The 69231-nt window shown below is 43.0% G+C and overlaps 8 protein-coding genes across 8 annotated transcripts; 4 read left to right on the top strand and 4 right to left on the bottom strand.

Moving 5' to 3' along the window:
- Positions 1 to 4393: 4393 nt before the first annotated feature.
- LOC131285510 (coiled-coil domain-containing protein 158) lies at positions 4394 to 13047 on the top strand. Its single transcript, XM_058314368.1, has 11 exons — positions 4394 to 4581; positions 6079 to 6464; positions 6526 to 6638; positions 6718 to 7067; positions 7132 to 7297; positions 7363 to 7703; positions 7765 to 7930; positions 7998 to 8079; positions 9077 to 9194; positions 10490 to 10652; positions 11602 to 13047. The coding sequence occupies exons 1-11, from the start codon at positions 4394 to 4396 to the stop codon at positions 13045 to 13047; spliced, it is 3519 nt and encodes a 1172-aa protein (XP_058170351.1).
- Positions 13048 to 19862: 6815 nt separating this feature from the next.
- On the bottom strand, positions 19863 to 21024 carry LOC131286697 (glyoxalase domain-containing protein 4). The gene is made up of 3 exons (XM_058315686.1): positions 20894 to 21024; positions 20775 to 20824; positions 19863 to 20692 (listed from the first exon to the last, which is right to left on the bottom strand). Exons 1-3 carry the CDS (start codon positions 20981 to 20983, stop codon positions 19951 to 19953), a joined length of 882 nt encoding a protein of 293 aa, XP_058171669.1. The 5' UTR covers positions 20984 to 21024; the 3' UTR covers positions 19863 to 19950.
- A 528-nt stretch (positions 21025 to 21552) lies between these two features.
- Positions 21553 to 22693, top strand: LOC131286157 (proteasome subunit beta type-5). The gene is made up of 3 exons (XM_058315049.1): positions 21553 to 21769; positions 21839 to 22231; positions 22297 to 22693. Exons 1-3 carry the CDS (start codon positions 21623 to 21625, stop codon positions 22603 to 22605), a joined length of 849 nt encoding a protein of 282 aa, XP_058171032.1. The 5' UTR covers positions 21553 to 21622; the 3' UTR covers positions 22606 to 22693.
- A 722-nt stretch (positions 22694 to 23415) lies between these two features.
- LOC131285992 (coatomer subunit delta) lies at positions 23416 to 25813 on the top strand. The gene is made up of 7 exons (XM_058314847.1): positions 23416 to 23450; positions 23522 to 24155; positions 24244 to 24420; positions 24490 to 24803; positions 24875 to 24986; positions 25064 to 25229; positions 25303 to 25813. The coding sequence occupies exons 2-7, from the start codon at positions 23548 to 23550 to the stop codon at positions 25429 to 25431; spliced, it is 1506 nt and encodes a 501-aa protein (XP_058170830.1). The 5' UTR covers positions 23416 to 23450; positions 23522 to 23547; the 3' UTR covers positions 25432 to 25813.
- A 474-nt stretch (positions 25814 to 26287) lies between these two features.
- Positions 26288 to 28709, top strand: LOC131289683 (mitochondrial DNA helicase). The gene is made up of 3 exons (XM_058318980.1): positions 26288 to 27004; positions 27075 to 27375; positions 27440 to 28709. Exons 1-3 carry the CDS (start codon positions 26411 to 26413, stop codon positions 28603 to 28605), a joined length of 2061 nt encoding a protein of 686 aa, XP_058174963.1. The 5' UTR covers positions 26288 to 26410; the 3' UTR covers positions 28606 to 28709.
- Positions 28710 to 28730: 21 nt separating this feature from the next.
- LOC131289682 (cysteine-rich PDZ-binding protein) lies at positions 28731 to 29188 on the bottom strand. Its single transcript, XM_058318979.1, has 2 exons — positions 28952 to 29188; positions 28731 to 28883 (listed from the first exon to the last, which is right to left on the bottom strand). The coding sequence occupies exons 1-2, from the start codon at positions 29122 to 29124 to the stop codon at positions 28754 to 28756; spliced, it is 303 nt and encodes a 100-aa protein (XP_058174962.1). The 5' UTR covers positions 29125 to 29188; the 3' UTR covers positions 28731 to 28753.
- A 2670-nt stretch (positions 29189 to 31858) lies between these two features.
- LOC131290080 (tubulin alpha-1 chain-like) lies at positions 31859 to 33325 on the bottom strand. Its single transcript, XM_058319464.1, has one exon. It carries the CDS (start codon positions 33236 to 33238, stop codon positions 31991 to 31993), a length of 1248 nt encoding a protein of 415 aa, XP_058175447.1. The 5' UTR covers positions 33239 to 33325; the 3' UTR covers positions 31859 to 31990.
- A 2716-nt stretch (positions 33326 to 36041) lies between these two features.
- On the bottom strand, positions 36042 to 65727 carry LOC131286327 (uncharacterized). The gene is made up of 5 exons (XM_058315265.1): positions 65154 to 65727; positions 38222 to 38830; positions 37386 to 37621; positions 37175 to 37309; positions 36042 to 37080 (listed from the first exon to the last, which is right to left on the bottom strand). The coding sequence occupies exons 1-5, from the start codon at positions 65172 to 65174 to the stop codon at positions 36903 to 36905; spliced, it is 1179 nt and encodes a 392-aa protein (XP_058171248.1). The 5' UTR covers positions 65175 to 65727; the 3' UTR covers positions 36042 to 36902.
- Positions 65728 to 69231: the final 3504 nt, after the last annotated feature.

Raw genomic sequence — 69231 nt, 5'->3', positions numbered from 1 at the left:
TAGAAAAAGGGAAAGAAGAGGGAAGTAGAGGTCCCAACCATGTTATCTTGCGAAGGGACGATGAATGGTAAGACTTAAACTTTGTAGATAGTCCCAAAAACACAAACGATAATTTTATAACAATTTTGCAAAAAAAAGCGGATAAAAAACGCATGCCGACATGGCATGGATATTTCACTATTAAATTTTCATATTAGAAACAAAATTTGAGAAAATAAGGCAGGAACAAGAATTAATAAAGTTTTAACAAAAAATATTTCCAAAATCGAGCACGAATTCAAATCCAGTTTCTCTTATTCATAATCCAGTATTTCAAAAAAGCCTTCAGTTTTTCTATTTCTAATCTTAAAAGTCTTTGTATTTTAATACACGAAAACCTTTCAATATCGTTTTAAGTTTTGTTTTGATTGGGATCTTTTGACGTCATGTTGCGATGATGGTTTACTACCAATAGGGATTAAACAAATTAATTATAATTATTTCAATGTCGATAAAACCACATTTTTCAGTATGGAAAAATATGTCCTAATAGAAAGCAGTATGGAAAAATATGTCCTACTAATTTCTGAATTTCGAATAGTTGAAATTTATACTATTGAAGAAATTTTCTTTTGGAAGAAAATTTTACATCAAACATTGTTTAACAATAATGACGCATAGGGTAACGGTACCAATAGTGGTGCACTTAGTAATGTAACTAACAATATGATGTAATTTATAAGTGTTAAGAACACAATATGAATCAATTATAATCGATACACGACTTTTCTTCTGGAAAACATCTATTTTCACCGAAAACCATTAAAAATACACGAAAAAAGCGTATATTTCTTCCGATTTGGTTGCTCCTATAATGGTGGTATGGTTTTTTTTTTATTTATTTATTTATTTTTTTTTTATAGTTGTGTTATCGTGTTCCTATAGTGGTGGTAGTACTTGGAAATGACTGAAAATATTTTTACTATGACTTATTTTTTAAACATATTTAAAACAGAATGGCCAAATTACTTAGCCCAATGCATTTTCTTGGTCATAGACCAATGGATTGGCCTCATAGACTTTTTATAAACCAATGCATTTTGCAGCGATTTATAGCCTTAACACGTTGCCATGTCACCCAAAAGTGGGTGACAGTTCTAAAAAGTTCTAAAAAGTTTTTATCCATAAACAAATGAAAATGCAACATAAAAATTATAGTAATATTTTTGTCAATTCTTTTAGTAGCAAAATTTTAGCTTAGCCTGCAAAAATCGTTGGTTTAATAAATGTTTTAAGCAAATTTTATTAAAAGAGATTGTTCTAAAAAAGTGTGCTAAAAACGCTTGGCAGTGAACGTGCTAAGGAAATCATGGCATACCTGATAAATTCTTAAGAAATCCAGCATATTAGTGCAACCTGTTTGGAAAATATTAATTTTGGAGCCTTAATTTATTACGAAATGAGAAGATTTATCGGTTAAACACTCCGCAGAAGATCAAAGAACATTTCATAAAAGAACAAATATCTCCATTGTATTTACTTCGTCGTAGATCTGAAATTTTGTTCCACTACAACCACTATTGGTATTAGCACCACTATAGGAGCACTTACCCTAAGAGAATTTTAATATACTAATAAAAAAACAAAACAAAACAAATCAAACAATCACGAAACCAACGAGAACATAATAGAAAGAAGCATCCCTGGTGCAAAATAGTAGAGATAAATCATCAATCAATTTTTCGTTTCAATTACTCGGTGATATTGCAAATCAACCTATGTATTACATACACCGATTTTTTTGGCAGCGGCTCTTTAACATAACCCTTGTTTTAGCATATTTTTTTAAACAAAAGACTTGTTTTATATTTTTTATTTTTGTGAGTGTAAAATCTGTTTTTTTTTAAATATTTTAATAATATTCATTGAGTGAACACAAAACAACGAGTCATTAATAAAAAAATAAAAAATAAAATGTCTATGGAAATAAAATAATGGATTAATTCCGCAAAAAACTTAATTAAATATGACAGATCGAGAAGGTTAAAAACTGGGCGAGCCGATTGGCGGCAATCTCTTCAGCAATTTCCTTTAATTCCTGGGAGTGGGCTCATAATGGCGTAAAGGAATTATGTTTCTCGACTCTCCAAATTGCCCATTTTCTGCACCAGTTGGAGCGACGGTTAACATCTTTGCGCCATCACCACAACCGACCGGGTAGGCGTTCTTAATTGGCCCAGGCTCTTAACGTAAACCGGGAACGTGCGTGTTCGCCCGATAGCCCATTGGCGCCTATCTGAGGTTTTAGCGGTTTTACGACACCCGCCCCGAATGCCAAGGCCGCACGACGTCAGGGTGCGCCCTAAAGCTGTGGATAGAAAAAGCTCGAACGCACCCTCGCACTGGCCGGAGTTCTTTTCCGGTGCGTTTCGAGGGTGGTCGGTTCCCGAAATATGTTTTCTTCACTGGCCCACCTGGCCAACGGTCGGAGGCCAATAAATAACAATCAACGTGGCCGGCCGTAATGCAACCGTGTGACGAAAAGTTCGAAGCGCACTGCAATTAATCACCTTTATCCGATATGCGTGTCGATGCGGCACGTCTTGCACGTCTTTTCGATGACTTCTTTAAAAGGGCCCAAACACTAGCACCCGCTCCCTTTTGAAGGGCTCCACATCGCCACAGCCACTCTTTCGGGCGTCTTGGAGCAGGAATCGAGTCGAACACACCGTGCAATTGACGCATTGTTGCTGACGTCGTCTCGTCGATGTTCACGGTCAATTCGGTCCGCGAGAAAAAGGGCCAGTCACGGTCAGTTCAAGATTCCGTGTTTGATTTGACGGTTATTTGTCGATCGCGTCGGTCACATTCTTTCCAAGCTTTAAGCAGAATACCAAACCCCGAGTTGTGCTGGATCAATCGATAGGCTTCGTTTGAAACAGCGTCGAAAGGTCTTTCGAGTGATGTAAGAGGTTTTATGACTGCAAGCCTTATTGAAAAGGGCAAAAAAAAACGTTTTTTAAAAATATTTTGATTTTCTACTATGATTTCTCTATCAAGCTTCGGCAAATAAAAAGGATATGGAACACATGGTGCCAAGAAACAGTTACACTACACTCTTCGTGCGCAAACCGTGTGCCATCCGGCATGCATTTATTCACCGAGTTTATGGTGTCTGAGCATGCGGTAGTTTATCGGTTTATCCCCCAAATAACAGCAATTGGCTGTCGGAGCGATATCGCAGCCAATATGTACATGCTATAAATTCCGATCCCCAATCGCATGACCTATGTGTGTCATATTAGCAATCCTCGGAGGGAGCTTTTCGTACGAACCGGCATCGGTTGGTTTCGTGAGCATCATATAAATAACACATATTTAATTTGATACCGATTTCCCCCCGTGTGTGTGTCTTTTGAGTTGAAAAGTGTATTTTCTCATTTTACATATTTTTTTAAGTCATTTATTTGTAGAGAATTAACACTTTGCGCAGTCTTGATTCTGAAATTATAAAAAAAAATAAACAAAAGGGTATGAAATAAAGTGCTAATAATTCGCATCACATCGAGCTTCCTCGTCAAAAAAGGCCACCCGACTCAAAGCCTCTCAAAGCCATATTTACTACTACTACTTCCTCGTCAAATCTTTGAGATTTTTGAAATCCTATCATTCAAACGATGGCCTTTGCAAGCCAACTAGCTTCCTTCACCAAGTATTGCACAGAAAAACGGAAATAAACCACAAAATCGATTTGAACTGCCCTCCGTTAGGCAGGCAGACAGGAGGCAGCAATAGTAGCGACATATAAATTCTGTGCCAAATTTTGTTTATCATAAAAGCTCCCGTTGCTTCCTTTCCGTCCGAGGCGGGCGTGAAACTTGTGCTCCCAAAGCCAATCGGAATTCGCCGAGTTTTATGCCAACCGTGCACGCAAGGATTATTAATCATAGCTGCTTGGAGGTACACACACACACACACACACACAACCAACACCCCGTCGATCGAAGTCACTCCAGCGATCCTATAGGAAGCTCCGAGCAGTAGGCAACCCGTATTTCGGTTCGAGGATCGATCGGATCCGCGCGCACGCCGTCGGGTTTGTCGGGTTGCTAGGAAGATTGTTGATTTTGCGGACACTGTGTCGGAATGTGGCGACACGAACGACCGCCGACCGTCGGCCGGAAACCAGGACCGGTTGGCCTATAAAAGGCGCTGCGGTCATGCCCACGGGCTCTTTAGTTCCGGTGTGTCGCGAAGTTCATCTCGAATAGTCTAAACGGCGGAAAGAAGGAAGAAAGAAGTTCCTTGTACATAGCTGGATTACAATATTTTGTGTGTGCCTGACTTTCCGTGTGTGTGGTGCGTATGTGTGTAAAATAGTGAAAGTGTAAAGGATTATTAAATACTCCTAACCATGAAAACCGGGTACGGTTTGAACACGGCGGATTCGCTCGGATACTTGGGCTACGGTTCGAAGCCGTACTCCTCGCTCAACTATCTCGGCAGCAAGGGATACAGCTCCAGCTCCGCCGGAGGAATACGCACCAAAAGCGCCCTGGACAAGGATACCATAATGTCCAAAGTGAAAAAACCGAAGCTCAGGCAAGCTGCACATTAGTTTGAAATTTTTCCTTGGCATTTTTATTTTCTTCAAAAAATGTATACCGACAAGTTTTATCACATGACCAAAAGAATGTCTAATACCAACTTAAGAGACTTTGCATAGTGTTGGTATGAATAAGGTGCTTAGGTTTAATTTTATTGCTTCCATTTTTTTATTTTTCAAAAGTTCTAATTTGTTGTAAACTTGGTTTACTAGCAAATTGTTTAACCCTTGCAACCAAAGTGTTCATTTTGGTTTCAATAAATTCTTCTACATGTCGAAGACACGACGAAAAATGTCCTACACCCCTTGGACTTAAATTCTCTATCAGATTTGATAGACTCCGTTAGTCGTATCCTTTTGATTACAGAAATAGCAGAATATGTTCACACTATGAGAGATAACTTTAGTTTATCAACAAAGGAATTATGGTGGATGATTGAGAATAATTGTTATATTTTATCATAGCAGTAAAGCATTTATTTTTGATTTTTCAAAAGTTTCAATTTGTTGTGAACTTGGCTCACTAGCAAATTGCAACGTTTATAAGCATCTTGGTTTCTCTAAATTCTTCTACATGTTGAAGAATATCACACGAAGATAACTGTCCTACGCCCCTTGGACTTAAATTCGTTTGCAAAATAGTTTATCAGTAAATTTTGGTAAATTATTGAGAATAATTGCTTTATTTTACGCATTTACTTTAATGGGTTGTATGATATCCAATTTTTTTATTTTTCTGTATCTTCTGTATCTATCGACATTTTTTTAATTTTTAAATTTTTCATTTACAATTAAATAAGATAAAGATTTCAATGTATTAAAATTAAACCAAGTAAGTATTACATGAATAAACAGTTCACAACGATCCTGTGGTACATCCGTTTTCCTATCCTTATTTCTTGCGTTCGTCGTTTCCATTTCGCTAGTCTTATCAGTACCAAAGTATTTCAAAGTACCGCAAAGCGTTGCGTCTCTGCGAAGAAGTTTGTGTATATCGTTTGCTTTTATTTTCGATTTCCCACAACGATGGGATTCTCTTTACTTCGGGGTCCTAGAAGTACCGTAATGCCCTATGCAGAAAAGGGGTTGAACGAGAACATGATCGCACACCAATAATACGAGCAGAGGGAGAGCCTGATACGCACGCGTTCACGTTGTACGTTGCTAGGGGTTACGTGCGCCATGACGATCGTTGTTTACGCTGACCAAACAGACGCAGTTACTTTCGTTTTCCTCCGCACGAGAGGGATAGTCACTGTGCAAGTGTTTGATTGAGAAGTGTGTCGAAGATGAAGAGAAAAGGCTCGACTTTATTGATTATGGTTTGATACCCAAAAAAGTGCGCTGATAGCGAATACATAAAGTTTCGGTTAATTTTGTGGATTAACTCCAGCGAACATGAATACGGAGTAATAGCACTCTCGCTCTCGAAATAAACGATCATAAAGTTAAACTTATCTTATCTTCCTATGTTTCTTTTGGAAAATGTGCAGAAAAACGTCCACCGACAAAGTCGATCTACCGTTGTACAAGAAGAAAACGTTCGACTTCACCGACTATGCGTACCGTGAGGCTGTGAACCGTCTGAAGTTCCTGCTGACCGAAGCGTACGAACCGACGAAGGCAGCCACCAGCTTCTACTATCGCGCCGTCGACGATGGAAAGTCCGAGGCGTCCGACAATCAGTCCGTCGTCGAGCGGCCATCACTTACCGAGGTGTCCAAGTACTTCCCATCGACGGCCGTGTCACGATACGGCGGCGGTGGAGCTCTCGGTCGAAGATATAGTTTCCTCCACCGGGATGCGATGGGCGCGGGAACGTCGGCCGGTGCGCTAAAGCCAGCCACGTCGAACACCAGCTTGCATCCAACGCCATCAGGTGATTGGTGCTCTTGAGATCTCGAGTGGTTTTTGCATCTAACAATCGCTTCCTATTGCAGTGATTGCTGCGCAAAGCCTAGAGGTCGCACAGCCTCCGCCGGAACTGCTTGGTTTCATCGAGAAGCAGGAGAGCTACATCGAGCAGCTGGAGCGCGAATCTCAATACTGCCGGGTAAGTTGCGACTTTTTATATTCCGTATTACTTTCATTCTCGAATACCCACTAATCTCGCAAAAACCATTCACTTGCAGGAAGAGTTGTCAACCTTGCTAAAAAAGGTTAAGGACGTGGTGTCGGAGAATGAAGCCCTCACGGATCGCACCAGAGGTAAGGGGCTGTACCAGCTCGATTCATCCGAGAGCGACGACGTCGACTACGGGGACCGTGTTGGGCGTGATGGAAAGCACAGTAAATCCCTGTCGGGTCCGAACATCGTGTTTGAGTCGCGCATTAGTGAGCTCGAAGCACAACTGGCGCAGTCACAGATCGACCTGAAGAAGCTGTTTAATGAGAATGAGGAAAACAAGCGCAAGCTACTTCACGGTGCGAGTGATGTTGGCAACGCCGATGCCTATCGGAAGCAGGTTGAAAACTTACAACGGTGAGTTTTTTTTTGTGTCACAAGTATCTGAAGGGGAGCTAAACTTTTATATCTTCACTGCTAGGGATAAGCAAAACCTTGAGGAAACGGTACGGAAGTTGCAACTCTCGATTGATCAATTGAAGGACTCCGAAGCCTGTAACTTTAACAAGTCCCAACGAAGCCGGGACATGATCGAGCAGGTGGCGTTCGAGCGAAACCAAGCTGAGATTGAAATACGTCGTCTAAAGGTATGAATACGAGCGATGCGTTTACGACCACCGAGACTTTAATAGTAGAAACTATCGCCCAATAGGATGAACTGGAGCGTCAACACGAGCGTGTTCGGGAGGTCCAGCATGAAATGGCGAAGCGCCTGGCGGAGGAACGGGCCAACGCCGAGCGTCGCTACACCTACCACGTCGATCAACTTGGCGGAGACCTCAGCAGCCAGTGGGAACACGCCACCAAGCTGCAGCTCGAGGTGGAGCGTATGAAACGCATCGAGTCCGACTACAAGCGTGAGCTGAACCAGAAGAACTCCCAAATCGACGAGCTGAAGATGGAGCTGAAGAACAAATCGGCAATCTTTATGTCCGATCTCAACCAGGCCAGTGCGGAGAAGCAGTCGTTGGAGCAGGAAATCACTTCGCTAAGGTTGGTTACCGTAAGATATACTAAAGGGGTGTATGGCTTACCTTTCTTTCATACATTGCAGACTTCAACTGGAGCGTGCCGAACGTCAGGCGAAGGTGGAAGTGTCCCGGTTAAACGCTGAAATAACGTCGCTCAGACAGCGTCTCGATCGTGCCGATGCCGATGTTCTGCACTCGAAGCGGGAAAACCTTAAACTTGCCGACGAGGTGGCATCGCTTGAGAAAGAGGTAATCCGAAGGATAACTCCATATGCCTCCCAAGGGCTTAATAAACTCATTGATCTTCTTTTTCCAGTTAACTCTCGGTGAACTGAACCGAGAGACTCGACCTTCGAAGGAACTGGCGAAAATTATTTCCGACATGGAAGCAAAGCACAGTAAGTGGAATTACTTAGCAAGTTGATACTACTCGCGCATAATGACTGTTTATTCATACACGTGCCAGGGGCATAAGGGGTTTAGGAGGCTACAACTATCGGAAACATACAAAAACCCAACATGCACCTTCAGACCCACCTCAGACAACACACTATATGTGGCCTCTTTGCATAACAATCGGTGCCGCTCGCATATCTGTTCCCAACCGTTTCTGTATGCACATCAGTTGCGTGTCATTTCAACGCCATTCCCCACAACCTTTGCTTTGCGTGTGTGTGTTCGTTCTCGATCGCCTAGATCTTCTAGTCAATTGCTAGTTCACTTGCTTGTTTTATTCCCCATGTTTGCGATACTTATGATTCCATTTGTTGTTCTCGTTTCTCGATCCCACCACCAATGCTGCAGATCAATGTTTGCTGAACACCCAGGTTATTGTTTATCATTTCATTCGAATGCTTAGAAAACTGGAAACCAATGCCTTCCGACGCCTCGTGTGTTTTAGGAATCATGAATTTCCACCGCCAAGATGGTTTGATTCGTTTTGAAAGGCCGTTGTAACAACCGGAGTTTCGAAACGATCGGACGCCACCGTGCCTCGGAAGGAGGTCGTTCTCAATAGTTTATCCATGAGCTATTTTACAATGGAAGTCTATAACTCTGAATCCATCTCTTGGGTGCCCTAGCCCCCAGACTAGCCTACTAGGTAGATTCTTGTCGAAAGAATGCTCCATTGACCTGTCAACCGTGTCCCGTCTCAGTGAAGAACTTGTTCGTTGAACTTGCTTTACACACGGTGGTCGTTTTCCAAGTTTTTCTTTCCTTTTCATTTTTTTTTTTTTGGTTTATTCCTCTAGTCCCTGAGCGAGAGATATCAAAGGGCTTCCAACGGGCACCCCCTTGTTAAACGTTCTCCCTTTCCGTACCTTGCCGCTCAACATCAATCTTTCTTCTTCCCCTTCTCTTTCTTTCCGGTTTCGTCCGTCAACACCGTTCCAGCCAACACCGTTTCCGAACTCGAGGGCATGATACAAGATCAAAAACAGCTCATGGAAAAACTAACTGCAGAATGCAAAAGCTTGACGCATAAGTTAGAGGACACCACACAGAAGCATAAGTACATAACAACATCTTTCTTCTCAGTTGTCGTTTGTTGATCCCTTCTCATTTTGTGTCCATTTTTTTCTATGTTTGTTTCCGTTTCGGAGAGTGAAAACTACTAGGTTTGCCGTGTCGTTTGTGTTTTTTCCTCCTACTTCATTTGTGGTTTGCAAATTAAGGACATTTCAGAAATATTTATGTACTTAACATAAGCGATCAAGTTGTGTACCACAAGAGATCTAATTTAGAAATTCTAGTTTAGCCTTCCTGCCAATTGTACATAATCAATTTTTTAAATCATATTTTAAACCGGATTTGGTTTTAGTTTTTGATTACTAATTTTGTAAAAAAGAAACTCACACACTACTCTACACTATGATACAAAATGGATCTCCCCAAGCATGTGTTCCGACCCAGCTTTTGGAAGATAGACTTCCTACCTGCACTTTTCGCTTTCGTTCGTTTGAGTGGTTTTTGGTGCACGCGTTCCGGGTCCTTTTACTAACACCGACTCCTCCACTTCATCATGCTCCACCGACACCACCATCACCACCACCACCACCACCTTCATCAATCGTAGACGCGAGCGAAGGAAACGGGTCCGCTTCACGGGTATTAACTCCTTCTACGATCATCACAACCCACACCGCAACCACCAATATTCAAGCATCCGTGAGTCCGCAACGGAACTGGGAGTTGCTGGAGGAACCCCCAACCCATGGCCATACCGGACCGGAGGAGGATGCCCCGCAAAGGAGTCTTCGGACAACTTCGGAAGTCAACAGCAACCAAACCACTACTCGCCCCTGCTCGCGTCCCTTTGTGAAAGTAACCGATGGCAAAGGGAACACGTGGAGCGAGGGGGCCGTGGGTTGCGGCCAGACATCGCACCCTATTAAGATCGACGTCAATGTGCGCTTCGGTCGCCGGCCTACCGGAAACGGTAGCCCTGTTGCGGACCAGCGTGACGAGATGTCTTAGGGAAACCTCCCAATACTTAACCAGGCCCTGCTATAGGTTTCGTTTCGGTTTTTCTATGGAGTGATAGTACGTAAGCCTCAAGTACTCTGATAGTGCAAGTCGTGCATGCTTCGTGAGTAGGTAGTTTATCGCACCCGTTACTGTAAGCAGAAACGTATCTAATTTAAACAATGATGAAGGGTTTAGTTGTTTGTGAATATACTCATCAGCGTCTAGACCAGCTTATCTTTAGTTCCCATCACTTTCGTTTTGTTTCTTAATGCTTCTTCTTTTGGTTTCCATTTATTCAATCACCGTGTAATTATGATTTCGGAACGTTGTGTCCCGAAGAGAGGAAAAGCGGGAACTGCGCCAAACAAACTCGGAGCTGATGGAACGTCTGAAGCAAATCTGGGCCAACTACAAACAGATCAGTCCAGCGTTCCGGAAGTCAAGCGTGGCGAGCTCGTCCTGCGGGGACTTGGCAAACTCTAATCCAGCCCAGCTCGTACAGGTAACAGGGGCGTAAAAACCCTACTAACCGTGTGTTTTCTTGTTCTTTCCTTTCTTTCTCTCTCTCTCTCTCTCTCGGCATTCCTCAATCTGCTGTGACCTAAACTTGCGACGTTTAGGCAGGAGATAGACTATCTGCAAGAAAATTTAGAATACCTCACGAAACATATTAATCCAAATAATACTAACGCTACTAGCAACGACACTAACCAATACGCTTCGACAAATCCCATCGCTGAGGTCACTGACCGCTACTCGAACTCGACCCTACCAGCCACCGCCGCCGTTGCGTCCTCCTACAATCCGATCGGGGGAGACCAGCAGCAACACGGTGTTGGCGCATACGGTTTGACATCCGATACGGCTGCCAGTATCGCCGCCGCCTACGCAAGCCCCTCCCCGAACCAATCGATGGCGCGGGACGATGTGAACAATTACGAAGGTATCGAAGGTTCACTGTCGAAAGTTCTCGGACAATGGATGTGCACACTTGCAAGCACCACTCAATTGCCTCACCGGCGCAAAAACACACGCTTTTTGGTACCGATTCACAAGCCGCCGGGTTTCCGAGGCGAGAAAATCTATGCCCAACTTTTGTTCGATCGCAAACCTGGTGGTTTGTATTTGCATCGGCTCATGTTTTGGGCTCCATCTGGCTTGCTATTGTTTGCTTCTGTCGTTCTTAGGGTTCACATGCAAGTAGCAATGAACATGGCCACAAGCAAAATGGCCGAATTCTATTAACCTCGCTTTCCCACTGCACAGTAGCAGCGCAAAGTTCTCGGTGATCGTGAGACGAATATGCTAACGATCTGTTGTTGTTGTACTTTTTCGTTGAAATTTCGGTTGCCAATGAAACATACAGCTCGCTTATTTTGCGCTCCTCTAGTGCCGCCGACTACTTTGATTGTTTGACCAATTGTTTTGTTCGTGTCGTTGTCGTTCTCTAGCAATCAACGCTGGCTCACGGCCCGGAAGTACTACAGCACGATATCCACCAGTACCAGCACCAACCAATGGTCGAACACCAGCGAGCACCGTCGATGACGGAGCGGCCAATGGAAGTGGCGGAGGTAGATATGCCGGAGCCACCGGAGCAGGAAAATCGTCTCGACCCGAGTCACGAACATCCGATCGCCAGCAGTACCCCGCGGGCACGAAGCAACCACCCGAGTTGTCCCGCAACAATTCCGTCATCGACTACGGCAAGTACGAGACGGGTGAGAGACGAAGCGAGTCACGGCTGTCCCGTAGCTCCGTCACCAACGACGATGGAGGGGGAGGAGGAGGAGGAGGAGGAACAGGATCATCAGCGGGTACGGTGCGCCCAGGAGGCGTTCCGAAGGAGCCAGAGTATGGACGCGGAGCAGTGGAACAGGAGCGTCTGTCACGAGCCAGCGATTCCACTAAACCGGACAGCACCGGAGGCGGCGGAAGTGGCCGGCTGTCGCGAGAATCCGTGGCCGACCAGCAGCGGACCTCTCGCCAATCGATGCAGTCACTCGTCGGCTCACAGGGACCAGCCGGATATGGGCAGGATCCCATGCAATATGCCACCTCTGACACAACCGACCCAGCAGCGGCAGCAGCGTATGGACAATCTCAACAGCCATATGGAGACTTTGCATACCAGCAGGCCGGTGGAGAGCAGTACCAGCCGCTGGACGACCAATCTGCCAGTGCCATGTACGGCGAGGGATACGATCCTTCCCAGCAGCAACAGCAATACGATGGATATGCAGAACAGCAGTACGATCAGCAACAGCAGCAGCAGGCCTACGACCAGCAGCAGTACCAAGGCTATCAGCAATCATATGATGCACAGCAGTACGCCACTGAGCCGGTTTATGATGACACCAGCTACGCCACCGGAGCTGGCACCGTGCAGCAGCAACAGCAGCAGTCTCCACAAGGCGCCCAACAGTCACCAACACAAATATCAGCACCAGCAGCAGTATCCGCACCTCCCGTTGCACCTACACCAGCACCAGCAGTCGCACCCACTCCAACACCCGCTCCAGCGGCAACCGGAACCGGCAAACAGCAGCAGCAGCAGCAGCCAGGAAAATCCGCAGTCACAGTGGAACAGAAGGAAGGCAACCGAACTGTGGGGAACACACGCTCTGGCGCATCGTCCCGGGCAGGAGCCAACGGACAGCGATACAAGCAACCGTCCGGCACGGGACGGTAAGACCCCGTGCTGCCATCCGAGCAGCAGCCGGCCTCGCCAGCACCTTCCACAAACGACTTGCGACTTTCGGCCGATCGATAGCTATCCGCATATTAGCATCAGCAGTCCGAGCCTGTTCGGGAGCAGTCCGGACATTAGTCTCACGCCGTCGCCAACGTCGACAGTGCTGAAAAACTATGACGCGGCCAGCCCCAATCCTCGCTAAGTCGTGGCCGGCGCAAGCGACGATAGTTGTCTGTTTTCCAGCTGTGTGTGGTGTTGTGAGTTTGAACATGTTTTTTATTGTATTTAACTTAGGTTTCCCTCCCTCCCTTCTCAATGCCCGTTCGGGCATATTTGTAGTGATACCTGACGCTCTTGAAAATCAATAAATGAAACCCTAGAAGGAATTAACTACTGTGTTCAAAACTATCTTCGTACATATAAATCGTAGCCAACAGTCTACATTTGATAAGTTATTATTTCAGAACTCATCTCCGGTAAATAGAAGCAAATCTTTCCACACATAAGAACAGATTTGAAACATAAAGTGTGTCCTTAAGTAAATTAAGCCAAGGAAAGTGCGCTCTTTGTAGCGCCTCTAGTGGCGCCAGCCGGAAACTAAAAATTTTAGTAGTAACTAATAACGATTCTAGATGTGTACAATTTTGTTTTCACTGAATGCCGTACAATTGAATCGTTTGCACTAGTCATCCGGCCGGTCAAATGCTATCTGCGAATGATAGCGATTGTGATTCGATAGCGATTGTGATTCGATAACGATCAAATGTGTGGAATGATAGCAATTGTGACATTTCGTATCAGGAACCAAGGATTGCGTGCAGGAACCCCGGAATTATTACGAACATACTTTGCTTTTTTTCTGGTCCTTGATTTCTTCTTCTTTTAGACAATTTGTCGATCGTTACTGAAGCCAGGTTCAGAGTCTGGTGGAACAATGTGCGGTGATGTGCGCTGTAGACGAAGATCATCCATTTGTGATTTTTTTTTTGATTGACAAAATTTACCAAATTACTTCCGAATAGACTGCTGTGTTACAAATTGGCAGAAAACAAACTGTAAAATTTGAATTTCTTCGAACCTGTTTTCAAATCTAGTAGCCTTTTATCAGAAAATACTTCGAAAATAGTCTATAAATTAAACGCAAGCAAGCTAGAAGCACAGGATGGAGTGCAGATGCCAAATGTTTCGCTCCGCGGTAAAAGGACTAAAAAAAGCTGTTACTCGTGTGTTTTCTCCTTTTCTTTGCAGGAAGGAACCGGACTGTGAAATCTGCAAAATGGAGGCAGAAGAAAAAGAAAAACTGAAAAAAGTATTCGCAAAATTGAACAAAAAGAAATTTCGATACACGCAAGAACAAAAACAACGCTGGAGAAGATTACAGCCTATTTTATCATCGAAGAACCGCATGGGGACATGGATCAGAAAATACTTCGAAAATAGTCTATAAATTAAACGCCGCAGCAAGCTAGAAGCACAGGATGGAGTGCAGATGCCAAATGTTTCGCTCCGCGGTAAAAGGACTCAAAAGAGCAGTTACTCGTGTGTTTTCTCCTTTCTTTGCAGGAAGGAGCCAGACTGTGTAATCTGCAAAATAGAGGCAGTAGAAAAAGAAAAACTGAAAAAAGTATTCGCAAAATTGAACAAAAAGAAATTTCGATACACGCAAGAACAAAAACAACGCTGGAGAAGATTGCAGCCTATTTTATCATTGAAGAACCGCATGGGACATGGATCAGAAAATACTTCGAAAATAGTCTATAAATTAAACGCCGCAGCAAGCTAGAAGCACAGGATGCAGTGCAAATGCCAAATGTTTCGCTCCGCGGTAAAAGGACCCAAAAGAGCAGTTACTCGTGTGTTTTCTCCTTTCTTTGCAGGAAGGAACCGGACTGTGAAATCTGCAAAATGGAGGCAGAAGAAAGAGAAAAACTGAAAAAAGTATTCGCAAAATTGAACAAAAAGAAATTATAATATAATAATTATAAAGAATACTTTTTTCAGTTTTTCTTTTTCTTCTGCCTCCATTTTGCAGATTTCACAGTCCGGTTCCTTCCTGCAAAGAAAAGGAGAAAACACACGAGTAACAGCTCCTTTGAGTCCTTTTACCGCGGAGCGAAACATTTGGCATCTGCACTCCATCCTGTGCTTCTAGCTTGCTGCGGCGTTTAGTTTATAGACTATTTTCGAAGTATCTTCTGATCCATGTCCCATGCGGTTCTTCAATGATAAAATACGCTGCAATCTTCTCCAGCGTTGTTTTTGTTCTTGCGTGTATCGAAATTTCTTTTTGTTCAATTTTGCGAATACTTTTTTCAGTTTTTCTTTTTTTTCTGCCTCCATTTTGCAGATTTCACAGTCCGGTTCCTTCCTGCAAAGAAAAGGAGAAAACACACGAGTAACAGCTCTTTTGAGTCCTTTTACCGCGGAGCGAAACATTTGGCATCTGCACTCCATCCTGTGCTTCTAGCTTGCTGCGGCGTTTAGTTTATAGACTATTTTCGAAGTATTTTCTGATCCATGTCCCCATGCGGTTCTTCGATGATAATAGGCTGCAATCTTCTCCAGCGTTGTTTTTGTTCTTGCGTGTATCGAAATTTCTTTTTGTTCAATTTTGCGAATACTTTTTTCAGTTTTTCTTTTTTTTCTGCCTCCATTTTGCAGATTTCACAGTCCGGTTCCTTCCTGCAAAGAAAAGGAGAAAACACACGAGTAACTGCTTTTTTTAGTCCTTTTACCGCGGAGCGAAACATTTGGCATCTGCACTCCATCCTGTGCTTCTAGCTTGCTGCGGCGTTTAGTTTATAGACTATTTTCGAAGTATTTTCTGATCCATGTCCCCATGCGGTTCTTCGATGATAAAATAGGCTGCAATCTTCTCCAGTGTTGTTTTTGTTCTTGCGTGTATCGAAATTTCTTTTTGTTCAATTTTGCGAATACTTTTTTCAGTTTTTCTTTTTCTACTGCCTCCATTTTGCAGATTACACACTCTGGCTCCTTCCTGCAAAGAAAGGAGAAAACACACGAGTAACTGCTCTTTTGAGTCCTTTTACCGCGGAGCGAAACATTTGGCATTTGCACTGCATCCTGTGCTTCTAGCTTGCTGCGGCGTTTAATTTATAGACTATTTTCGAAGTATTTTCTGATCCATGTCCCCATGCGGTTCTTCGATGATAAAATAGGCTGCAATCTTCTCCAGTGTTGTTTTTGTTCTTGCGTGTATCGAAATTTCTTTTTGTTCAATTTTGCGAATACTTTTTTCAGTTTTTCTTTTTTTTCTGCCTCCATTTTGCAGATTTCACAGTCCGGTTCCTTCCTGCAAAGAAAAGGAGAAAACACACGAGTAACTGCTTTTTTTAGTCCTTTTACCGCGGAGCGAAACATTTGGCATCTGCACTCCATCCTGTGCTTCTAGCTTGCTGCGGCGTTTAGTTTATAGACTATTTTCGAAGTATTTTCTGATCCATGTCCCCATGCGGTTCTTCGATGATAAAATAGGCTGCAATCTTCTCCAGTGTTGTTTTTGTTCTTACGTGTATCGAAATTTCTTTTTGTTCAATTTTGCGTATACTTTTTTCAGTTTTTCTTTTTCTACTGCCTCCATTTTGCAGATTACACACTCTGGCTCCTTCCTGCAAAGAAAGGAGAAAACACACGAGTAACTGCTCTTTTGAGTCCTTTTACCGCGGAGCGAAACATTTGGCATTTGCACTGCATCCTGTGCTTCTAGCTTGCTGCGGCGTTTAATTTATAGACTATTTTCGAAGTATTTTCTGATCCATGTCCCCATGCGGTTCTTCGATGATAAAATAGGCTGCAATCTTCTCCAGTGTTGTTTTTGTTCTTGCGTGTATCGAAATTTCTTTTTGTTCAATTTTGCGAATACTTTTTTCAGTTTTTCTTTTTCTTCTGCCTCCATTTTGCAGATTTCACAGTCCGGTTCCTTCCTGCAAAGAAAAGGGGAAAACACACGAGTAACTGCTTTTTTGAGTCCTTTTACCGCGGAGCGAAACATTTGGCATCTGCACTCCATCCTGTGCTTCTAGCTTGCAGCGGCGTTTAGTTTATAGACTATTTTCGAAGTATTTTCTGATCCATGTCCCCATGCGGTTCTTCGATGATAAAATAGGCTGCAATCTTCTCCAGTGTTGTTTTTGTTCTTGCGTGTATCGAAATTTCTTTTTGTTCAATTTTGCGAATACTTTTTTCAGTTTTTCTTTTTCTTCTGCCTCCATTTTGCAGATTTCACAGTCCGGTTCCTTCCTGCAAAGAAAAGGAGAAAACACACGAGTAACAGCTCTTTTGAGTCCTTTTACCGCGGAGCGAAACATTTGGCATCTGCACTCCATCCTGTGCTTCTAGCTTGCTGCGGCGTTTAATTTATAGACTATTTTCGAAGTATTTTCTGATCCATGTCCCCATGCGGTTCTTCGATGATAAAATAGGCTGCAATCTTCTCCAGTGTTGTTTTTGTTCTTGCGTGTATCGAAATTTCTGTTTGTTCAATTTTGCGAATACTTTTTTCAGTTTTTCTTTTTTTTCTGCCTCCATTTTGCAGATTTCACAGTCCAGTTCCTTCCTGCAAAGAAAAGGGGAAAACACACGAGTAACTGCTTTTTTGAGTCCTTTTACCGCGGAGCGAAACATTTGGCATCTGCACTCCATCCTGTGCTTCTAGCTTGCTGCGGCGTTTAATTTATAGACTATTTTCGAAGTATTTTCTGATCCATGTCCCCATGCGGTTCTTCGATGATAAAATAGGCTGCAATCTTCTCCAGTGTTGTTTTTGTTCTTGCGTGTATCGAAATTTCTTTTTGTTCAATTTTGCGTATACTTTTTTCAGTTTTTCTTTTTCTACTGCCTCCATTTTGCAGATTACACACTCTGGCTCCTTCCTGCAAAGAAAGGAGAAAACACACGAGTAACTGCTCTTTTGAGTCCTTTTACCGCGGAGCGAAACATTTGGCATTTGCACTGCATCCTGTGCTTCTAGCTTGCTGCGGCGTTTAATTTATAGACTATTTTCGAAGTATTTTCTGATCCATGTCCCCATGCGGTTCTTCGATGATAAAATAGGCTGCAATCTTCTCCAGTGTTGTTTTTGTTCTTGCGTGTATCGAAATTTCTTTTTGTTCAATTTTGCGAATACTTTTTTCAGTTTTTCTTTTTTTTCTGCCTCCATTTTGCAGATTTCACAGTCCAGTTCCTTCCTGCAAAGAAAAGGGGAAAACACACGAGTAACTGCTTTTTTGAGTCCTTTTACCGCGGAGCGAAACATTTGGCATCTGCACTCCATCCTGTGCTTCTAGCTTGCAGCGGCGTTTAGTTTATAGACTATTTTCGAAGTATTTTCTGATCCATGTCCCCATGCGGTTCTTCGATGATAAAATAGGCTGCAATCTTCTCCAGTGTTGTTTTTGTTCTTGCGTGTATCGAAATTTCTTTTTGTTCAATTTTGCGAATACTTTTTTCAGTTTTTCTTTTTCTTCTGCCTCCATTTTGCAGATTTCACAGTCCGGTTCCTTCCTGCAAAGAAAAGGAGAAAACACACGAGTAACAGCTCTTTTGAGTCCTTTTACCGCGGAGCGAAACATTTGGCATCTGCACTCCATCCTGTGCTTCTAGCTTGCTGCGGCGTTTAATTTATAGACTATTTTCGAAGTATTTTCTGATCCATGTCCCCATGCGGTTCTTCGATGATAAAATAGGCTGCAATCTTCTCCAGTGTTGTTTTTGTTCTTGCGTGTATCGAAATTTCTTTTTGTTCAATTTTGCGAATACTTTTTTCAGTTTTTCTTTTTTTTCTGCCTCCATTTTGCAGATTTCACAGTCCAGTTCCTTCCTGCAAAGAAAAGGGGAAAACACACGAGTAACTGCTTTTTTGAGTCCTTTTACCGCGGAGCGAAACATTTGGCATCTGCACTCCATCCTGTGCTTCTAGCTTGCTGCGGCGTTTAATTTATAGACTATTTTCGAAGTATTTTCTGATAAAAGGCTACTAGATTTGAAAACAGGTACGAAGAAATATAAAGTCTCCTGCGTCGTTTTTCCTCTCGCTTGTATCGAAATATCTTGTTATTCAGTTTGTCGTACACTTTTTTAAGCTCTTTTTTTTTCTTCAGCCTCCATTTTGCAGACTCCACAGTTCTGTTGCTTCCTGCCTTCCTTTTGCTTTAGGAATAGATTTTAGATTTAAAAAATACCACACTTGCCGCCAATCATCGAAAAGGACGAAACAGACTACGAACTAAGAAGTATTCTAAATAGGATTGGGGTAATACAGGCGCTACAAGAAATCTTGCCTGGGCGGAGAATGTAACGCGAACTTATTTTATATAAAAAACTTTTTAACATAGGGCATAATTTAAAAAAAAGTTACATAGATAGCTTTCAGACTATTTAAAAGCTATCTATTTAATACTTTTTTAAATTTAATGAATTTTATTGCACGCTTAAATAGCTTCTCTACCTTACCATACCAAGTTTATCGCTATATGGTTGATAAAATGAGTGCAACGATTTCTTTCGTGGGGTTCTCTAAGTGGGCGAAAACTGGCACATTACCCCTTCTTTGGAATGAAAGAAAATTTATAACGTTAAACTTACGATCACAACCGACCACATTACTTGAATTGTGTTTTTATATGTATTTTCACCACATGTTTTATTGAGATTATAGTATCTTGGGAAATTGATTTTTTGATTGATTATAAATTTAATAACAAAAGGCTTTAGTACAGATCCTTGACAACATCAAAATACAGAGTATTTTTTATTTGATTTGATACATCGATCAGCCGATTCCCTTGGAAAGGCAATGTCGTCAATGATAATCACTATTAATTACTCACATAATGTCTACCATTATCATAAGTCTGGAAGCTGCTTGATGATGACAAAAAAAAGGTTGCGTAATAGGGCACAATAAGCATCGTACTTGGCACTTTACTCGTTGTGTGAATCATTCACTGTATAACGATTGCGATAGTGTTCTATCCCTGGTTTGTTTGTTTTTTCACTATGCCTACCGTTTAAGTCAGTTATACTTGATTCGCAGTGGCCCTAGCTGGCCGCCGGAATGTGATGTTTTCTTTTTTTTCATACATTTTCACTTCTCTTGGAACGGATCTTTAGCGATGTACTTGTCCAACGCTTCGTTACTTTCCGGATCCAGTGCCGAAAGGGCAGAGAAGCCTTCCTCATCGACGAAGCAAATCTCGTGGCCGTCCGGATCGGCCAAAATGATCACACGTACCGTTGCCTTTCCGGGTGTGTCGAGGGAAATGAGTGGCGTCAAGATAGTTCCGTTAGCGGCCTGAACCATCTGATCGATTTTGGGTTGTTCATCATACGGCACCGCGAACGCAATTCGTCCATACGCTTTGGCTCGATCGAGTGCCTTACCCTGCTCGAGCTGCGACAGTTCCAGCGCGAACTTTCCGTTGTTAAACGAAAGATCCAGCTGCTTGTCGCTAGTCGATCCAGCATCCAATAGGGGCATGGCGAGCGTATCTGCCCAGTATTGCCGTGATTTCACGATGTCGGTGACGTGTAGAGCGACACGCTGCACCGGATCGGTACCAGCAGCTGGGGTTTCCGCCACGACAAACACACGGTACCCGTCCGGCGAAACGAGAACTGCCTGGTGGCTTCCATCCGTCACCTTTTCCACCGGGTATCCGTGCTTCGCGGCACGATCGATGATGTCCGTTGATTTGATCGTCATGCCGACAAAATCGTTTCCCAGTGCGTACTCCTTCACTCCATAGTTGTACGTCAACTCGATTACGAAATGAGACGATTCCGGTCCATATCCGATCATCGTTTTGCTCCACCGGTTGTCGTACGGACTGATAACGGGAAAACAAGTAACGAAATAAAAACTGGTACCCCTGGAAGCGAGCAGGAAAAGGTAGCTCTCAATCTACAAACCCATTACATGCCGCATCGCAACCTTGCGTAAATTCTTCGTGACGCAGCACCTGTCGTCGAATAGGAAAGTGAACGTTACTTTGTGACCGGGACTCGTTGCGCACTCGAATGCGACCTACCTTCATTCCCAAGATTTCGCGGAAGAAGTGGATGTTCTTAGCGCGATTGCCGATTTTGAACACATAATGCAACGCACGTGCTGAAACCATTTTTGCGCTGTTTACCGAAATGTTTGAGATTACGATAAGATTGCACTTGAAACGGTGTTTGTTTACCACAGAAAGAACGTCGGCAGAACCGCCCGGATCAGTTGTCAACCACAGACTGCAGTTTTCTAGTGATCGGTACGGGATTTTATTCAAGAGATCGACATTATAACCTTTTCATACTGGTTACCATTGGCGACAAAGCGAAGGCACTGGACTGTTAAAATATGGGTTCGGGACCCAGTTTGACAAAATTGTGCCTCATGGTAGTTCGAACCTGGGAGTTTGGGGTTTATCATCCTATTGGAGCCTATTGTCTTCACATCGACTCATTACGTGACTAATTTGACTCACCTCGTGTCTGAATCGGGTCACATAAAATTGAAATATATTCGTATCAAATCAGAATTGAATCAAATCGAGCCCCAAACAAATTAAATCTGATTCAAATGTCGAGCGAATCAAATCTGATCCGAATCCATTAAATAGGAACCAATCCTTTAGAATCCGTCAAGGGATCGAATCCCAGTTCTGCCAACTCTAGCGAATATTGTTTGTCATCATCTAGCATTTCACCGCATACGATCAAGAAGTGTAGCTCGCAATTTAAGTTCAGTTTTCATCGTAAAAAGTGCAGCAAAAATGGCCCTAGCCGAAATTTGTGGTCTTTCTCAGAGCAATGTGTTCGGTGGAGCATCGATGGGCAACGATTTCTTTGCTCGCGACATCATGGTCAACACGCAAAACCTGCAAAATAACATGTCCCTAGCTGTACCTCCGTTTCAAGATGTAAGGTTAAGCTTGCTGTTGGGATGACTTTGTTGTTTTCTATTCTACATCATGAAATTTATTTCTTAGCCGGCTTTGAATTTGGCTAAACTTCAAGCCGCTGGTGAATCGAGCGGAATCAAGATGGAATTTGATCACGGCACAACCACCCTCGGCTTCCGGTTCCAGGGTGGTGTTATTCTGGCGGTCGATTCCCGTGCCACCGGTGGGCAGTTCATTGGCTCGCAGACCATGAAGAAGATTGTAGAAATCAACGACTACCTGCTCGGTACGCTGGCTGGCGGTGCGGCCGATTGCGTCTACTGGGACCGTGTGCTGGCCAAGGAGTGCCGTATCTATGAGCTGCGCAACAAGGAACGAATTTCCGTGGCTGCTGCCAGCAAAATTATGTCCAACATCGTGTACTACTACAAGGGGATGGGACTGAGCATGGGCATGATGTTGGCCGGATACGACAAACGAGTGAGTTCATCGGACCCTTTTGTTCTAATGGGCAATTTTTCTGAAGAGTTTGTTTTACATTTTAGGGCCCTCAGCTGTACTACATCGATTCGGAAGGAACGCGCACTCCCGGCAAGGTGTTTTCAGTCGGAAGTGGGTCCATTTACGCCTATGGAGTGCTCGACTCTGGCTACCACTGGGATCTTACGGACGAAGAAGCACAGGATCTGGGCAGACGTGCGATTTACCACGCGACACACCGTGACGCCTATTCCGGTGGTATCGTGCGTGTGTACCACATCAAACCATCCGGATGGGTGAACATCTCGAACCAGGATTGCATGGATTTACACTTCAAGTTCCAGGAGGAGAAAAACAAGAAGTTTGGCGAATAAGTGTAGCGGTTTCAGTTGTGTTTAATACTTGAAGAATACTTGGAGAATAAATTTCGGTCTAAGGACAATTCTATCTAATTTCAGTAGACATTTTTTCAATCAGTTTTTTTTATTTCTACTTGCACGGTGCGTACCGTATTGTATACATGTATACCATCTATAAAATATATTAGGTCGATTTAATATTAAGCGCGTAAATTCCTTATTTTGATTGAGTAGTGGAATAAATATGATTTATGGAATGTTGAAAACATTTTGTTCCCGGGGTAGTTGCCAATTACAACGGTGAAAGTAAATAGCAAAATTTTGGCTTAAAAGATATGTTTTTAAAGTTGTGGAAACAGGTCTTCACTTTGGTCAATGTTGTCATTTAAATGTCAAACGTTGTCTAGCTGTCGTAAATTCCTTCTGACTAGTCGGTGTATCTATTTGGCGACAAGATCTGCACTAATAATTCGTTGTTAAAATCCGTACGTGGGTGGAATTTGCACTTTAATTCTTTAAACAGATGTTCTGCATACATTTGGCGTTCCACTGAGTGTTGTGAGGTTGCATTACGTGTCGGAAATAAGGCAAATCCAATCCCTTTCGCATTGGAAGCAGTAGGAAGGCAACGAAACGTCACTAGCTCACACGTCAGCCGGAATCCGTCTCGCGATTTGTGATCCAACAAAACGTTTCTATTGGAATCGTTTGTTTTCGTATTTATTCAGTAAAAGTGTGCTGATTAAGAAAAATGGTACTGTGATAAATGTAACGATTGTTGAATATACGATTGATTGAATCCGTTAACCTATAATTACAGGTATTAATAGCGGCTGCAGTGTGTACAAAAGCTGGGAAAAGTATGTATCAAAGTGAAGGGATCAAAGGCATTGGCCACATTTTATAATAACAAAAACATCTTCTCGCACAGCCATCGTTTCCCGGCAGTTTGTTGAAATGACCAAAGCCAGAATCGAGGGTTTGCTGGCGGCATTTCCAAAGTTGATGACGTCCGGAAAGCAGCACACTTTCGTCGAAACGGACTCCGTCCGGTACGTGTACCAACCGATGGAGAAACTGTACATGCTGCTGATCACCACGAAAGCCAGTAACATTCTGGAGGATCTGGAGACGTTGCGTCTGTTCTCGAAGGTGATTCCCGAGTACTGCCGCTCGCTGGAGGAGAAGGAAATCATCGAGAATGCGTTCGATTTGATCTTTGCGTTCGACGAAATCGTGGCGCTCGGTTACCGCGAGAGCGTGAATTTGGCCCAAATCAAGACGTTCGTCGAGATGGATTCGCACGAGGAGAAAGTGTATCAGGCAGTTCGGCAAACGCAAGAGCGCGAAGCCAAGCAGAAGATGCGCGAACGGGCGAAGGAACTGCAGCGTCAGCGCATGGAGCAGAAAAAGTCTGGCCTGGGAGGGCGCAGTGGAGGAAGCGGGCCGGAAGGTTTCGGCAATCGGCCAATCGGCGGAGGCAGTTTCCCGAACGATAGTATTTCATCATCTAGCACACCGTTGGTTACCATTGGGGAGCTTAGCAAACCTGCTCCGGCCGCTGCGTAAGTTCCTTAACGATCTGGAAAAAGTAACGAAGTAGGCCAGATTGGCGACAGAAAAGTAAACCCATTCTCTTGTTTTTTGTTCTAGGAAACCAAGTGCGCCACGAAATGCTCTCAAGCTTGGCGGCAAGTCTCGCGATGCTGACACGTTCGTCGATCAGTTGAAAAACGAGGGCGAGAAGGTTGTTTCGACACCGCTTCCAGCTGCGGCTGCATCTTCTGCCGTTGCTAAGGCGAAACCAGCGTCCGATGTGGTGATGGACGAGTAAGAAGAGCAAATACGATGCCTGAAATCAAACCGGAACCGTCAATCATGTATTTCTTGCACTTACAGTGTCCACTTGCGCATGGAGGACAAGGTTGTGATCCGTGTTGGGCGCGACGGCGGATTGCAGACGTTCGAGTTGTCCGGGTTGCTGTCATTGCGAATTTCAAACGAAAAGTATGGTCGTATCAAGGTGCATCTGGACAATGCCGATCAGCGGGGCATTCAGCTGCAGACGCACCCGAATGTGGACAAGGAGCTGTTCCGCAGCGCGAATCAGATTGGTCTGAAAAACCCGGCTAAACCGTTCCCTTTGAACACGGACGTTGGTGTGTTGAAGTGGCGCTACCAGACGCAGGATGAATCTGCCGTTCCGTTGACGAGTAAGTAGACGGCGATTCTGATAACTTTATTTTAGAGTTGGCTGTAATTATCTGTTTTATTCATCCCACAGTTAATTGCTGGCCATCTGAAAATGCCGAAGGTGGATGCGATGTGAATATTGAATATGAGCTGGAGCATACACGATTGGAGCTGCAAGATGTTTGCATAACGATTCCATTACCGTAAGTAACATTCATTGTTTGAAAGAGAAGGTATCACAAGCGTTCCATCGGTTTACGTTTCCTCCTTTGTTTTACAGAATGGGTATTACTCCATCGATTGCCGAGTGCGATGGCGAATACAATCACGATTCGCGTAAAAATCTACTTCAATGGACGTTGCCGGTCATTGACGCTTCAAGTAAACAAGGTTCAATGGAATTCAGCGTACCAAACTCCATTCCAGGAGATTTCTTCCCGTTAGACGTAAGAACCACTTTCAACCTGGATCGTGTTGAATTAAATAATCAATACTATACTCCTTTCCCGTATTACACAGGTTACATTCTCATCGAAAATTCCCTACGCCGAACTGGCCCCTGCCAAGGTGGTCCTTGTCGATGGTGATGTCGATGTAAAGTTCTCCGCCGAGACGGTGTTCTACACGGACAAGTTTGAGATAGTGTAAACATATGATAGGTTCCACTCTATTTGCTCCCAAACACGTGCATTAGAGAGTCAACGGGGAGCATTACGTTAAAATATATAAACTATATTTCTGCTTATATTTGATGCCGCAATTCCACAGCGCACGCGAGAAGGGGAGTAGTGGTTTTATAGAAAAGGAAGCAAATGTTAGCTCACTAGTAGTGTATCTTTCGTTCGCTTCGATGTTGATTATATTATTCTTTCCCTCGCCGCTCGGCTCTATATTTCCCTTTTTAAATGCTTTCCCTTTTCGGTGTCAATTTTATTTTACAATCAATCCAATATGTTGTCCACTCTATAGTGGAAACGCATTCTGTATAAGCAAAGCTGTAAGAAGGCAAATATATGAATATTGATACGAGTATGCAAAAAAAATCTAAACAATGATTAATAATAACAACGTCTACAATTAGTGTCTGGTGTTCGAAGTTCGCGTTTTCGGGATGAAAGAAGCACAATTGCCCCACTTTTTTACTTTTTTACATACGTTTTAAAACCCTTTTTACTGATCCAACCAAGACTATGTAATACTGTATCTAAACTCGACATGTTAAGCATATTGTACCAAATAATTTATTCCATCAGATTCCTACAATATTGTACTTTTTTTTCAAACAATTGCGACAGTTCAAGATGCGAATGAAACTCGAACCATACACTATAAATGCGCCGTGGTTCCGAGGAATGATGAATTTATGACGTTACCTTGTTTTCACACACTTTGGGCAAACTGCGCAAAATGTAAACAAAAACATAACCCTCCATCGCACACCGGCAAGAGAAGGGGTTCCTTCCCGCCTTCTATTACGCCACAAGAATTCCAGCGTTTGGCAGGATGTTGAGGCGCGCGTCGTAGTTTAGGGAACATTGTGAAATAAACTGAAACTGAAAGTTGTTTGTGATAAAAAGTTTATTTGCTAGGTTTTTTTTCTCTCGGCAGTTTGTTATGCCTATAAGTGATGTTTGCTAAGCGTCTGATTTTATCCTACACGAAAGCGGTCCATCGGTTGAATCGATTATCAAATGGCGGAGGAAAAAACAGCTCCGAATATGAGTTTGCTGCATCCTGTAGCTTCCTTTTACGGCGTCCATATAGCTTGGACGCAAACAATCCAAAAGACGACGGCCAAAAGCCGGTGACGGTGTCGCTGTATCAAATGCGAAAGACTATCAAAACTTCCAGCCTAGGGGAGAGTGTCGAAGGAGCCACCTGCATTCAAACGTTCTGCCCCGTGTGTCATACGGTGCCTGGAGCGTCAGAACCAACAGGAACTGATAGTTCCTCGACGACACCCACACGTATATACGTTAATAAAACGACGGGAAATTTTACCTGCTCCACGTGCCAGTACCTGGGCCGTTGGGACCATATAGAAAAGTTTTTCCTCCCACACAATCGGTCCATGAAAACTGTGCAGGAATTGCGTAAGCAGAGAGATGCCTTTTTGGAGTTGAAAAAGGAACAAATTGGCGTCTTGCATCTGCTTCCGCATGATTCGGTGCCGTTGGACTTGGAAGGTGCAAAGGAGGCTATACGGCAGTTGCAGTTGGAGGTCAGTTTGGTATATCTTGATACGTTGAAGATGAAGGAAAAATTAACATACTTTGCTATCACAACCGTAGAATATACTCCCAGAAGCACTAGTCACTGTTAAGGCGCATTGGAACGAGCGACGGAAAGAACTCTCCATACCACTGCTGGACGTAGAGGAGCGACCAACCGGTTACAAAACGCTTCACGTCGGTCCCGACGGAGAGATCTGTGAGCGTACGGTACCGGAAGCAAATGCCAGCGGTTTAATTTATCTGCGTTGCTCTTCGGCCGGGGTATTAACCAAAGTGAAAGATCACCAAAGCCAAACGAATGCCATTTTAGTGCTTAACGTGCTCGATCTCCTTGCACTGGGAAGTGTAAAGCAAAATGGTAACAATTGCGAATCAAACTAGTAATGGCAAATTAGGTTTAACCAATATTTCCCTGATCGTAGCAACCGCCGTTTGTCTTCCTCATGGATTGAAAAATCTACCTCAACAGTGCCTGCCTGGATTGGAGCGATTCCAGCGGTTAACGCTGTGGTTTAACTACGACACCGCCGGTTGGGATACGGCCCGAAACTACGCCAAAAAACTCGACGAAAGGCGGTGTCTTTTTGTGCGTCCCACCGATCAACATCCCACCCCGTATAAAGCTCTACTCGAGGGAAACATCGAACCACGGACAATCCTGACGAAAGCACAACCCATTCTTCATCAGTCCATCACAACGTTCCGCTCCCTCCGTCAGGACGTGCTGAGTGATCTACAGAATATCGATAAAGTGCAGGGCGTCAAGTGGAAACGCTACCCAACGCTAAACAAGTTGCTCAAGGGTCATCGGAAGGGTGAACTGACCGTCCTCACGGGTCCAACCGGCTGCGGCAAGACGACCTTTATGTCGGACTACTCGCTCGATTTGGCCCAGCAAGGTGTATCGACGCTGTGGGGGTCGTTCGAGATCCGCAACACTCGCCTAGCGGTCACGCTACTGCGGCAAATGGTCGGCCGACCGCTCGATGAGAACTTGAGTGAGTTTGAGCAGTGGGCGGACGCGTTCGAACAGTTGCCGATCTACTTCATGACGTTCCACGGGCAGCAACCGATCAGGCTGGTGATGGAAGCGATCGAGCACGCGCAGTACGTACACGATATCCAGCACGTCATCATCGACAATCTGCAGTTCATGATGGGCGTGCAGGAGGACACGAAACACCTCGATCGCTACTGGAAGCAGGACGCCATCATAGCGTCTTTCCGGACGTTTGCCACCAAGCGCAACTGCCACGTGACGCTGGTGATTCATCCACGTAAGGAGCGCGATACGGACGAGCTGACGACGAGCTCGATCTTTGGTGGTGCGAAAGCATCCCAGGAAGCGGACAATGTATTGATCATACAGGACAAACGGCTAACATCGGTGCGGGGAAAGAAGTACCTTCAGGTTGCGAAAAACCGATATAGTGGCGATCTAGGAATAATGCCATTGGACTTTGATAAGGCGAGTCTCAGCTACGCCCAGCGTAAAAAGAAACCGGACGGAAGCACCGACGATGGTGTGAATGTGGAGGGACCGAATGGAAACCCGGCTGAGCGGATAGTTCGGAGAACATTGTTTTAAGGAAAACAAAACAGAAAACCACAAATGTGTACAGTTAAAAATGGTTCTTACGCAAAGAAACAGCCTTTAATCTACCGTCGAGAAATTCGGAGTAAAGTGAGTCAAAAATAAATTGGGAGGCGTATTGAAGAGTGCAATGGGGTAAATTTTAGGCAGAAGATTGTCGATAGCTCTTCACGTCTAGCAACTTCTTGCCGCACATGGCACAGATTCCTTTTTTGTACGCACACTGCTGGCAATAGTGCGATCCGGCTTGATGAATTTTCTGTTTGCATATTCTGCAATGAATGAAAAAATTGGTTAAACATGCTGATAAGCGGAGAAGCGTTATTTTCCAGCTTTTTACCGGCACGGTGCGAAATTTCCTGCGATCGGATTGTACCGCGCTTTCGAGCTGGTGAGTGCTTTGTTTTCGTTGATTTTCCTACCGCCACCTTCGGTTGTGTTTCGGGCGCCTGCTTTCCATGGGTCGGGTGTAATGACCTTTCCTAACTTTTTCTCACACTTTTCACAAACCATTGGGCCAGTACTTTTGCTTTCTGTGGTGTTCTGTGTCCAAAACTGCCGTATTTACGCTTCTTTTTTTATTTTGGCGAACAAATGACTCTGTTTTGTACCCCGCGTCCACACGGCATCGTAGCGTAGCGATTTTGGCACTCCGTCGTAGTGTCAACTATTTTTTATGGCCGTGGCTAAGGCCTCTCGACCAGCATTTACACTACGACGGAGTGTCAAAATCGCTACGCTACGATGCCATGTGGACGCGGGGGTATACAAACACCGAGTGACAGTTAGAATGACATTTGGCTCTAGTATACCTTGTGGCATTTTTACACGAAGCCAAAAAAGATCGTATAATATCAAGATTACTAAACACTAGACAGGTTGCGACAAGCAGAACATTTTTACCGGTTGACGATAAAAAAATGAAAGAAAAATTTGACAAACAAGTTGGAATGGTTTGTTGCGCTGCTATTTTCAATCAAAGAAGGCTTTAATCAGATTATTAAAGTTAGCGGAGGGACATATTCACAGTTCCACGAGAGCAGGCGTTAAGAGAACTCGAAATCTATTGAACACTATCTTTGAGTACCGGTGTGCCTGTAGCCGGGCTAAATCCTCGATAAACTTCGTAAACGATTTTTACTGGGGACGTACAAATGGATAAAATTCATATCATTCTTCAAGATCAACTCATTGTACACATTGGGTTCTTCCTCCGATTCTACGATTTAGAGAAATGTTGTTTCTCACATCTTACGCATATCACAACCTATACGGCCATGGTCCAAGCAAACCAAAAGAATATTAAAAGAGAAGCATTTTTATGCGAGCCACTAAATAATCTCCATCGTTCCTGCAAACCGCAACAACACCACCGTTATTTTGACAGACAAATTGTAAACAAGATATTCAAAATGGTTCCGAGCAAAACTGCTCTGTCGCAACCTGTTTAGTGTTTAGTAACCTTGGTATAATATACAGATTTCTTTTTCATTTTCTGAAGAAAGTGGTTCTTTTTTAACACCGAAAATGATTTTTTCCACAATATGCTTATCAAAAATTTACGTTTAAAAATTAATAAGTCGTTTTAAATCACAAAAACTGCACTGTTGAGTTTTGTTTGGAGCTTGTAAACCTAGAATACCAACTTGAAGAGTCTTGTCGCCTGTACAGTATTTTTTTTTGTTCCGTTGGTGTCGAGGAGCAAATTTGGAGGGTTGAGCGGTGGAGTTTTTCACTGTTCTTGTATACTGTGCATTCTACCATGGTTTCTATTTTTAAAAGCAACACAAACGCAGTATAGCGCATACTGCTGACAGTAAAGACTTATGTTGCACATGCATTTAGGGTGCATCTGTTTAATTATATTCTCTATGCAGCAGAATCATCCCCAGACTCGGGTCTTTTCTAAATATAGGAAACCAAAAATACCCTAAATGGATCCAACTCCCTGGCGTTAATTTTGTAGCGCTAACGCATAGCTTTGGTTCCGGGGTTTGCACTCGCAGGAAAAGAAATACATAGGATCGCTCCAAATCCTACACGCATCCCACGATCCGGGGCAAAATCTCAACGCCATTAGGACCGAACGCATGAATAAACTCCATGTGTAGGTTGAAAACGTGAACGTTCCTCCGTGCATGGCATTCTCAGTGTGGTATGTGATCTCCCACGAATGCTTGTAGTCTCCAAGAGGCACCACCAGGTCAGTCAACAACTCGTTACGACGCCAACGTGCCTCTTTCTACATCTCTTCAGTTATCTTTTTCCTTTTTCGTGGGCGCGAACGAAAAGTGAATACGCTTCGCTCAATCGCTTCCATCAACAGCGCGTTATTGGACCTGTTCGAAATCGGAAAAGGAAATCGCTCGCAGGAAACCCTGCAAGCCATCTGTTACTGTTTGGTGATATTTTTTGTCAAATTTAACTGCAAAACTGAACCAAGGGCATTGGCCCGGAATTGATCAAACAAAAATACCACGGTTCTTCCCTTATTACATCAACATCCTTAAATGTTCCCCCTTTTTTCCAAAGCCATTCCAAACCGGCGCCAAACAAGCACAGGAAACGGGTGTTGTCATATCAGACCACTTTTTTGGTTTGCTTTCCATGGGGCGCGGGGGAGAAGAATTATGGTTTCACCCTGAATTTGCGTGCGGCTAATTGAAAAAAAAAAACATTGGAGACACACGGTGTGTCAAGAGACCAACTCCCAAAATCAAGCAGCTACGTGTCATGCCATGCGCCACTATCGATCGCTAGTTTCATTTTTTTTTTGTACAAAAAAAAACATAAATATGGCCCGGAAAATGGAACATGCATCATATCGTTTGAGTTTTATATTTTTTTAAGCGACCGAGTGTCGCATTGAAGTTCCAGACGTTGCGACGCTTACGTCATCTCAACGACAGCGTGGAACCTGTCTGGATCGTCTTTTTATGGGCAAAGTCTTCAGTCAGTGCAATTGAATAATTCCGTACCATGATTTCACTCCTTGGGCCTAAGCGTAGGCGTCGACGTACTGGCTCTGTAGGTTTCGACCTCTTTTACCTTCCACGGCTTAATTAAGTGCGGGGTGAGAAGTTGAACGACATCTGTGTTCGAAAGTAGATCTCCCATAACTAAACGACCATGAGAATAACCCACCTATAGCTTTAGGAAAACAACCCACACGCAATGAGACTACTCGACTCGTAAGATTTCTGCTCTGTTATGCTTGTTTCAAATAATGCTTCCGCTTTATTACGCGAACAAAATAAGTTAGATTAAAATGCACATCAACTTCTGGGGATTTTGAATTTGTGCTTCAAAATGGAGAATACCGGCATTTCGTCGTGGGAGGCTTTTGGGGGTTCGCGGAGTGGAGCTCTGAGTTTCACCTCTAGTACTCCTCGGCTCCCTCGCCCTCACCCTCACCCGAGTCCATGCCGACCTCCTCGTAGTCCTTCTCGAGCGCGGCCAAATCCTCGCGAGCCTCGGAGAACTCGCCCTCCTCCATACCCTCGCCGACGTACCAGTGCACGAAGGCGCGCTTGGCGTACATCAGATCGAACTTGTGGTCCAGACGGGCCCACGCCTCGGCGATGGCCGTCGTGTTCGACAGCATGCACACGGCACGCTGCACCTTGGCCAGATCGCCGCCCGGCACGACCGTCGGCGGCTGGTAGTTGATGCCCACCTTGAAGCCGGTCGGACACCAGTCGACGAACTGGATCGTGCGCTTGGTCTTGATGGTGGCGATGGCGGCGTTGACGTCCTTCGGCACCACATCGCCGCGGTACAGCATGCAGCACGCCATGTACTTGCCGTGGCGCGGGTCACACTTGACCATCTGGTTGGCCGGCTCGAAGCAGGCGTTGGTGATCTCCGCCACCGACAGCTGCTCGTGGTACGCCTTCTCGGCCGAGATGACGGGCGCGTAGGTGACCAGCGGGAAGTGGATACGTGGGTACGGCACCAAGTTCGTCTGGAACTCGGTCAGATCGACGTTCAGGGCACCGTCGAAGCGCAGCGAGGCCGTAATGGACGACACGATCTGGCCGATCAGACGGTTCAGGTTGGTGTAGGTCGGACGCTCGATGTCCAGGTTGCGCCGGCAGATGTCGTAGATGGCCTCGTTGTCGACCATGAACGCGCAGTCCGAGTGCTCCAGGGTGGTGTGCGTGGTCAGGATGGAGTTGTACGGCTCGACCACCGCCGTCGACACCTGCGGCGCCGGGTAGATGGCGAACTCCAGCTTCGACTTCTTGCCGTAGTCGACCGAGAGGCGCTCCATCAGCAGCGAGGTGAAGCCGGATCCGGTGCCGCCACCGAACGAGTGGAAGATCAGGAAGCCCTGCAGCCCGGTGCACTGGTCGGCCAGCTTGCGGATGCGGTCCAGCACCAGGTCGACGATCTCCTTGCCGATGGTGTAGTGGCCACGGGCGTAGTTGTTCGCCGCGTCCTCCTTGCCGGTGATGAGCTGCTCCGGGTGGAACAGCTGGCGGTAGGTGCCGGTGCGCACCTCATCCACCACCGTCGGTTCCAGGTCGACAAAGACGGCGCGCGGCACGTGCTTGCCAGCTCCCGTCTCCGAGAAGAAGGTGTTGAACGAGTCATCGCCACCGCCGATGGTCTTGTCCGACGGCATCTGACCGTCCGGTTGGATGCCATGCTCCAGGCAGTACAACTCCCAGCAGGCGTTACCGATCTGGACACCGGCCTGGCCAACATGTACGGAAATACACTCACGCTGGCGGAAGAAGGGAGGAAAACACAATACATTAGGTGGAGAAAGGTAAGTGACGGTGTCTGCCTCATTCATGAAAGTTTCTTTTCCCTAACCTCAATGTGGAATGAAGTGGAACGGAAATGGAATGTCGAGAAACTGGAGGTGAAAGGCAGTGAGGAAAATGCCAAAAAAAACCCTCTATTTTATCTCTTTCTTTTAACAATTCCAATGGAGGGAATGGAATTGGAAAATTAAATAACGCTACTTTCTCCAAGTCAGCTTTTACGTGCTTGGATTGCTTGCGTAGCAAACGTTGGGAAGATTTTGAAGCACCGGAAATTGGTACATATGAAAAGCGACGAAATCATATTTTTGAGACTGGTTGATTTTGTTGAGGTATTTAAGTGCATTACTGGTGACCGGAAAATAGGTTCAGTATTTTTATTAGTTGTATAGTTTTCCATTTTATTACAATGTTCTTTTCAAGAAAGATCTCTTGGACAATGTGGGAACAAAGTAGACTTTGTAAATAACCATTCAACAGAGTTCAACAATTCCAAAACCCAGGGATGCAATAAAAACGCGAAGAAATAGTTGGAACACGATCCAATCGAGGGGCAGATGACACGTCACCGAAATATTGCACATCTGCCCTCAAACCGTAAAAGGGTCCCGAAGGTCCCACAGGGAAAACCGGTTCTTCCTCGTTCGGAAAACGGATTCTTTACCGACTTGGCTAAAGATTTTCACACAAACTGCACAATAACACTCGACAGCTCGACTTACCATGATGAAGATGAGGTGGTTTTTGGGCTGATGCACAAAGTTTAAAACTGAGCAGAAAATGTGTTCACTTGGCGAACGGTGACGGGTCCACGCGCTTGGGAGTAGCTTGCAAGGTTGCTTTCCAAACTGAGACTATGCTGCAGACGGGCGTCTCCGTCCGTATTTATGCGTTTTCGCCTTGCCGGCTTGCTGCGGTAGTGGGGAAAAATCAGACGATGAATATACAGTTACGCGCAGCCGCCATGGCAACGTTTCCACTGGAACGGGACCGGAGTAGGGTGCCATGGGGCAAAGTGCGACGGATGAGAATTTGAAATTGTTTTTTTAAGACAGATAAAACATTTAGAAACACGAAACAATATTAAATCTAGACTAGCCTTTTAGCAATTGTTTAAAAAACAATTAGTCATTTTTAGAGTTAACCTCTTCACAGTTTCAGTGTTTTTTGAGATTTTTTGTGATTTAGATCAATATTGTGTTAAATTTTGTTTAATTTCATCGATTAGTATCGCATAAATGAGTCAAAATGTACAAACATGTAATGACGTGTTTTTGAAGCAGGTGCACTTAGAATTATTATTAATTAATTAAAACATTAACTGGTTAACTGGTTAAACATAACTTACATTTACCATATGGCATTGTTTGAAATTTTGACAAGGAAACGTGAAAATCCCCAAATGAAACGAGCCGTATGATATTTGAATTGTGTTGAATTTGGTTTTATTTTGCATCTGGCCTTACTAAATTCGTGGCAGTCTGCTTCGCTTCGTCGGCGTTGCTGACTGATGCGGTATGCTGCTCTCGTTGAACTCAGCAGCATTTAATGCTCAATCAAGCGTTGCTCCCCTGAGGAAAGCATTTCTCCTCCAGAGGAAGTTACCGCAACGAATGAGAGAAAAATTATTCTGTTTTCTCCATTCGATGGGATTTTCCTATTACATATCTCCTTTTTGAACAGTTCGTCAAAAAGCTAAAAATATTACGTTTTATGTAAAAAAATATGAAGCTTAGTTCAGATATCTTTCTCATTATTTAAATAAACAAAACTCACCAAATTTCCGTCATATAACATTCAGCACTTTCTCTTTTTCTCTTGTTTTCTCTTGTCTCAGAGATTTTCAGATCCTCACTGCATTTAATACAGGTTGATTATGGTTGTATACAGGTTGATTATTTTTTAGACATAAGCATGGTAAAAAGCAGGCAACAACTGCATCGGAACTTGTTTCTCCTGTACAGGATGTACGTTTTCTAACGTTTTCTTTCAAATTCTACCGTGTTTTTCAAATTTTACCGTTTATCTTATTTCCGGGGATCCGTGACAGCCGAGCGGTAGCGCCGGTTAGAAAATCGGGCTGACCCCAACCGAGAACGGATCCTCTCCTGTATGAGAGGACTTACTATACGTACACATAGGGTAAAAAAGTCTCGTAACCCCTGAACGGGCAGGCATGACCAACAAGGTCGTTACGCCAAGAGAAGATCTTTTTAGAATTTGATGTTTTAAATTAATATACATTGAATTATGTTGTACTTTTCAGAAAGAGTATTTTCATATCCAAAAATATTATAGTTTTCATTAAAAGATTAATCATTTTTAAAGAACAGTTTTTGAGATTGAATTCTAGGAATATATTTAAAAAAATACAACATCCGATTCATACCTCAAAGCAAACAACATACCAAAATTATTTATTGTTAAGAACATCTTCAACATTCAAAAAAATTCACCGTTCGGGTCTATTTTGTAGATATAAGTTTTATTTCATTTTGACGAAAATGACGTTGAAACTTGCTTGTGATATATATTTTATTATTATTATTTGTAATTCCTTAAAAAGAAGGGGTTTTTATCAGTTTTATTGAGCACAGTCCATGAATACCTCGCCAAAAATAAAAATAGAGAAAACACATAAATACATCTGATCGGCTGATATCGATTTATTTTTAAACGTTCGTATGTTTATGTTATAAAACGTTTCATAAATGTATATAATATGTATATAATACAAGCGGCTATCCACTATATCGTACGTTTAACTTTAACTTATTAGATGTGTTGATAGGCGCGACTTGGTGGTTTTCAACTTCCGGTATACGATAGGACGCGGCGCACCATAAATAAATCCTCCATTGGTTTATATTTTAACAGTAATAACAATTTGAGCGGATTTTAGGATGTCTGAGTAAGACGTATTGATCGTGGACATTTTTTGATCACGGGCATCAAGAAAAAGTTATACAATGTTTGTTGATCATCATGCAAAATTTTCTTTGTGTTTTTTTCTTTAATCACATTGGTATAATTTTTCCTTGTCTTTGAAGTGATTTTGTAAAACAAGAAGGATCTATTCTCGATGAAGAAAAATATAGGCAAATTAAATAATGGGTGCTCTTCACACTGCTTAGATTAATTAACCGCCCTCTAGGCCTCACGCGATGATGCGATGCAATTGGAAACTATTACAGTAAAACCAATAAATAAGACACAAAAAAGCCAAAACTCAAACAAAATAGGTGGCAAGAATAGAAAAAGGAAATCAGAAAAAGATGGTGATAGAAAAAATAATAAAATTATATAAAAGAGCATTCTACATCGAAAGTGCATCTTCACGTTGAAAGAAAATCAAACAAGAAAAATCACACTCGCTAAGTTAACACAATCGGTGAAGATTAGTTTTCCACATTTTCCCCTCTTCACAACCCTCTTGCGCCCCATTTTCCCCCTTGTTCGCCAGTTTTGCTCCAGAACTTCAGTCGGTTTTCCTTTCCTGCACCATTTGTTTCGCGCACTTTATCGCTGCTGCTTCTGCTGGATGAGACTTTCCCATTGGGCGATCAGTTTGTGCGACGAGGGCGCCTCCTCCGGGTCGAGATCGCACAGCTGGGCGAGGGACATGGCCGGTCGCATACCGCCTCCGCATCCGTTACCAATCCTCGTGCGGCTTTCGAACAGTGGCGAAGGTGTTTCCCTACGGCGATGCAAAATGACGGATCAAATGAGGTGATTTACGCTTGGTGGAAGTTGTGTGTGAAATTCCGGTAGAACTGATCCACCCCATTTACCTCGGCGAGAGACTAGAGTTGGTCAAGGCGTCGCACAGTTCGCTGATCGATTTGGTCGACCGAAGCTTACTCGCCAGCGGATAGATCGGTTCGTCCGTGTTGTCCTCGTCCGAGAGTTCCTCGCTGGATTCGAATCTACAAGCACGAGTGAAAAAGGTACGATTAGTGTTTTCCCCATCGGTCGGAAACCCCGCACAATCGTTCCACTTACGTGTCGTAGTTCATATCCAGCAAATCGGATTGGGATGCGTTTCGGTTCAGCTTGCGGATCCGCTTCAGTTCGCACTCGCGCGTCTTTAGATCGCGCAGCTCGCGCTGGATTTTCTCCTCCACCGGCACGTAGCCGCGCCGGATCGGCTTTCCGTTCTGGTCCCTCTCGATGACTGGCGGCGTGGAAATGGCCGTCGGCAACATCATCATATGGGAGCGGCTCAAATCAAGTGAAGGCTGCAAGGGATAAACCATTTTCGAAATGATTAGTAGCTGCATTTATGTTGAATATTTTAAGTTCACAGTTGCTTCGTTAAGTTACATTCAAAAGATTGTTTGAAGCTTCGTTCAATTATTTACGTATGGAAATTGCATACTTTCAGGCGCCAAACTGGCAGTTGCGCCATGAAGTATGCAATTGGTTCGATTTGAATAATGTTTTACATCTTAGCCGTTGGTTATTACTCCATTCATACACAAACTACCGCTTTTCTTGTCTCTTTCAAATCTTAAAACCTTCAAGAAGAATAGAAAGTTTCTTTGTTTTTGTTTTCGTTCTCACCGAACGTTGTTTTCTGTTCTGCTTGACCTAGAATGTTCCCGCCACGCTTGTGCTCAAAAGAATGAGAAAATAAACTCTGCCATTAAATCACAACACGGATAAGCCGCTCAAAAACGCCACATTTTTGCCAAGCTGCAATCATTTTGCGAAATTAATAAGATAATCTCGCGTCAATTAGCGGGACAAGTAAACCCTCTTCGGCCTACCAAAATGTTAATACCCGTGGGAACTTTCCCAAAAATTGTTCGATTCAAGTCGCTGTGGCGTCAACCTACCACAATTGGGTCCGCTTTCGTGCTGGACGCGACCGTCAACTGGGGTGTGTTGGCATGGGCGGCGGCGGTGGCGGCAGCGCCGGCAGCCAGTTTGTTGAGCCGGCCGCGGGAAGCGATGAACTTCTGCATGATGCCGCGCTGGTTCGGGTTCGGATTGAAGCGCCGGGTCGGGGCCGACGTGTGGAAGAGCTGCGGCGTGGAGCGGGCCCGCGTGAGGGCCTTCGCCTGCGGGAGATGGTATTGCCGTCCGGCGGCACCTCCGAGGACCGGCGCGTCAGTAATGTCGGAGTCGCCGTTGGCGTTTCCGTTGCTGGTGGCATGCTGGGTGGCGCGGGGCTGGTGGCTGCCGAAGCGCACCGGCTCGTCGTGGTCCTTGCCGTTCTGCTCCAGCTTGTCCTTCAGGTTGGACACCGAGGGCGAGTGGACCGGTGTCGGCGAAAGGGACAGACCCGAGTCGTCCGAATTGCCCGACGTCGACGAGAGGCTGTCGTCGTTCAGGTCCATTCCGTTTCGTTCGCCCGAACCCGTCCGGTGTCCTTCACGGAGCTCCTGTTCGCGTCTCGCCACCTCGTTGATTTCCTCCTGTATCCGCTTCAACGGATCCTCGACCTGGCGTAACAAAATAAAAGAAAAATTTAGGTTAATACTCAACTAGCGTAAGAAAATTCTTTACAGATTTTGTATACATTCATATTTCCCCATTTTTTCGTATAAAATCATTGTATCATTGTTTAACGACAGTAACGTATGCTCCAATAAGAAGCGTTACTAACGACAGTAACGTGTGCTCCAACAAGAAGCGTTACTATCGTTAACCGATGAAAAATGCCCACATCTCATCGTTTATTGCTGCTCGGAAACGTTCAAAAGGTCCCTCTCGTATGGTTTGAGGTAAGGAAAAATTCCTCCTAAATTACGCACCCACTAACCTACATTTCCAAACCCAGGCAAAGTCCGCCACATGCCCCGCCCTCCCCGCCGGAGACGCCAGAGAACGGATGGCATCGCGATGGAAAATTGGAAATGATTCGGTGCAAATTAGCACCACCATTAATCTCGGCCCATCTTCATCATCTGCATACGGTGCGATTACATGCGTTACGCCGGCCTCGAGGCGGGAGGAAGATAGACGACGCGCTAATTGCGCTGCGATATGACCGCAAAGCGGTGCGCGCGCGCGCGTGGTTCAATTAAATCCAGGTAATCCGTAATTGAAGCAAGGTTGCAAGATTTCCATGCCACCGGGAATGCCGATGGAAAAGGGGGAAATTGGGCCGCAATCTCAAACTGGTGAAATCGAAGTGAACTATGAATCGCCAAAACTATGAATTCACTTTAAGTTTAAGAAATCTTAACGAATCAAGTTCTCTGTTGCAAAGTCCCGTGATTTGAAATTCGGCTATATACCAGGACTTTAAGGTGTGAAATTATGAGCAGTTCTCTTCAAAATTGTTGACTGATTTAAACAAATTCTAATTGCTTTAAAAAATACATTTTTAATGATATTTAGTCTGACGAGATTTATATTTCTTCTTAAAAGCGAACAAACATAATCATTTCTTTCTTTCGGAAAATCATTTTGTCCGATATTAATGTGTGTCAGGAATGAATTCTTTTTGGTACTATCATTTTCCACAATTATCCACAACTGTTTTCTCAATACGATCTTGCTTCATTCATGAAAACAGTTAGCTTCCAGTCTTCTAAGTGGTCACGGGGGAATCTTCCAAGAAGAACTCTTCTCATTGATTCTCGCTCCGCAAATTCATTGATGGAAAGATGAGGAAATTTATTCTATTTTCTCCTTTTTTTCTCCCCTGTTTCCTTTCTGTTTCTTCTTTCTCGAGTGTGTTCTAAACTATTTATTGCCTTGGCCGGCGAAAGAAGATGTTTGTTCAATTTTGTTCGCGATGTTCCGCACGGTTAGGTATAACCTCAGTTCTGGGTACATGAACTTTTTTCGTTATTTTTTAAGAGCCATTATTGAAGGAAGTGGCAAAACCTTCGCCTATAATTTAAGATGGTAAAATACATTATTAAAGTAAAACTCAATGCCGTTACAATTACTTGATGCCCTTTTATGTTTGAAGGTAAAAAACCGATATAGTTTACTTTTCCTACGAGCTTCCAAGTTCACCGAAGTCTAACGGGATTTCCCCATTCGTCTTGTTTTATTTCAACCGTTTTAGAAATTTGCAAAACACTCACTCGCATCCGTTCGGCTTCCCGGCGGAAGAAATGGAACTCTCCCAACCCAATCGGAATCGTAATCCGGAATCACCTTTGTTCCACCGGTCAGTCCCTCTCCCCTTCCCCCTATCTCTAACGCATCATTGCACATTGTGGCAGGAAGCTGGAACACAAACGAACTGAAGCCGGGAGAAAGCAAGTGTTTCGGAGGTGCGCGCGCACGCGCAAGTAAATTGTGATTTATTTGAATTGCATTAGATCGGGTTTGATTTCGGGTTGATCGCCGTGCAGGCGCATCCGGTCGACGGTTTTCCGCGGATGACTTCATACGGGCTACGGTTTCGCCGGCATTGGTGTTTCCGAGGGCGTGTGCGAGTGTTATTTTCCGTTTGATTAATTTCGCACACTCGCGGCCCAGTTAGACACTTTTACGGTTCTGTGTTGAACTTTCTCAACTGCCTCCGGGAAATGCAATTAGGAAAAGGTTATCCGTAGCACTCCCGGATGCTGAAATGTAGTTTACAAATGGAAGTAACACAGGTTGTAGTTTTATTTTTGTGTTTAGATTTCCGCTTCTAGTGCGGGACGTGCTGTTGGACGTCATGCAATTGTGTAGAGCAGAGATTCTCAATCTATGCTGTTCTCAATCTTGAAAATGTTTGACGATAACAAACTAAAAATGATATGTTTTGTACAATTTAAAGCCGATGACTTTTATTCATTTAACTTGTGAATATTACTTTCAACAAATTGAAACGGAAATATGGAAGAACAGATTGTAGAAACAAATACTTGTCCTCAGAATGGAATGGTTATGTTACTCCTTCATGAAAATCAATTTTCATGTTGTTGTTCTGTAAGTTTTCGATTTATTTATCACGTTAACTTTTCGCTCTAGGTAGTAAAAATATATGATCCAGTTTTTGAAGGCATTTTTGTGATTACAAACAGGTTTGTGGAGAGGTTTAATCACATGAAGTGAATAAATTAATGGAAACGTATCAAAATTAACTGTTCAAAATGAAAAAATAAAAAGCAAAACTTGTCAGGTTTTGCTACGTGAGGTATTATGCTCTGTTGCTCTTTTTAGAATCCTCTCTCTTTCGATATTATTTTCACATTCTTTTAAATCATTTTTGAATGTCTTCTATATTTCGGGATTTCATCGCTACATGAAATGTATGAATTGTTCTATCCTTTGCTATCCAACTCCTTTGTTGCTCGGGCAATAAGTATTTCTCTTTTTTCAGTGTAACAAAGTGTTTGAGAATCACTGTGATAGAACAAGACGCTTCAAAATCAATCAAGTTGCTAACATGTCTAAATGAAATTTTCCAGTCAGTTTCTGTTTTCTCTCCTTTGATAACACAACAGAGTGTAATTGAATAGCAACCTAATCAATTCCGTTCGGGCAATTCAATCATTGCCTCGCATAGAAGGCTAATGGAAATAAGGACAAGAATCGTAATCATTCGATTGGCGTCGATTCAGTTGCATGTTTTCTTCGCCGCAACGTGCCGTTTGCTTTCGTATTTCAATTAACTTGGATCGTAGAAAATCCAATCCTTGGACGTAGAAAAGGTGAGAAAAGAACGGAACCTGAACGTAAACATAAAAACAAAATATGGCCACGTTAAAGCGGCGTCGAAACCAGGGAGTTGCCTGGTTTGTGGAATGTCGAAAGTCGGGCACATGGGGTGTTCGTTACGGTTCAGTGTCAGGCCGCCTCCGCCAATCTTTTGCACCGATTAACGCCCACGTGTGTGTATGTACGAGAAAAAACCAATTTTCTTGTACCGGCAAGCCGGGGAACGCTTACTTTCTTTATTTGAGTTTCGCGCTTGGTATAAAAATAAAGCCAAACGCCTCCACATACTCGAAGAAAGTAGAAACTGACCGCCGGTCGGGAGTGAAATGGATTTATGTTTTATTTTATTTACTATCATGGTCTCTTTTGCTCAGCGAAATGAAAACGGAACCCGAGGCCGGGCTCGTGAGGTCACGGTTAATGACCAGTGGGGATCACCAACAATCTCGGGCGGCATTCGGGCGATCGTATGTAATTTACCACCCGCTTCTCCTGTTTTTCCTACTCCTTTGCCCTGTCAAACCGTGAACGAATTAGCGCCCGGTTGTGCAGTGCAATTTGCAATTTAATCGAAACCATCAAACAATTCCGCATCTTCCGAGTCTCGGCCCGGAACGTGATAATAGAAATGGTGATCCTTCCGTGTTCGTTGTGTCCGACACAACGTGCGGTCTAACATTTGGCTTGCATAGCTTGTTGAACGTCTAGTTTCGAGGGCTGGCCATGATTTGTCTATGGTATTTTTCTTGGGTTTTTCTTCAAACCCCAAGCTGACCCAGTTTATCCTTCACGGTGTGCACGAGCGACCCCCTTGACGTGGCGAGGGGAGAAGAGGCTGGAATGATTTATCACCCATCGCCCATCACCCATCGCTTCAATGCCAATGTCTCTTCGGTAAGGAAAGTTACCAACCCGCGAGAGGAAAGTTCACCCAAAGGTGACGAAAGCTTCGGCTGAAGCTCGGTGCTTACGGATTCGCCGGAAGATAAACCGAAAATAAATGCGGAAACCAGCTGTCCGGGCTGAGTGAAACACTAGTGCCCGGGGTAATATACCATCATCGACGCCAGATCTTGTTGGTTTCGCTCGAATGCTTGACGGGTTTCCAGCGCGTGTTATTTCTGTTTCATAGGTTCCTTCCGCCGGCGCGCTGCAGTAATGTCAGCGTCGTAACCCACCCCAGGGCGTACCCGGAGCCTGGGGCTTGGGGAAGGCCACCGGGTGAGAGGTTAGTTATGCTACCGAAGCATGACGATGCGGTGTCAGTGAGATGAGGTTCGCCTTTGCGTTGTTCACGTCTTTCGGGGCCGGGAAAATGCGTCAACAACAAGCGCTTGTAAATAGATCGTGTAAATAGCGGCCGATGTTGGGCTTGCGTGAAGAAAAATGCAGCCAACGACAGGAAATGCGATCGACGTTTGCAACCACTTTGCTCCCGAGAGTACCGTTACGAGGGAAGAAAGGGTTCCGACGGGGTTTCGGCTGTTTGTTCCATGTTCTGAAGGTCTGGCGAAAGGGAAGAACGAACAGAAAACTATGCCAAAGATCTAATCATCTGAGAAAACACTACCAAAAGGGGGTGTTGTCTGGTGCTCTATTAAAAATAACATGTTCTAAGAATTAAAGCCTATACATTTTTTTAACTTTAGCCTTTCCTTTTGAAAATTATTCAAATAGTTATGGCTAAAGATGGCTCGTTAATATTTTATTCCTATTTTTAACATTCAGAAAAACAAAGGGGTTTTCATTGTGAGACGTAGTAAAATATAATTGGCCACATTAAATGGTGAAAACCCATGGATAGATTTCTGCTACCATTTTTTAAACGTTTGTGGGAAACCCATTTTCCCAAAAAATTTCCTCGTACGCACCCCGCAGAGAATACAATCCCAAGATGGCATTACCTTTGCCAACCCCACATCAAAAGACTCTCCTTAAATACGGCGAAAGAACAGCGGAAAGTCAAACAAACACTCGCCAGAGGGAGAAATGGAACGAAAGACATCAACAGCCCGACAGACGACGAACCCCACCGTTTCTATTATTTTTAAAATCGGATTAACTTTAACTTGCGGCCGCTTACTTTCTTCTTCTCCCTCCCCCCCTTTTTGTCTCCCGCTTCCCGATGGGTTTCGGGTCAGCTGGTGGTGATGGGCCCTGTTAAGTATCGCTTCCATCGCGCGGGTTTTGTCCGTTCCGTCCGAGTAAGAAGCTGGTCGGCAGACGATGGAAGGCGATCGTTATCGCACAGGAAAAGCGCCATTCCGACCGGAAGTGCTCGGTGAGGGAGACGACCAGGAACGTTCCCAGGGGGAAGGATGTAAGACAAAATGGCGGTTCCCTTCCTGCAACACTCCACCGACGAGTGGACATTTTCAAAGTCGCCCCCCCCCCCCATATCGATAGGGTGATGAATTGGCGGTGATAGTTCTATCTTATCAGCGGCGGTTGCCGCGGAGTTGTTTATGAACCACCCTAGCGTTCGCAGTGAACAATAAATTGAATTGCTAGCCGATAAGGGGCCGAGTGCTTGTCTGCCAACAACGGCACGTTCATGGCAGAATTGCATCTTTCGAAATACTTTTCACGGCACAATAAATCTCTCGAACTAATTGATATTACGCTCGTGTTTCTCATCGTCTCGGAGTCACTTTTCAGTTGGATCAGTTCGCATCTATTGTTGGCATGATATTTATTTTGTTTCTCATTGAACAAGGTTGAGTCGATTCCTTTACCCCTTTCGATCTCTTAAATGTTTGTTTTAAAAACGCAAATAACTTATTGTTGCATCTTTGAAGGACGTTTCGCTAAGCATAACAATAAACCAAGCATTTGTTTGTCTTATATTGTTTCATATGTAACTCCTAATTATTTGAAACACTAATTATGGTACAAATATCTCACATCCGTCGTTTGGAATTTGAGCTCTTTAATTTGAAATAAACTCTTCACTCTTCAGTGTTGTGTTTGGTTCAAGTGATTGAGTAAGAGGGTTTGATAATAATAATCGCAGCCATCGCCTCATGATAGGTCTATCGCTGGATTAAATACTGCTCTTGAGTAAAACCATCGGAATGATATTGTTCAACGTGACGCTGATGGTAAAACAACGAAAACAAACGATCACAGAAGTGTCGTGTGCGTGCAATCGGAGTTCATTTCCACAAGCGAAACAAACACGACCAAACGGCAGGTTGGAGATGAAATTGTGTATCAAACTGTCCCGCAAAGGGTATCGCACCAGCCAAGTGAAATGGTCAGCCACGAAAAAGGGGTTCGACTCTGCACGCCGGTTCCGCATGCTTGAACACCCCCGACCAACGTCCCGGGGTTGAAAATGATGGAAAACGAACGGAACATGATAGGGCAAAGCAAGGGGGGGACGGAAGAGAGACCGAGGAATCCGAAACAAGATCAGCGAGCGAGTGAGAAAGAGAGATTAATGTAGAACAAAACCATTCGCAACAGACTCCACACGCAATACATGGCTGCGCAGATCGTGCATAATTCTGCGTTCCGACAGTTTATGAAATGGAACACACACAATCGGTTCCTACCCTCACATACATCCCCTTCCCCTTTCCGGGCAGGTGAATGAAAATGTGGGGAAATATGGAGCCATTATCAACGCCGATTTTGAAGGTCTTCACAATGCGGAAAATGCGGTCGACGAAGGGGACGTGAGTTGTTCGTTGATGGCGGTTTTGAAAAGGTTTACTCTCTGTTGAATTTTAGGTTTAATTTTATGATTTCAACGAATATCGCTTAGTGTGTTTCGTAAGATTTCTTCTTGATAACTATTGAGCTATACCCGATTTATTCTAAGTTCTAGTGAATCCACATATGTCAACGGTAACGGATTATTTTAAATTCTATTTATCCATCTTTATCTTTGAATAAGATGAATTACACAGATTCCATTTCAAGGGTTTCAATTAAGGTGACCGTCAATATTTTCGTATTTACTTTAATTTATCTTTAAGTATTTACGTGTTTGTTTTAATATGGCCTCGGATGGACAATGCCATATTGTCATGTTCTAAGTAAGTTAACGAACTTTGTTTTAATCATTTTAGTATACTTTATCGGTATATGGGAATGCAGTTGCAAATTTTTACTTCATCACAAATATCGGTTGATATTTTTGTATTGACTTACTTTTGTCATTTCATTATTCAGATTTTCTCTCTTTTCTTCTCAGGGAATCTAAAACTGGTCCCAAAGTCATAATTTTCGGGCATACACTTGGTCCATGTTGTGCATTCGGTTCAATCTTAAACATAGAACATTGAAAAAATCAAGTAGACTGCGTGTAATTTTTTCTCATAAAAGAAATCTAAAATCATTCAAAAATTCCATTTATTTTATGTCGTGTAGACTTTAGCATTCCTTTCTCAAAACAAAGCTAATGTCGAAAAACTTTCGGTCGTAGCTATTCAATTAACGCGTATATAATTTCGTTTGGTTGGAATTAATTTTATACCGGTTTTCTATAAAATTGCTATACAATGATTTACAAGCATATTTTTCTGACATAGAGATTTCACAAAATTTGTTAGAAGATTTTGAAAGCTTTCTGTTTGCACAATATGTTTAATGAAATGAAACGTTGTTTTCATTAATATGTTCCTCTATTTAACTTTTCAATTACATATTTTCTGTAATTATACATTAAGAAAGAATGAGTCAAAAAAATTCTAAATACTCAAGGTCATGCAGTTGCCCAGAGTGAAGCCGGACGACGAAAACCACCAGCTTCGCAAGCAAACCGATTTGTCAGCAATCGCGCGTTAACGGGCACACGATGAAATTTCAAATTCCTCCGAGCGGATCGTCTGTCGGATTTCGAGGCAACATTGTAGCCACGACACGGCATGCCGGGATGCCGCCGGGGAAACAAATCCGCACGCCAACGGATGGATTTCCACAAGATTGATTGCTTCGATGCTGATTCGAAGATCCGATCGAACCGAACGACAGTCGACGAAGAGAGTTCTCCGGTGGGCCAAAAGTAGGCCAAACACAGCATCAGCAACACACACACACATACGCACACAGAAAAGTGTTGCCTATCCTCTGGTAAACAGCACCTTCACCTTCTCCTCCTATTCCTTGCGGGGAGCCAGAAAAACCGGAAACGTTTCACTTTCAAGTTCGCCAAACGCGGTGGCCTTCGTCCCGGAGGAAAAGTGTCTAATCGCTTGCCCTGAGTACCCCCTGCTCGTTCCCGGTCCCTTTCTCTCCCCACTTGTCGGACGTGCCAGTGAATGGCCGCTCGCCGCACGAGAGATCGGACATTGAAGATCTGGAGCAAGTGCGCTACCCAATCGGCGCTTAATTATGGCCCTTTCCTCAACCTCTCGTTTTCTCGGTTCGGCTTCAGTTTCTTTTCCATTTTTCCTTCGCCAGGTGAGAAGAAGGCGCAAGAAAAGCGCTGTAGGTAACGTCGTCTCCGGAGACGTCTTGTCCAACCAAGGCAACCCATCTCCCGGCCGACCGGAGGGTGAACGTATCGGAGAGTTTAGCGACTATTTGCGTTTGCGGCGATTATCGGGAACCCGCGGGAAAAGTGGTCCCCATCCCAGAAGCCCCATGCCTGTCACTGTTTATGGCGCACCGGGTTTGCCGGTTTTTGTTTGAAAGTGAAATGAAATCAGGTGGACGTCGAGTCGGTTACCGCAGAACCGGAGGAAAGCTAGAGGCGCAAAGTACAGGACTTTTTCCACCGTGACGTGCTACGGCATGATCCTGTTACCCCGCCAAAGTCCGGAGCTCGTTTGGAAAACATGGACACAGCTCACAGCTCTCGGGCAGCTTCCAGTTTTCTCCCGATGACACTCGTACGATCGTTTAAGATCGTTGGCAACGTTTGCGAGTCCAGCGCACGCGAGGAATGATCACTTTTCCACCAGCTGGCAGCCTTGCAAGGCAACATTTTCCCTCGATAATTGGATGATTTTAAGCACAATTTAATTGACAATTCAATTAGCCGCGCCACAACCCTGCACTCCCGCCCAAGGTCCACCGTGGAAATCAATGTCAATGTTTATGTACAACATTTTACATCCATTTGCTAACGGAACACACCTTAAACCGGGCCCGCCATTGTTGCGTGCGTTTTCCCCGGGGCCCTTTTTCGGTTGGAATAAAAACACCTTTTCAATTTAACTTGTTCATTTTCCTTTTGCAACGATGACACAGCTTTCCCTTTTTACTCAGCATCCCAATCTTCAGTTGCTGTTGTGGTTGTTTGGAGAATAATAAATAACCTATTAATTAGGCAAACCGGTAAGCTGGAAGGAACCCGCTGTTGATAAATCTGTCTCCCGGGTGAATAAAAAAGGTGCACAAAAGAAACACATTTCCTTACGCTTACCGCCACAGCACAGTAGGATAATAGGCGGACATTACGGAAAAAAACAAAGTATGGTAACAAGTTTAAAATGATAGTCAGATAGTTGGTAACTAAGAAAACTTAGCACCAATTCAATACATTGCTGAATGTTCCAGCTGTTTTATGCTTAAGTTTGAGAAGTAAAAAAAGGGTTTTCCTTATATTTTAATGTAACTTTAAACACGTGTAGTTTAGTAAATTTTCGAACGAATTAGAATCTTTTTTTGAGTTTCAGTGTGTTGAAAAAATATATTTTAAGCATGTAAAGATAAGTTTCACATTTGATCAACTAGTAGCAAAGTATTCAAATGAAATGTTTTATTGAAAAATGAATAAAAATCAAGGTTCAAGATTTTCAAGCTTTGGTGATGTTTTTGTTGAAAAGAATTATTGAGGCTTTGAGCCAGAGTGGCTTTATTCTGGCATCACCGCTTACGATACGGAGTAATGCATGACGGAAAGCAATGGTGCGTGATCCAACGGCAAGAAGGCTTACAAATCAATGTTTTGAAGCAATGCGATACTGCAAGAGACAAAGCTATTCTAAATATCGACTGCATACATTTCTAGTACCAAGCATTTATCATGATACAGTAGCACCGTCTAGATTATTAATGGAAAGCTTTACTCTTTCATGTTGTTAATTCAGTTTTGGTTAAGAACAATGAAAATCGTCGATAAATTCATGAAACATTTGAAATATCCATATGGCTGTTCTACCTTATCCCACTGTGCACCGGTCCCTGCCTTTGCAACGAATGCTCTTTATCAACACTTTTCTGTCGCACATAAATCAACCTTCGATCGACAATAGGTAGCGCTGATGATGATCGTGCTCTCCACTCGTCCTCTCGCTCGAATGGAAATGGAAATTAGTGCCCGGGAAGTCTGGATCCATTTCCCATCGGAGAAGGGGCTAGAGAGACTATAATCAAACACGCATTTGGTGTAATCGAAACAAAGATGACGGTTTGAATTATAAAAGAAAATTAAATCGTTCCCTCCGGGCTCACACGGCGTGGTTTGCCATTAGTTACTCGATCGTGTTCTTTGCTTCCAACGTTTGCTTCGTCCAATATGTTGGTTTGGATTGGTTTTGGATGTTTTCCCTCCCGTTTCGAGCGGGAATTTGAAAATGTGATGGAATGAAAAAACGAGTTGCATTAATAGCACAGAAGCCTGAAGGAATGGGGAAAAGAAAATTACCTCCAGGGACATTACGAAGCGTTGGCAGGTTGCTTGCTGTTTGGTTGTTTTTTTTTCTGCAGATCGTAGAAACCGTATGAGAAATTCTTTCGCAGGTCGTTAATTTTAATTTTGATTTGGACAACGGTATTTCAGTGTGTTCTGTTTTGCTTTTTTGTTTGAAGGTTATTATCTGGCCCATGTAAGGCCGCGCATTTAACCGCACATCGTGAGGAGGAAAATAAAATCGTTCTTCCTCCCGGGTAGGACGGAAATGTCGTTATGGACCTGTTGAAGGCTTTTTTCGTGCTTTCCACGGTCACATCTTCGGACAAACATCTCGTCTCCATCAACCGGTCCGCTCAGTTCAGACCGTTGGAAATGAACCGGCAGAAACATGAAAAATACGTCTGCGGCAGATGAACTTTACGACCGGATGTCATTCATTGTTCTATGAGCCAGTAAATCATTGTAATAAATCATTTTTCAGCTATGATTTTCCTACTGCTTTTTCACCTGGGAAATCTGAGAAATTAAAAACACGAAATTTTTTCAGAAAGAACGGCTAGGCCTTATAAAAAAAATCTAAATGATCACAAAACACACAGAAGAATTGAGAGTTTGCTGGTCAACATGCGAATCAATTCGCTGTATATGTTTAAAAAGACTTAATAAATCAGTTTACCTGTATTAAAGTTTACCTTGTTTTATATGTTGATGTTGTTTAGTAACTTTACCTTGTTTTATATGTTTTGTAAACTTCAAGTTTTGAGGTCAAAAAGCAATCTAAAAATATCTCATTATTGATGTAAAATGCCATCTTAGTATGGCTCTGTTTTGCTCTAAACATGTTTGTGTTGCTAATTTCATTTTGAATTTTGTTTACTTGTCAAACTTCAAATTTCATTTCATTACTTCTATATCCATAAATACCTCCATCGTAATTAAATAATAGTCCTATTGAAATAAATTACAATTTATAAAATCTACTTCAATTCCATGGAGCATTTGATTCCACATTGTTTTCAACATGTTTTCAAGTCACGCCGATCTGATAAAATGTTGTGCGTTTTTGAAAAAGGAAAATTTAAAGGATCCTGCTTACTAAAATACACGTTTTAACCGGTATGAATGCAAACATTGGTTCAAACAAACCAATCGATTTAGCTTATGTCAAATAAATAGAAGTTACATTTTTGCTCGGAAAACAAACAGTGGTTTCCAAACCATGCACATTAAGAAACAGAAAACAACTTTATTTACATCTTAACATGGTATAAAAAAGATGAAAATCAGGATTTTATTGTCGATTTCTACAATGTTCCTGTTTCGTTTTTTTCCCTTTATTTTGCGACCATCATTAACGGCCACAGTCGGTATTGTTTATTGCTTCAACAGCCAGGTGAGTGTGTGTGTGTGCGCGCACGCTTGGAAAGAAGACGAAGAAAACAATCTCACCCCGCCGCGGCCACCTCTGTGTGTGTGTGTGTGTGCCGGTCGAGGCGGATGCAAAGAGGTCGGCAAGATAAAAATGCCAAGCGGAGGAGAGAAAATTTCGGGTCGCCGTATATTGAGGTTAATTGAGGTAGCGGCGCAAACGCATAGAAAAATGCACATGTGTACGGCGCGGAATGTGTGAGTTGGGGCCAGCGTCTCACTCCGTGGCCAGTCCGTGGGAAGAAAGCAGGTGTTGCGGCAAGACAAGAAGGAAATACGGGGCCGCACCTCAAAAGAGCCCCGCCATGTTCGGGGCCAGAAGTTACCAGCGGAAGTGAACAGTGGCCGCCCATTTGACCATCCTCCTCCTTCTCCTCCTCCTCCTCCGGGGCTCCAATTACGCTCCCCTGCGCACTTTCAAACGACTCGCTGATCGTTCATTATGCCGAACGGGGTGATTTGGACATAATTATTTTAGTGTCGCAAGGCGCACGTTTGATGCGGGCTGCTGTGGAACGCATCCCAATTTTACATGCTTTTTTGCAGCTTCGTTCAAGCGCGTGCCGTCGAACCATACGGGAAGACATCTAATCTGTGCTACTAACATTTACTGAACGCTTTCACAACGAGGGTTCAAATTGAGCATAATGTTTCCTTGCAAACACAAAACGAAACTACAATTAATTTGATAAGGTTTTGAGGTGAACGAACGAGAGTTTTTATAAAAATTTTAAGGACATAAATATGAGATTATTCTACTCAAATTAAAATTTAATACACAATGTGATACAGTCCAACTTTTCAAACAATCTGCAGCTAATATTTCAATCAAGTTTGCAACTAAAATCTCATATAAATAAGTACAAAATCTTATGCAGACTTAGCCTCCAAAACGTGTTCGATGGTTAAAGTTTCTGTATTGTGCGAGTTTACCTGAACCACAACTGGGTTCTTTTATGTTTGAGAAATTATTATAATATTATTTTTATGATAGTTGAATCGAAAATTTTTAGATTTCGGAATAACAATGAATAACAGTAAATAATACACTGTTTTAATGAGAAAAATATAATTTTAAATTAAACTTTTAAGTTTAAACTAAAAGGTGAACAACATCATCTGACGAAAAGAGTAAAAACTTGACATATTTTCCCACTTACAGCTGCAATCGCACATGTTCGTTCTCAAGATATGAAATAAACTTCGCCACCTGTGAATTAGTGTACTTTTGTCCGCACTTTGCGGTCCCGAAGTGCCCGACTTCTGTACCAATTAAATGCCTATTGTTTGCGCCGCTCCGGTTAAATCTTTGCGCGGGGCGGTAATTGTGTTTATTTTTGTGACTTTACCCAACCCCGACTCAAACGTTTCAATGGCGCAAGTAAACACTTGGGGAAGGAATTAAAGCAATTGCTCTCGTTTCGCGCTACTCCCTAGACACCTCGACATCAAATCGCCGTTTGGAAGTGGCGCACAGTTTGCTCGGGTGTCACTTATGCAATGGATATTAGCCAAAGTGACCGAAAACGTGGCACCAATATAGGGCACCCGAGGTCCGGCAAAAGTTGGACCAATACTGTTCCCGATGATGCAATTTCCTCTCGAACGGTTTGCGTTGGAAAGAGATTAAGTTTGCACTCATGGTGCATTAATCGATGGTTGGAGGATGTTTGCAGATCTAACAAGCAAACATCGACATCCTTCAAACTTGCTTCGTTATATTTCATGCGAAATTTCGCGAACAAAACCTTGTTTAAAATTTGACCTGTTTAAATTTGTGTTGTGTTTAACTTCTGTGAAAGATGCCAATTGCTTGTTGTTCAATAGGGAAATAAAATGAAAAATTCAATGCAAGACTTATTTCTCTTGTGTTAAAGATAATAGCTTGTGAACTCCATGCAAGCAAATCCCAATCAATGCAGGAAACGAAAACGGTCTCATTTTTGATGTTTGATTTCATAAATAAATTTGTCCAACCCAGTTGCAACCACGACCTCGTGTCACGTCCAGCGCAACGTCGGCGCTGCAAAACCGCGACAAAACGTGGTTTATCGCTCAAAGGAATGCTGTTTTTCTCCTTCTTATTGTTTGTTGGTTTCACCTTTGCAATTTCCCTGTCGTCCGGTTTTCGCTGCGCTTGCATCACTTGACCGAACCGCTTTGGTTACATTTGGTTGCAAAAACCACAACGAACGAACGCGAAAAAGCACGAGGTTTGTGTTTTGCACTTTTATTTTATGAAAAACAAACCGCGAAAGCGGTATGTTGGTACGAAAGGGAACGAAATGAGATGCGGTGCATGAGCAGTTTGACAAAATCGAGTCGACGAATCACGAAGATGACGATGCATCGCGGATGGTTTCAGGGTCGAGGTCGAACGGTTGTTGAAGTTTTACATCGCAAAATGTGTGATGAGCATGATTTATTTACAAATAATTGTTGATGATAATGAAATAAATTGCCTTCTGCATAGAGTTTTTGAACTTTTCCTCTATTTACAATTCAAAATGAAGGAAAATATTATTTTTGATAGCTTTTGTTTTTAAAAAAGAAGATAAAAAATAAAAAAAGATAAAACAACTAAAAAATAAGAAAAACCAAAATTCGTGAGTCTTTTTTTCAGAGCTGTTAAATTACAAAACAAAACTGATGAAACTGTTTAAAACGAGTAATACATGTTTAAAACAGTTTATTTGATCAATATAAATCAAAACATAAACATGATAATTTGTCAAATTTGCAGCAGGAAGAAACGTTAAAGTGGTTAAAAAGTAAATAAATGAGAAAATTAGTGCAATTTTCCACTAAAATCCCTTAAGTGTTGAAATCAACCATTAGGCAACGAAGAATCGAACAATAAAAAAAACACACACACACACAAAACACTATGTGGTGGAAGATAAAATTCACTTTTCGTCCGATTACCAATCAGTTACGTGACGTTACGGAAATTTAAACCCCTACCATGACGACGAAGACGATGGTGACGACGTAACGCCCCGGGTGCAATTAATAGAATTCAAACCACTTTACGATGCACCCAAAACCCCAAGAAGGAAGGTTGAAAGACGGAGAGGATAGGATTTTTCCTCCCCCCACTTGTTTTGGATTTCTAAGCCCTCCAAAACCGCCATCAAGGAGAGGACGGGGAAAGCAGTTATAATAAATTTCATAAAAATTCATATTGTGCAATCGGTTTTATGATTTTCGATAGCGCGCCGAGAGGACTGTGATAAAACGCCAAGGGGCTGAAGAAAGAAAGAAAGAAAAAAACGTTGCTCTTGAGATCATTCACGTCCGATTTCTTTGGCTTTCTTCCTTTCCGCTGCTTGCCGTTTCTAAACGCATTGCTTCGGGGGAGCTATATGTAAACGGATCCGGCCGATAACCGATTATGGAACGAATTTCGAAGCGCCTCTGCATGGGTAGAGTTAAATCCGAGAGAGAAAGAAAGAAAAAAAAACAAAACGATGCGTGCCATATGAAACGAATCAAAACAAAAACCAAAAACCCTTCCCCAAAACTCACTATCACTTTCCCTTCGGTATGTGCGCTGGCATCCGCGCACGAAATACAACATAATCAATCTCGAAACGCATCGCACACATGGCGGAATGTACGATATCGTCTGCAGAAAAGCGCATGATGAGATTTTCCACGCCCGGACTGGCCCTTCTCCAGCGGGTTCAACGGCATCAATTTGGCCGATTTGTTTCGAGAAATTAGTCCCATTCGGTTGTGCATGCTTTCTTTGCCGCGTTCGAATCAATTTCCATGCTACCGGCGACCGCCATTTTCTTCGCCATCACTGTGTGTCTTGGAGGAGTTTATGGGGAAGCACAGAAGAAGTGTTAATCGTCAAACGTCGAATTCTCTAAATCACGAAACGTGTGTTCCGAAACATTCGGAAGCTCTTAATTCATCCGTAGTTTGTTCCTTCGCTAATGAGTGCGTTCTGGGAAACGTTTGTCGTGATCTTAGTTCGTCTACGTAGAAGAAAACGTTCGTGATTGGGCGATATTCTTTACCAGATCGTGACGTTAGCAACGGCGCCGAACAGCTTGTGTCATAAAACTTTTCATTACTAAACATTCTTCCCACTCAAAAATAAAGGCCTTGAAAATTGAAAAAGCAAGTCGCTATGACACGGTTTAGGTAAAAAGGTTTTTCTCATGCGAGTGATCCGCGAGAACAAGGTCACCGCATCGAGGGTGCGTGTTCTTCTCACACTCTCACAAAACTAACCGACATGATAAGGCCCGATAAAATCGGGCAATCTTGTATCCCAATTATTCCGCCGTTTATCTCTGCACTCTGTGGGAAGGGAAGGAAGAAACTAAAATGGCGGTAAAATCCCCGACGGGAGCCCGTTACGCAATTGCGTTTGAGTTCCCAACTGGGGATTGTGGGAAGATCGGACGTTCTGAGAAAATTCGAAACGTGGAGGCGGATTAAAACGGGAATCGGTCGTTATCGTGTGGTGTCTGGAATGTGCGTGAAAAAGGCATCGATTAAACTTTGAGGCCGTTATGAAAATGCGAGTCCACATAAGACACACTTTTGTTGCAAGACAAAAATTACCCTCGATGGGTTAAAAGTGTAAAATCATGGTACACATCAAAAAAACTGGAGGCGGAATGGTTTTAGCTTTGATATATTTTCTTTGAGGACAGCACATTCGAAATTGCACCGAAGCTTTCGAGATGAAACTGTACCATTTATATAGCACGTAATACCATGTTTTATAGCGCACGTTGTGTTATCAAAACAAACTGCACTTCAAAGAAAATATCACCAATCGTCACCGGGCCACAATTGTTTGCCTGTTGCACAGGAAAAAATAAACCGAACACTTGACGTAGCGATACACTCTTCACATCATCAAAAGCATCTTTCCGTTCCTAAAACCGACCATCAAGTGCAATGGGAAATATATTTAAAAAACGTAACGTGGCACTCTAACTCGGACATATTTTCGCCATTTCATTTGTCGTCAGTTCTTACCATCAGGAGGAAAAAGTAAAACCAACCAATCTGTCTCATATCGAGCGAGTAGTCGACTGACCACTTGAAATACTTTTTTAGGTTCTCCAACAAACTTAAGCACTTCAAGAGATGCCTTATCTATTCCAGAGTCTCACATGGGTGTTAAACAAGAAAAATAGTATGTGTTCGAGAAGTTTTCTAAATGGTTGCAATCTATAAAAGCTATAGAAGCTATAGAACATATAATTTCAGGGGATTTTCTTATTAAATAGCTTTTAAACTTAAAAAACTTTTCTTCAACACTATGTGCGCTCCAACTAGCACTTAAAACTCATATTACCATGACAACAAATGAAAAAGTTTAAGCGTTTGACACAAAGTTAAAAGGATTTTTCCATCGTTCATAATGATCAATTCGTTGTTTGTTTCTCAGCAGTTAACTTTTATTGTTTGTTTTCAACTTTTAGCTAACTCTTATTTTAATCAAGTTAAATGTCAATCATGTAATATAATGTTTAAACAGTTTTCATTAAACACTTTCATACAGTGAATGAATAGATGTTCCTTTTCCGGAAATCAACATAACAGTGTCACAATGATACCATACGAAAAGTTTAAATGCGTTGTCAATATGAACCCTTAACAACTCTTCGTGCGCTACGCTTTAAATAAAAAACATATTTGTATTGAAATTCTTCCCATTCTTTTGCTCTAAAATATACAAAACAAATATCAAATGTAACACTTTTTGTCAAACCAAATGGTGAAGTAAAATTTCCAAGTTGTTAGAGGAATTGTTGAATGACTAACCGTTCTAATGATTGCCAACTCTGCCAAATGGAAAGATAAGCTTAAATCAGTTGACATAAAATGTAGTCTCTTATGTTTTCTTCTCCATCTTATCGAAGGTGAACTCTTTCTGCTGGGGAATTTCTTTGAAGATGGCCACATAACTTGACTCACTCTCGTTACGGTGACTCAGCTGACACTGCAGGCACTAATTGAACGGGATGATAAAAATAAACCAAAACACACACATGCACACACCGCATTCGCGAAACACGAGCTGCAAATTTTCATTGCCAAACCCTGGGCTTGGCCTTTTCAATGTTTTATATTTGAATCAAATTGCCTATCCAACTTTGGTCAACCTTATCATTAGAGGGCTCTAAATAGAGAACGAACGCACCAAAGCGGGATGGCACACCACCTTTCGCAGATGACATCAGTCGCAAGTAGTAACCCAGCGCTAGCCCAACCATTGCGAAGTGGTCATGAAACAAAAATGCTGTTTTGCGATAATGTGTGGAAGAACACACATGCTTCACAGGGTACGCTGTACGGCGCTGGTACGAGGTTTTGAGATAAGATAACGGACGTGGCAAACAACACGGGCAAAACGTGCACAAACTTTTCCCATTTCTAGCTGGTGGAAAAGGTGTTCCAATTAGAGCGAAAGAGAGTAGAATTTGCTTCTGTAACAGGTCGGGAAAATGATGTTTTTAAAAGTGTACACACATTACGACTATAGTTTAAAATTAGTAAAACTAGTTCAACGTTGACGAGCTTTAAAATGTTATGCCGAATATCATTGAAACTGTCATGTAAAATTTTAAAAGCATAACCTCAACTGTCACGTGCCTCAGTCCCCGTTAACATGTACCTTGATCACCTAATCTTGTTCTCCTAAAAAAATTCCCTCTAATGTGACCACTTGGGGCCAAGCAAATTTGTCATTCTTTCCAACCCCAACCACCCCCGCACGCAATAATCGATCGCTTTCCACACAGCGATAGCACCGAACTGTTCCATCTTGTTGACGTCAAACACGCTCTTTTGGTGGACAGCTTTTAAGTTCCTGTGGTTCATAACATTTTGTCGAAACCGAAGCGAAGCAGCACAAGAACAACAACACCAACCGCCACTCAATCAAAATGGGCGCTGGTTCAGGGCACTTTATCGGCTTGTTGCATCGATTTGCGGACAGTTTTATCACCATCAAACCACCGGCGAAAAGTGGCGGCTGGCATTGGAACGATAATTGATAACGGACCGGGAGGAATTTGCGCCTACAGGAAACGGAATGTGAGCGGAAAGTCGCTCCGAAGGAACTCGAAATGTTTAACGGTTGGTTGGGAGACCTTGTATCGAAAATTAAATTACTGAACATGACATGATTGAAAAAAGGAAGCGTGGTATAAGATTAACTTGTAAGATAATTCTATTAAATAGATATCCTTCATAACTATAATTTCGGGTGGCTTGTAAATGAAAATCTAAGAGATAAAACTAAACCATGTCAAATAATGCGCTTTACAAGTGGATTCACCTTTTGAAATCCAACCCATCTACTTTGGAAATGTTGCCCGGGTGAAGGTTTTCGAAAATCGGAACGAAAATTAATGGTGGCAAAAATACAAATGAACCCGCAACCTTTCCCGTTGCCCTTTGGACTTTTTTCAACCCTTTCTTCGGCAGGTTAGCTACGGTTCATCATCATCATTAGCGAACTTCGGCTGCCACAAATTGAAGCAATTTCGTCTGAAACGTCTCCTAAGCGTTACGTCGATCGTGACACCGTCGTGCGTCGAGGTCGATCGATGATGCGGCATCATAAATTGGAAAGTGTTTGGCTCGGATTTTCCATCACGCCGTGTGTTCGTTGTTGTTTTGCAAACAGTTTTTGGGCGCATAGCAAAAAACCGGTGCAAAAGCACGTACAGGAAAGGCTGTGGGAGAATCAGTTTTTCGATCATTTTTCGAAACCCCACGAATCCACGAATGTGACCTTTTTCACTTTCTATCCGGCTCTTTTTTCTGTTGTTTATTTCTTTCTTATTTCCAGCCCTTACATTTCTTTCCGGGAATTCGGAAACAGTGTTGAATAATTTTTCCCCCTTCAAGCTGATGTTGTCAATAAAGATCGAATGGTAAGAGAAAAAAGCAGCATCAATGAGACCGACCGCATAAGGCTTTACTATTTTTTCTCCATCCAAAATATGTGTTCGTTTTGTTTTTACACATTGGGCTCCGTTTTTCGATGTCTTTCTTCGCTGGCATGCACTCACATGAATTATGTCTCCTTCGGCGATCATGCGATCTACATTCGACCGGCAACCATTTTTCCCCGGCGTCCCCGTTCTTCACCCTTCCTCCCGCTGCGAGAGAAGGAAGCGGATGGACGACTTTTACTTTCCGTCGCACGCTCGCCACTAAACGCAAACATGATGCCGGGACCGGACCAGCGCTTTCCTTCGGCAGCGAAGGTGAAACGAACCGGTTTTCTTCGACCGAAGGCAACAAAGAAGGGCCGAATGGAGCAGGCTGCTTTTGCGATGATGCAGGCAGATTTATCTCTTGCATTTGCGTGTGCTCCCATTGTTGACGTGTACCGTTTTGCTATTTCCTCGCGAGGGGACATGTCCCAGTCGTGGATTTCAAACACGCAACGTATGAACCATTTGAAAGTGGTCGTTAATAAAATGTACTAATTGATGTACCATTATTTTACATTATATGACAATGATTTTGTTTTTTACTTTTAGGGCAATAGGCAAAACAAAAACAGGTTTTAGAAAAGCGCCAATGAAGTTATTCGATCTGTTAAATATTTATGATATAGCAATGGATTTTTTGATGATTTTTCTGCGTCTAAAATAAGTTTTTCGATTATATAAATTACAGTTAACTGTTAGGCATAATTTGCTAAATTTTCTTTACCCCTGGACGAAATACGATGAACAGGAAACCACATTTTAAATGCAGTTACACTTGATTAACCTGTTTTAAGTGAGATTTTAGATTTGTTTGCGACCTTCAATCAAATATGTTTAATTACTTACTTTTAGATTTGTTTGTTACCTTCAATCGAACATTTAGAATAACAAAATCCATTGTCATGTGCAAATTTTATGTGCGTCATGTTCAACAACATCCTTGAAGAGAACTGTCGGACATGGTATGAAACCATCAAAATAAAATCGCACTAAGAAGTCGTCCGTCCTCGACAATCGGACACGTGGATACAAGAGCACGTTTTAAAATGCTCAGGCTTGAGCTGGTCTTCATCTACTGAATGGTGGAGCACAGAATATTGTCACTGCAAAGAGTGCCAATGCACATCACCACCACTTTTCTACCACTTTGGCAACTCGACTCGCAAACGCAAGTGTTTAAATGGGAGGCAAAACACCTTGGAGAAAGTGGCTGGAGAACATGCAAACAAGTTGCTTGGCGTAGTGATTTAAGAGGTGTTTTTTTCGCTTCTTCATTTTTCCCTCCAGCTTCAGCAGTTTTGCCCAGTGGTGAGTATTTGCATTCCGTCAAGCTTCAAACTCTTCAACAATGGTTGAAGAAGGTTCGTAAAAAATGGGAGGAAAACGTCCAAATCACACAACGTTTATAACTGCATCATACATTTGCGGGATTGTTTTTTTCTCTCCGCTGAACGCTGTCGAAATCGAAATCCAACCATGCCAACAAATCTCCATATAAGTATGTTAAGAGCAGCTGGACAGGCAAACGTGATTTTCCTCTCACGTTCACAATGGAACCAAACGATAAAAAAACGAAGAAAAGTAACAAAAAAAACAACAGTAAAAATCATAACCGGACAGTAAACATAACCCTACGGTCCGCGCCGTTTATTACACACACACACACGCACAACATCGGTGCACAATCAACAAACTAAACAAGCTCAACAAACAAAAAATTGGCAACATCCAAAAGAACATATGTTTGAAGCGATCGACGAGAGAAAGCGAAAATTGCACGGGCTTCAAAGCGCTTGAGATAAAACAGCTATTGCTATTGTGTTTTTCACTCTTTTTCTTGGTTTACTTCTTCGTGTTGCATGTTCTATTGATGGGCAGGCTTTTTCTCTACCCTTATTTTCCTACCAGCTTCTTTTCATTTCGTGTCTGCCTTGTGACGTGTTTCCTAAGGAAATCAAACCCGTTGGTCGAACTTTTTGAATTGAGTAATTATTGAATGTTTTGATGACCCTGGACTTATTAAACCGTGTTATTATATTGAAAAGACAGAAATTCTGTTTGACATCGAGAGTACATTAAAACAATAATTAGCATGGAAAAAAAATCAAAACTGTTCATACGAACCGAAAACACGAATACAGAAACAAGACCACCTTCAAATAAAGCCCCGCCGGGTTTTCCCAACCCCAAGGTTGGAAAAGAAATAGACAAATATCCTAATGTTTTAGCCCACCGGGCTTCGTTCGACCGGTAAGTGGTGCCATTGTTTCGCTTGATCGTCATTTCACACCTCGTGCTGGAACGATTTCAGCTGTTGACCAACCGAACCCCCGTTATTTGCTTCTAACTTTTCCTAAATCGTCCAGCCTCCGTCACCGTTGTTTGTCGGTATGTCCGCCCGTCTCAGAAGCGTCCATTTTTTCGCTCCAGTTTCACTGCATTAGGTTCGTTTCGGCACGTTAAAGGTTTCACAGTGACGAAAGTAAATGTCGCCGCTGGAAAATGGTAATGCCGCATAGTTTTGGAATTAGGGTCGTTATTAGCAGTTGACTTACTTTGTACTTTAAAAAAAGTACCTTAAAGTGTAAATTATTCTCCAGTCATGTCAAAAGTAGTGATTGTCCCGATCATTGCATTGTAGAATTACATAAATCAAACAGTTGTAGATTTACGTGAAACACCATAGAAACACGGTCACTAAAGCAACAAAAAAGGATCTCAGGTAGAGACTAATTCAGTTCAGTTCAGTTCCAGTTCAGACTAAATAATTTCCCAATGAAGATGTCAAGGATAAGGTCATGAAAGAAACCGAATATGTTAAAATTCTCACAATACAGAACAGACGTTCGAAATGGTTCCAGCTAAATCGATACGAAACATACGGTATTCAGAACCTTTGGCTACTAGAGTAGCAATAGTGGTATTTCCTTTTCAGTGCGTTCTCGAAAAATTCTCGCGAGATAAGCTTTTCGAACTCTAGCTTAGGGACTTAGTGATAGTTTGTTCATTATCAGAAAATTTTATCAATACACCCCCAGTTTTGACTAAACCCATGAGAGGTTTTTTAATAAACTATGTTCCAATCTACCTTCATTAAAGGGTTGTTGATAACTACAAGATTTGCCAATTCTAAATGTTGAGTTCCATACAATTCGAGCATGAGAATATTTTTTTAATGTTTTTAGACAGAACGACCTGTCCTTTGAACAATTGATATCGAACATGAGCAACTATTGGTTTATTCCTAAAGTATACGGCTAACGTAGAACAATATTCAAAAAACAGTTTTTTATATCGTATGAAAATGGTTTAAGGCATTAGGGCAGATACTTTCCGGTTCCATCGGAGTGGAAGTAAGATGCAAATGAAAAGGAAACACGCAACACCATCCCGTCCCTTCAACCCCTTTTCCGCTCGTATAACAAGAACAGCAGCGTGTTGCCTGGCTCTCGGGTAATAACATAATTTTCACCTGCTGATAAATAGCTGCCGTCTGCGGAAAAACGGAGTACGAACTTCTCACCGGCACTGGCTCCACTTTTTGGCACGCGCAATTTTGCTTGCGTTATGTATTTCAATGTAGATTGTTTTGTATCCGATTGTGCGGGTGTTTGCGAGGGAGTGGGTGATTTTGTTGTTGCCGATGTTAGTGTTTGCTCCTTCGCCACTTTTCTCACCTCACCCCATCCCAACGGATCAGGTGTTAGCTTGCGGACGGGGTTTTTTTTTCTTTATTTTCCTCCCTCGCGTGCACCGTTTTCTCACGATATTGTGTTACCAGACGTTCCGCGCCCAGATGATGATGGCTGTAAAGGGCGGTCTGTTGGTTGCAATTCACTTTTCAAATCACTTTTCCACACACAAAGTCGTTATTGGATAGGCCAGTTGCGCTCCCGTGGGCCAGGAGAGAGGTATTTGTGTGTGTGTATTTAATTAATTATTCAACATTTTCATTGCTCGGGCCAATAAACTACCGTTAACTGATCATTCCAGCCGTTTGAGGGTGGTTTCGAAGGAACTTCCGTCCGATTCCGTCCATCTGGGCACCTTTCGCCCGTTTATGATTATTAGCATAAAAATATGTATCACGGCACAATACAAACGTGTTATTAATGACTCTCCGGCCGTCAGTCTCACACCGAGGAAGTACCGTGGGACCCCGTATCATATGTGCTTATTATTTGCGCAATGGAATGGAACTTACTTTCCCACTTTTGGCAGCGCGCTTCCGGAGAAAAGTTCCCGCTTCTTCCCATCCGCGGTGGGAAGGCGATTCGGAAAGCGAAAGGGTTCGTCGATTGGTGTACAAAAAAAAAAAAACCCGCCAAAACCCGAAGTAAAAAATGCCATCATAAAGTGAGCTAATGTTGGCCAAGCAGCAACATCCCCGCCAAGTGATCCAAGCAGGAAGGGAAGGAAGTAACAGCTTCTCAGCCCGGCTGCAATCTTATTACAATTAACGTGTACGTGCTCGAGGCGGAAAAGTGTAGCCGAAGGATTGTGAGTGATAACTTCGACGAACGAACGGCGGGGGGCGGGGGGGGGGGGGAAGTCTTCCAAATGATGGACCATTGAAATTAACTGCAGTTACTTCAACAGACGCTGCACTGCAAGGCAAGTGTAAGAAAAAAACGCACACCAGACACATGAAAGACAAAGTACTGAAATGATCTCTGCCAAATGGAGCTTTGCTAGAAAGCACAAGGAAGTAAGCAACAAAGTGTCAACCATTTGCCTAAGCTAGCGATCCGTTTTTCCGGCATTTTCTTTAAACGTGTGCATATGCGCAACAAAGCAGTTAGTTGATAAACGAAATAATGTACTAAGGAGAGGGGCTTCCGCATTTGCTTATAAAATGTGGCGTGTGTAGGGCCTTTACTCAACATTGGTGTAATCATATCGGCACTACAACATTGTTAAATAAAGTAAGGAAAATAAAACAGGTAAGGAAACCTTTTGATCTATTTCCATACGAAAACAAAGTAATAAAACTACCTGCAGCTTTATGAGAGAACGAAGTAAAAAATAAAGTTACTGTACATCCAAATTTAAAACAAAAGCTATTAAAACGATTCATCAAGAGTACGTTGAAACCTCACTAACGAGCAAACCATTATTACTGCGAACTTCTTGAAAAAACGCAACTTTATGTAGCGTTGGGAAAAAAGATGGCTAATAAAATTTGCATCGTCTGCCAGCACATTTCTCGTGGTTGTTAGCCCGAAAAGAGACTAAGAAAGAAAAACAAACCCTATCAGGACCATATGGTGCGGTTAGATGTGGTCAGCTTTTTTTCCCGACCACCGTAGTTCCTGCTTCTGATGCCGGTACGTCATGCCACATGGTCACATGTGCCGTCTTCCTTTCCCTCTCCGAAAAGGGTCTTCGCTGCTTCGAAAGGTGCCCCACGCCGTTATGGAAGAGGCCGACTAAGGGCTGAACGTTATAAAATTGTTCCCTTTTTTTGTTTTTGAACCTTCATGCTCGGAAAGTGAAGAAGGGAGGTGAAAATGAAGCTTAACGTTGATCAAATTACTTTGAACGACGTCTTCGCAGCACTTTTCTCTCTCCGGCCGAACCGTCCAAAGGCAGCATAATAATGGAACCCCCAAAAAAGGGGTCGTTCCGGTTGGTTCGTCCCGAGGGTTTTGCGGCCCATGTTCCCGGCCCGAAAAAGGGACAGGAAATTAAAACGGGCTCCCTGCACTTTTGATGGTGTGAAATTTCAAGTCAAGGTAGGGGAGTTTATTTTCACCTGTGTTAGAAGCAAATAATGGATGATCTGAAAGTAAAATTAAAAACCCGCTCGAAGCATTTTAGATTGTCTACCATTTTTAATCATACGAGATCGAGTTCAGAAACGGTTTGACCACATGACTGAAACTAAGCGACGCACCAACACAGTTCACATGATGGTAAAACAAACGACTTGAGATTACACGCGGAAGTAAAACAATCCACGGATTATCCGGAGATAACAAACAAATACACCCTTCAACTCATCGGTGAACAAACGATCAGTTCAAGGTTCCATAATTCCTCCTATTGATACTTTATTGCACCACTTTCCCACTCATCAAATGATAACAAACATTGGCGTCACTGGCGACTTTTATTCTACCATCCCACGGTCGGCCAGGTTTCCCAAAGACTCACCTCAATTCCGATTTGTCTCATGGCGATAATGATGGAGCCGTTATCGTCCGGTTACGTCGAAGAAGGCAGATAGCGATGGAGGGTGGATTTAATCTCGCCTCTCGCAGAAGAGCGCGCTGCACCTGAACAAATGTGCTAGAATATACCGATTTCGTGTGTGTGTTTGCTTCGAAAGATGTTTTAGCACAACGTAAGATGCGCACAATTATTGCACAATTTTTCTCTTCCGAAAGGAACACTGAACTTTACCCACACGTAAAGGGTCGCAAACACTGTTTCACCTGATCTGTTGCCTGTCTGCACAAACCTTTATTTCCTCCGACGAAACTGCTTCCTTGCGAGATTCCGGTGCGCGAATGAATTACACTTTTCTGTTTTGTTGTTTCCGTGACGTCAATTTGACGAGCGCGCTTTGCGTTCCTATGTTCACTTGCGCGGATCGAAGTGTCGAAAAGTGACCTCGAACCCTTTTTTTTCGCTTGTGGGATCTTTGCAATGGCGGCGGATGCAACACACTTGCTGTTTTCGTGTTGGTTCCAAGCTCTCGAGCCACCAACAACGACCGAAGCCACCTTTTTTTTAATATGTTCCGGTGAACGACTTTGCGCGACCGCTTCACAGCATCAACAACAGCTGCTCTGGGTCCGAGGCTTCCGAAGCACTCCTAACGCGACAAAAGGAATCTGCGCGTCCACTGCAGAGTTGGATGGATCCGCGGGATGCCAAACATCCGACAACACAACCGAGAGGTGAAGAAAGCCCACCGTGGGAGATCGAAGTTTGACGTTGCGCACTCGACGGCGGATGGAAACGAACTGACCGACTGGAGCCCACGTTCTGTCACTCGTATGCTGGAGCCACGCGGCTTAGAAAGCGCCACACATACGCGCGAGAGTGAGCTGTGCAAGTGCAAATAGGCACGCCGTGGAGAGGAGCAAAATGGAGCCCGCGAAATCTCCTAATGATGGAGCTGCGCCGATCCCCCCAAAACACGAGGGAAAGAGACAACGAAAGACTCAATTGCGAGAACGGTGAGAAAAGCCACTTTATCTGAAAGCGGGACATCTCCGGATGGGAGCTTTTGAGAGCAAGCTTTCGCGAAGCATGAGCAAACTTCGGTCGATCACATCTTGAACGTGAGATTGCACACGGAGTACCGCATCCTTGCGTAGATTAATTTCTTTTATTTCCTTATTAACTGTGTTGTTTACCTCTGAGAAGATAATTTATCTTTTAAGTTTGTATCTTGTGGGGTTACATCGCTTTTACATGGTTACTTCCGATGTGGTTTAATTTTACTACTTCATCAAACATATTATGTTACTTTTATTTATTCGAATTTAAAACATCGTGCTATAGCACAGTAAAAACAATGATAGCTTTACCACAATTTGTTGTAATCTTGTCGTTTTTGTCTTGTCAATACTTTAAAATAGTTTTTGTGTTGGCTACTTTAAAATATTGAAGAGCGATTCAAAAATTTTGTAAATCATGCTTTGATATACACGCTTGTCTAGATTTGTTAGATATATTTAAAACCCAAATGGTTCTACGTATCATCTTTCGAATAAAACAAGAAATGGCGTTTTATTTTTATTTTACATATCTCTATAAATTATGATTCTATTTTTGAAAACGAAAAAACGGTTTTTTCCTCCTGGCCGGTTGTCCTTATAATGGTGGTATGGTTCCTATAGTATAGTCATTCCGAGTACCTTTAGTGGTGGTAATACAGAAAACTTGGAAGATACTGAATATATTTATATATTATCAAAAAAGGTTGCATTATAAAAGTGTGGTAAAAATTATCGGCAGTCAACGTTTTAATGAAATTATGACATTCCTTACAAATTCTTAAGGAAATGTTCATATAAGTACAACCTGTTCGAAAATATGAATTTTGGAGCCTATATGTTACGGAATTGAAAGGTGTATCTTTTGAATACTCCCTAGACGATCAAGGAATATTTCGTAGTTGGACAAATAACGCTATTATATTTATTTCTTCGTACAGTTGGAATTTTGTTTCGCTACAACCTCGATTAATACTAGCACCACTATGGGATCACTTACTCTAAAAAATGGAAAGAGCTATCTTAATTTTAAACAAAATCACTAGAGAAAATATTTTTACTTTCAATTTTAGTCTTGAGATTTTATGACTGAAAAATACAAAACACTAAAAAGCATAATCGCATACGCTTCTGAACTTTCCTAAACACCTACCATTAAATGTAAAGCAACACCCACGCGGAAAACCACCGGGCGGACAAGAAAAGCTAACGTGTTGCTGCGTCTGCTAATGATCGGATCAGTTACAAATCAATTTTCCCATATATCTCGCCTCGTACCACAAGCTACCTAACGTCTGCGGTTGTAACGAATGCGTCGGAATGTCTAAAATACAGTTCGCATGCAAAACTATGAGCGAATTATGCGGTAGCGGTGGCGGGATCGGTTGCTAGTTGAGGTTGCTGCTCTGGGAGGTATGATTTGCGAAATTGAAGCATGAACTGCCACCGCCAACCCGGAAAGAGAACGCATTATGCACCGATTGGCACAAACGAGATGCATTAGGCTGCGAGTGTGTGACGTCTCGGAACTGCTGGTAATGGCGGTGAGCTATCGATTGATTTCTGATGCTAATGGGTTTCGCTTTGAGACCGTTACGAACGATTAAGCTGCCAGGTGTGTCTTGAATCAAATTGATTTTGCTCGAGCTGGTGGAGTTGATCGCATCGGTATATTTATGAGGAAATTTCGCTCACCTTTTTCCCTGCGCGATCGGGATGCTCTCACTGTCATTTGAGATTTGAAATCCGAACAAAATGTGTTTTTAAAGCTAAAACCCAGATGATGATGCGTGGGGAAAAAGAGTAAACTACCGGAAGAGAATATCAACTTTCCGTTCGTCCCTCTAACTACTTTTGGGAGACTTTTCCTCATCTGATCAGCGATGGAGAATCGCAGAGTCGGGGGCTAAATCGATCGTGACAAGTTCGAAAGTTTATCCACCACGTTCATCTGGGTGGAAATGTGCGGGTTTTCCTTTTTTCATTAGAAAACAAATACCGGCATCACCTTTTGGGGGAGGCGAAAACCAGATAACTCGACCCGCCCGCGAGCAGGTGAACTCGCGCAAACAAGCACCTGACGCACTTTGGTGATTTTTGGCAGAGATTGGCTTTTCCTTTTTGCACGAGCACAGCCTGTTTCTTGTTGTTTCTTTTCCAATTTTACGATCGACATCGGGTGAAATGGTGTGTTTTCGTGTGTAGCTTAATTGAAGGCCACCTCGTAAATCATATACAGTGACGGCAGGTCGGTGGAAAATTATTGGTCCGGTGACCCACCATCCGCCGAGCTCTTGGCGTAGCTGATCTCGTGTATGAGTGCGAATTACTTAGCCCATTTTTGGCTCGTCCGCTCGTCCACTGTGGTAGTAAAAGGCTACCATATTTTTCTTAAGGGGATGTTCCTGATTTCTCCAATTTTTTTGTTACAAACTTACCTGGCCATACATTTGGAGCCTGCCTGGAGTTGACTTTGTGTTTCCCCGCATTTTTTTTTATTTTAAATATTTATTGCTACTGGTTTATTATTTTTTCAAACGCGTGATGTTTTCTTTTATTGCCGTTAATGTATATAATTTTTGCTGCTCACTTTCTTCGTACCGTACTCGGTTGGCATTTGCTGTTTCCTGCATATTTACACGATTTGCTGGATCTTATTTTCTTTTTCTTTCTTTTTTTAACCTGATTACCTACAGTGAAATTTGGGAAACCACCCTATTTATGTTTTGTAAAACGTGTGTTTTGGTAACCCGTTTTGTTTTGATAACGATGACTCTCCATGTAGTGTTGTGTTGTAATAAGTGCAATTGCAGTCCATCACATAATAGTAAATATTTTCACTTTTTCCATCATGCACTCATATTATTGGCCATTAATTGGAAAACTTTGAGGAAAAACAAAGCTATAAACCTCACACAAGACTCTTAAACTCAGTTCAAACTTTTTCTCACTTTTACACAATAGGAAGATCGGAAAACACGAGCGATTTCTGGGTAATCATACAC

Source organism: Anopheles ziemanni, chromosome 3 (genome assembly GCF_943734765.1).
Source record: "Anopheles ziemanni chromosome 3, idAnoZiCoDA_A2_x.2, whole genome shotgun sequence".
Classification (NCBI taxonomy): Eukaryota; Metazoa; Arthropoda; class Insecta; order Diptera; family Culicidae; genus Anopheles; species Anopheles ziemanni.
The sequence above is the reverse complement of the archived record's forward strand: the minus strand, read 5'-3'. Positions and strand labels throughout refer to the sequence as shown.

Coding starts and splice junctions, on each gene's coding strand:
- LOC131285510 (XM_058314368.1), top strand. CDS start 4,394: ATGAAAACCGGGTACGGTTTGAACACGGCGGATTCGCTCGGATACTTG. Junction 4,582..6,078: donor GTGAAAAAACCGAAGCTCAG/GCAAGCTGCACA, acceptor GAAAATGTGCAG/AAAAACGTCCACCGACAAAG. Junction 9,195..10,489: donor GACACCACACAGAAGCATAA/GTACATAACAAC, acceptor TGTGTCCCGAAG/AGAGGAAAAGCGGGAACTGC.
- LOC131286697 (XM_058315686.1), bottom strand. CDS start 20,983: ATGGTTTCAGCACGTGCGTTGCATTATGTGTTCAAAATCGGCAATCGC. Junction 20,825..20,893: donor GCGAAATCTTGGGAATGAAG/GTAGGTCGCATT, acceptor ATTCGACGACAG/GTGCTGCGTCACGAAGAATT. Junction 20,693..20,774: donor TGCGATGCGGCATGTAATGG/GTTTGTAGATTG, acceptor TCCCGTTATCAG/TCCGTACGACAACCGGTGGA.
- LOC131286157 (XM_058315049.1), top strand. CDS start 21,623: ATGGCCCTAGCCGAAATTTGTGGTCTTTCTCAGAGCAATGTGTTCGGT. Junction 21,770..21,838: donor CTGTACCTCCGTTTCAAGAT/GTAAGGTTAAGC, acceptor TTTATTTCTTAG/CCGGCTTTGAATTTGGCTAA. Junction 22,232..22,296: donor TGGCCGGATACGACAAACGA/GTGAGTTCATCG, acceptor TTTACATTTTAG/GGCCCTCAGCTGTACTACAT.
- LOC131285992 (XM_058314847.1), top strand. CDS start 23,548: ATGACCAAAGCCAGAATCGAGGGTTTGCTGGCGGCATTTCCAAAGTTG. Junction 24,987..25,063: donor TGCATAACGATTCCATTACC/GTAAGTAACATT, acceptor TTTGTTTTACAG/AATGGGTATTACTCCATCGA. Junction 25,230..25,302: donor GAGATTTCTTCCCGTTAGAC/GTAAGAACCACT, acceptor CGTATTACACAG/GTTACATTCTCATCGAAAAT.
- LOC131289683 (XM_058318980.1), top strand. CDS start 26,411: ATGTTTGCTAAGCGTCTGATTTTATCCTACACGAAAGCGGTCCATCGG. Junction 27,005..27,074: donor TACGGCAGTTGCAGTTGGAG/GTCAGTTTGGTA, acceptor TCACAACCGTAG/AATATACTCCCAGAAGCACT. Junction 27,376..27,439: donor GGGAAGTGTAAAGCAAAATG/GTAACAATTGCG, acceptor CCCTGATCGTAG/CAACCGCCGTTTGTCTTCCT.
- LOC131289682 (XM_058318979.1), bottom strand. CDS start 29,124: ATGGTTTGTGAAAAGTGTGAGAAAAAGTTAGGAAAGGTCATTACACCC. Junction 28,884..28,951: donor GGAAATTTCGCACCGTGCCG/GTAAAAAGCTGG, acceptor CATTCATTGCAG/AATATGCAAACAGAAAATTC.
- LOC131290080 (XM_058319464.1), bottom strand. CDS start 33,238: ATGCCGTCGGACAAGACCATCGGCGGTGGCGATGACTCGTTCAACACC.
- LOC131286327 (XM_058315265.1), bottom strand. CDS start 65,174: ATGAGACAAATCGGAATTGAG. Junction 37,622..38,221: donor CGAAAGCGGACCCAATTGTG/GTAGGTTGACGC, acceptor TATCCCTTGCAG/CCTTCACTTGATTTGAGCCG. Junction 37,310..37,385: donor CTGGATATGAACTACGACAC/GTAAGTGGAACG, acceptor TCGTGCTTGTAG/ATTCGAATCCAGCGAGGAAC.